General features: G+C 34.7%; 5 protein-coding genes, 1 long non-coding RNA gene and 1 other non-coding gene across 9 annotated transcripts; 6 read left to right on the forward strand and 1 right to left on the reverse strand.

Moving 5' to 3' along the window:
- Positions 1–5,534: 5,534 nt before the first annotated feature.
- On the reverse strand, positions 5,535–7,834 carry LOC126702486 (polygalacturonase 1 beta-like protein 3). Its single transcript, XM_050401189.1, has 2 exons — positions 7,687–7,834; positions 5,535–7,566 (listed from the first exon to the last, which is right to left on the reverse strand). Exons 1-2 carry the CDS (start codon positions 7,753–7,755, stop codon positions 5,683–5,685), a joined length of 1,953 nt encoding a protein of 650 aa, XP_050257146.1. The 5' UTR covers positions 7,756–7,834; the 3' UTR covers positions 5,535–5,682.
- A 6,671-nt stretch (positions 7,835–14,505) lies between these two features.
- On the forward strand, positions 14,506–17,341 carry LOC126702632 (uncharacterized). Of its 2 annotated transcripts, none has more exons than XM_050401395.1 (5): positions 14,506–14,843; positions 15,784–16,029; positions 16,468–16,549; positions 16,716–16,960; positions 17,054–17,341. In XM_050401395.1, exons 1-4 carry the CDS (start codon positions 14,593–14,595, stop codon positions 16,932–16,934), a joined length of 798 nt encoding a protein of 265 aa, XP_050257352.1. In that variant the 5' UTR covers positions 14,506–14,592; the 3' UTR covers positions 16,935–16,960; positions 17,054–17,341. The 2 variants fall into 2 exon arrangements, with proteins under 2 accessions (XP_050257352.1, XP_050257351.1); XM_050401394.1 differs by having other exon boundaries at positions 14,508–14,843; positions 16,716–16,930.
- An 8,812-nt stretch (positions 17,342–26,153) lies between these two features.
- LOC126703528 (uncharacterized) lies at positions 26,154–26,884 on the forward strand. The gene is made up of 2 exons (XR_007648111.1): positions 26,154–26,365; positions 26,435–26,884. It is a non-coding gene; the product is annotated as an uncharacterized LOC126703528 (long non-coding RNA).
- A 2,729-nt stretch (positions 26,885–29,613) lies between these two features.
- On the forward strand, positions 29,614–34,290 carry LOC126701944 (E3 ubiquitin-protein ligase SIS3). The gene is made up of 10 exons (XM_050400407.1): positions 29,614–29,928; positions 30,028–30,066; positions 30,197–30,263; positions 30,390–30,463; positions 31,320–31,458; positions 31,554–31,646; positions 31,863–31,928; positions 32,459–32,578; positions 32,916–33,029; positions 33,660–34,290. Exons 1-10 carry the CDS (start codon positions 29,900–29,902, stop codon positions 34,053–34,055), a joined length of 1,137 nt encoding a protein of 378 aa, XP_050256364.1. The 5' UTR covers positions 29,614–29,899; the 3' UTR covers positions 34,056–34,290.
- A 308-nt stretch (positions 34,291–34,598) lies between these two features.
- On the forward strand, positions 34,599–34,672 carry TRNAN-GUU (transfer RNA asparagine (anticodon GUU)). The gene has a single exon. It is a non-coding gene; the product is annotated as a tRNA-Asn (tRNA).
- Positions 34,673–38,863: 4,191 nt separating this feature from the next.
- LOC126701517 (protein EXECUTER 2, chloroplastic) lies at positions 38,864–45,883 on the forward strand. Of its 2 annotated transcripts, XM_050399661.1 has the most exons (11): positions 38,871–39,422; positions 40,726–40,842; positions 40,928–40,993; positions 41,949–42,055; positions 42,156–42,237; positions 43,228–43,923; positions 44,351–44,477; positions 44,577–44,746; positions 44,869–44,943; positions 45,212–45,304; positions 45,406–45,883. In XM_050399661.1, the coding sequence occupies exons 1-11, from the start codon at positions 39,102–39,104 to the stop codon at positions 45,505–45,507; spliced, it is 1,956 nt and encodes a 651-aa protein (XP_050255618.1). In that variant the 5' UTR covers positions 38,871–39,101; the 3' UTR covers positions 45,508–45,883. The 2 variants fall into 2 exon arrangements, 1 of the variants encoding a protein (XP_050255618.1); XR_007647385.1 differs by lacking the exon at positions 45,406–45,883 and having other exon boundaries at positions 38,864–39,422; positions 44,854–44,943; positions 45,212–45,292.
- A 2,320-nt stretch (positions 45,884–48,203) lies between these two features.
- On the forward strand, positions 48,204–50,879 carry LOC126702030 (CASP-like protein 4A3). The gene is made up of 3 exons (XM_050400628.1): positions 48,204–48,981; positions 49,918–50,053; positions 50,532–50,879. The coding sequence occupies exons 1-3, from the start codon at positions 48,326–48,328 to the stop codon at positions 50,724–50,726; spliced, it is 987 nt and encodes a 328-aa protein (XP_050256585.1). The 5' UTR covers positions 48,204–48,325; the 3' UTR covers positions 50,727–50,879.
- The last annotated feature ends 9,343 nt before the right edge of the window (positions 50,880–60,222 follow it).

Below are 60,222 nucleotides of genomic sequence, written 5' to 3' on the forward strand. Positions count from 1 at the left end.
CGCATATGCATGCTGTTTTTGCTTTTGCTTTTGACTGCACAAGCACAATCAGCTCAACCCAACATGCACATTTTCCAAGTCTCTTTATTATTTACCTGCTTCGATTACCTATAACTTAAGCCTTAAGGAATGATCTAACTGAACTTGTTTTGTTAGGTAATAACTCAGATCTAGTTAGCAATTTTTTTGTTAATTGTAATTTTAACTGGGTTAGGAGAGAGCTTAACACTACAGTCCATTGTCTAGCTAAATTTGCAATTGTACATAGGTCTACTATTTGTTGTAATTCGCATATTCTTCTTGCTGCAGTTTTGGATACTTGCAGGAAGGATGTTGCTTCTGCTTTGTTTTAATAATATGCTCGGTTTATTAGCCAAAAAAAAAAAAAAAAAAACCTCAGAAATAGTTAGTGAGGTTACTTTTAAATCAAATTCAAAAAAAAAATATATATATATATATATATAGTGTGGGGGTAACAGACCGAGGAGCCTATACCAATATACACGTTGGGCCAAGAGCCCAGTCCATGGGAAGAACCCCTCCTCGGCCATACCTGGCCGAGGACAAAGAGAACGGCCTATCACTGAGAGTGGCACTCTGGGTCATTCCATAGAATAGGAAAAATACTAAAACAGCAAAAGGATAACGGAAAGAATGGAAATATCTAAAGGAAAGCTGTCATTATTGCATTCAATGCTCTGTACCTGACAGAGTCATGCTTTTCTGCCTTTACAATCACTCTCAACAACTTTGGGGAGGGGCTGATGGGACAAGTATCAGCACTATGAATCTAAATCGGGAGGAAGGAAACTAGTATAAAAGGGGGTGATGGGAGGCAATCAAGGAGGACTGCGGGAACCACTACTGCTCACCATATACTAGAAAAAGCTCATCGAATCGTGCCAAGGACCAACCTTCCAAGATAAACTCAGTTCATCTTTGCTTGACTGTCATGAACACCATAATAACTGTTACCCGTGCACTAAGGCTTAGCTCTTCGACCTACTCTCTACAAATTTATTGTACCGGGCTCACAGGTCCAAGATCCCATACATCTTGGGCTTGGGCTACAAAAGAAATTAACATGCACAAAAATCTTTTGAAGCGGTTAAACAGAACATGAGCTATGTCGGGTCCTCAGACCTCCTGCTTTGGGGAAATTAACACGCACTAAAATCTTCTGAAGCGATTAAACAGAACCTCAGCTATGTCGGGTCCTCGGATCTCCTGCTTTGGGGAAATTAACACGCACTAAAATCTTTTGAAGCGGTTAAACAGAACCTTAGCTATGTCGAGCCCTCGGACCTCCTGCTTTGGGGAAATTAACACGCACTAAAATCTTTTGAAGCAATTAAACAGAACCTAGCGCATGCCTGAGTCCTCGGACCAGACGTTTAAAGAAAGTTAACGCTATAACATCATTGTAAACGTTGAAAAGAACCTTAGTACCCGGTAGTCCCCTCGGACCGCTTACTTCAAATTGCCCATTCTTTGATGGTTACATTGTTCACAGTATAAAGCACACGGTTATTTTCTTAATTAGTCCTACATGGTTAACTTATTTAAAGTTAGCGGTCGGGTGCTTGTCAGTTTTGGTAAACTCAGGGTAACAACTTTTCATTATCATCAACAACATCAATTCTAAGTACTATTTGAAAGAAAAATACCAACACACCCATTCATGAAACAATTATTGCAAAAAGGAAAGGCTTGTAGAGAAAAATGCGTCTATCTTTTTATTAAATAAAGGGAAAGTACATCGTATACAAAAGGGTTTAGGCAAGCCTGTTTCAAAAGCTAACTCTAAAAAGCAGTCCATAGGAACGTCAAATCCACAACCTTGTTCTAATAGCAATTGGGCATGTATAGATGGTACTGGCAATAAGAAAGAAGAAGAAGCGGAGACGCCAGATCCACAACCTTGTTCTAGCAGCAATCGAGCAAGTATGGATGGTACCGGCGATGAGAAAGAAGAAGAAGCAAGAGCTTTTGATGGGCCCCTCTTCTCCTAACTACGAGATGTTCTGCTATCAAGGCTGGGAGACAAAACACCTGCCTACCCACGTTCTTGTTAGTTTGCTTGGTCAACCTTAGTTCGTCTCCACATTTGCGCACACGTGACACACGGCGCCGGGTGAAATCCAAATTTTGTCGCACCAAAAATCTGATGCGATCTACACCTACTTGGGGTTTTGACTACAGGAAGAGAGATTCCTTCCTTGTTCGGTTGAAAGGAAGAAATGTCTTTGGCCTCTGCCTCCCCTGCCTTAATTGTGTCATCCTGAATCTTGGCAACATCCTCAACTTCTGAAGAAGGCTTGGTTCCCTCACCCTCACCTTTATCCTTGGTCACTCCATTCCTTAGACCTCAATCAACACCCTGGTGGGGCCCTTGGGAAAATTTGAAGAGTTAAGAGCTTAAAACTCCCGCAGAACTCAAGGATCTGTAAATGAAGAAGAATGACCCCCCCATGCGTCTTATATAGAAGGCAAACCTGGTGGCAATTACTTCGCCCGAATCTCAAAGAAAGAATTACAAGCGAGATAAATCTCGCTCAATTTCCAAAGCAGTCTTCAACCGTTGGATTTGCGTCACCTCGTAAAAGACCTTAATGAAAGCGTGCCTCATGTACTGAAACGGCAGGAACGCGACTTAAATAAACTAAAAGAATATCTTATAATCAGATGCAGTATAAAATGGGCGCGAAATAACTATCATCACATCGATATCCTTCTTTCCTCTCATGGGGAAGAAAAGAAGAATCCCGATGGGCTATTGTGGGGGTAACAGATCGAGAAGCCCATACCAATATACACGTTGGGCCAAGGGCCCAGTCCAAGGAAGAATCCCTCCTCAGCCATGGGAAGAACCCCTCCTCGGCTAGGTATGGCCGAGGACAAAGGGAACGGCCTATCACTGAGAGTGGCACTCTGGGTCATTCCATGAAATAGGAAAAGTACTAAGACAGAAAAAGGACAAAGGAAAGAATGGAAATATCTAAGGGAAAGCTGTCATTATTGCATTCAGTGCTCTGTATTTGATAGAGCCATATTTTTCTGCCTTTACAATCACTCCCAACAACTTTGGGGCAGCGCTGATGGGACAATTATCAGCACTATGAATCTAAATCGGGAGGAAGGAAACTAGTATAAAAGGGGGTGATGGGAGGCAATTAAGGAGGACTGCGGGAACCACTACCGCTCACCATATACTAGAAAAAGCTCCTCGGATCGTGCCGAGAACCAACCTTCTAAGATAAACTCAGTTCATCTTTGCTTGACTGTCATGAACATCATAATAATTGTTACCTGTGCACTAAGGCCTAGCTCTTCGACCTACTCTCTACAAATTTATTGTACCGGGCTCACAGGTCCAAGATCCCATACATCTTGGGCTTGGGCTACAAAATGTGACCCTACATATAGTTATATTGTTCAATTAAGTATAAATAATATCATCCATTCCAATAATAATAAAATGGCGAAAATGCACTTTTAGTCTCCTATATTTTGGGTCAATTTTCATTTTGGTCCCAAAGTTGATTTCGTTACAAATTCCATCCCTAAAAAAAGAAATCGTTTTTAAAATGGTCTCTACCATCAATCCACTAACAGAAACCTCCTACGTGACAAACAGAGTGTCTTGCTTACTGATGTGGCGCAAACATGGCCATTAAAATATTAATAAAAATAATTATTTGGCATTTTTTTAATACCACGTCAGATTTAAATTAATAAAACATTAAAAAAAAGGCCAGATCAGAAAATTCAAAAAAAAAAAAAATTCCTCAATTTTAGTTTTAATTAAAAACAAACAAACAAAAAATTATTATTTTTAGATTAAAGATTGAGGCAGAAGAATTGCCGAGCGAAGAGAGCTGAGCGGGTATAATGTCGGAGAGGGAGAGAGACTTGATTTGCTAAATCTGAATCTGATCGAGCGCAGCGAATTTGATCTAATTGGTCTTCTTGGAAGCCTCGGCAGCAAGCTCCATGGATTTCTTGGTGGTTTTAGTGACCAAATCGAAAATGTTGACGGAACTCGTGAGAGTCTGAGATCTCCTCGCCGCTTCTTCTGCCAAGCCTTTCGCTCTCTTCCAAATGTCCTCCATTGTTGTTGATTTTTTTGAATCTCAAAATCTCAAATCTGAAATTCTTTGTTTGTTTGTTTGTGTTACTTTTTTTAGTGGGTTCGACTTGTTGGATTGTTGGGTTCGACTTGGTGGGATTTACTGGGTTCTAAGGTGGATTTCTTGGTTCGACTTTCTGGGTTCTGAGGTGGGATTGCTAGATTTTCTGGGTTCAACTTGCCTGAGATGGGTTTTTCTGGATTTGAGATTTTTTTTTGTTTGGGTTGGTTATGTTGTATTTTTGAATTAATTTGTTACTTTGGGGCTTTGGGATTTGATGATTTTGCTGGTGTTTGAAAAAATGGTGGATTTGAGATTTATGATTTTGTTTTTGAGCTGAATTTTTTGGGTTTTTTTTGTGTGTTTGTTTCTTAAGAAAAATTTTGGGTTTGCTAGTTTGTTTGCCAGGGAAGAACATGATGTTCATGTTCTGGAAAAGAAGAAATGTCCTTACGAAAAAAAAAGTATAAAATAAAATATAATTATATTTATGTTTATTTTTAAATTTTTTTGAATATTCCGATATGGCCTTTTTTTTAATGTTTTATTAATTTAAATCTGACATGGCATTAAAAAAATACCAAATAGTTATTTTTAATAATATTTTAATCGCCACGTTTGTGCCACGTCAATAAGTAGGACACTCTGTCTGCCATCTAGGAGGTTTCTGTCAGTGGGTTAATGGCATGGACCATTTTAAAAACAATTTTCTTTTTTTAGGGATGAAATTTGCAACGAAATCAATTTTAGAACCAAAATGAAAATTGACCCAAAATGTGAGGATCAAAAGTTCATTTTCGCCTAATAAAATCCAATATAATTATAAGTTTGAATTTAGTTTTTAAATTTAAAATATAGCATCTAAGAAATTACATTAGCGTAAAAACCGATACCTACTCACCAAAGATTTTGTTCCATCAAAATCAGAATCGTATAACTATCTATCTTTTACATTGAATTTAAGCTTTTACTTCTTGTCAATCTAGGAATAGTGAATTTGACTGCAGAAAGAAGAGGAATCAAATTTCAAACTTAAATTTTTTTCCTCATAAAGGAATTTGGACATTACTTTTTCATGGATGGATACTGTCATACTGCTGATTTTTCTAATTTCTTGTTGCCTTTAGCCTTTTACTTGGCTGTTCCCATTTATTTATTTCTAGTCTCTTCGAATGAAACTCACAAAGAGGAAGGAAGAAGACAGTTAGGAAGTATAAAGTGTATAACACCTAACCTTGTACAATAATTCTTGCAAAAAGACCTATGGCATTGACCTTATTACAATCTTTAAGAGATTTATAACTAATGGTCGGTGGTCCTAATTGTTGAACATTAAAATTGACAAATAATATGAAATTAACAATTATATAAAAATTGGCATACAATTTTTTTTTTAATGGGTAATGGTCAACCAAATATAATTACTATATCATTGAAGTGATAAATTAAAGAACATCAAAACAAAACATAAAAAGTGCCAATTCACACCAAACTAGGACTAATGAGATTAATGCTATCATCAAACTTTTATAAAAATGTGAAGCCCAATAAATCAATCAGCAATGGTCCATGTCATGTCATTCTCAAAGATCCAATGGCACACCTCAATTTGTCCTGGGCTGGACCCCAGTGCCACGAAGGCCCCATGCTCTGGGCCCCATGCTGACGTGTCAATGTGACAGATGGCAACACCATGGTTGATCTTAGCCTTGCTCTCCACATCAAGAATGTCAGCCTCATAGACTCTAACTTTCGGCACAGAGTGGCAATAATACAGTAGGTAAGGGTACAGGCTCTGATGGCAGGACACCGATTTGGTCACTTCTCCACCGTTGATCCCTTTGACTGACCCAATCGTCACATTTTGCTTTGACCCACTCACATTTTCGGTGCTCCTCACCACCACATTGTGGCCCAAAACCGTGACTGCAAAGTCTATCATGTCCTCCACCGAGCCCACGCACCGCTTGGTCTCACCCTGGCTCGGACCCCTCTCGCACTCAGCCAGCGCGTTGGCCAGCACGCGCCCCATGGCCGAGCCCTCCCGCGCGTGAAAAATCCCCGCAATCTCGGACAAATGCAAGGTCGAAAATGGTAGTTTCGACAAAATGCCCCGGGGCAAAAACGACCTTTTGGGCATTTTGTCACTAATGTCGGGCATCACCATGACATTTCCCTGCTTCAGCATAGACTCCCTGAAAAACTTGCCCGGTTCCACCCATCTATTTACAGAACTGCCACTATCACTGCCACTACCACGTACAGAACCAATAGTACTCTGTGTTACAGTGCTGAAATTGCTGTACTCAGAAAATGTGACACCCTTTAACGCGTATTCCTTGAATGTGCGGTCCATGCTATAAGATCTGAATCCTATTGACGTACCACTATTAACTGTGCCTTTACCATACTCTTTAAATGTGTCATTTCCATGGTTAAATGATTTCCCATAGTTTGCGAAATTCACTTTCCCGGAATTTGAATTCCTAGCATAAGATTGAAAAGAATTGTCACCCACATTTGCTTTATATCTATAGCTTTGAAAGCTATCGATCCCTGAGCTCCCACCATTGCCATAGCTCTTGAAATTGTTATGTGGGTTATTACCTGATTGACCGTACACTTTAAACGAGTCGTTTGCACCTTTACCTGAATCGCCGTAGCTTGTGAAAGTTGAAGCAATGGTGTTGGAATTGCCGTCGTAATTGTTGAACTCGCTAGGTGTGGAGTGTCCATTCTTGTTGTAGATGGTGAAAGCTTGAGAGCCCGAGTTGGTGTCGTCGCTATAGGTTGAGAAAGTGAGTTTGTGATTGTTGGAGTCCGAGTTATAGACAGTGAATTGGAGATTGGGCACGTTGACGAGCTTGTCGTAGTTCTTGAACTCGCCGGAGCCACCAGTGGCTGCGGAGGCGTAGCTGGTGAAGTTGGTGTCGGCTACATTGCCGTTGTTTGCGTAGTTTGTGAAGGTTTCACTGTGACTCGTTGAGGATCTGCTGTATTTTTTGAACGAGTCATTGAGGTTGTTTAACCCATCTGAGTAGTTCTTGAACGAGTCGATCCCTGTTCGCTTGGAGGAACCATAGTTTTCGAAGTGTTTGTTGGAGTAGGCAGTAAAGTTTGAGTCTTTGGTGGGGATAGAAACTTGGGTTGTTGCTTGATTTTCGAAAAGACAGTACAAATTGGCTAAGGAACAAAAGGAGTTGAAGTGGGAAGAGAGTGAGTTTTGGGATGCGAGGTTTGTGAAAAAGGCTGAGTCTTGAGCATTGAGTGGTGAGGCTTTGGAGAGAAGGAATTGCGGTTTTGGGAGAGTGTTTGAGATGTGATTGTTCCAATACCGGATGAGAGATGCTTTGGGAGTGAAAGGGTTGGCTTGGACTTGGAGTGAAGAGATTGGTGTGACTGTTTCAGTTGTTGTTGTTGTCTTGGCATGAGAAACCTGCATATATCAGACAAATTAACACAAGAAGGTTCATGCTATAGATAGATAGGATAGACAGTGTAAAGAGATTTTGTGTAATGTAAAGCCAAAAACAAGAAGACACTTAGATATACTTACATTGAAATGTGAGAGTAATAAGAACAAGAAGAAGATGAGAAAACTAGTCCTATTGGTTTGTCTTTCCATTGTGTGTGTGTGTGTGTGGCTGTAAAGGAAAGACAGACAGACAGACAGAGAGAAAGGGTTGGATTATTGAGAGCATATATAGAGATGCCTCCTCTTTTTCCGAAACTTGCCTGCTTTTGTTCGGAAATTTACTTTTTCTTTTTTCTTTTTCTTTTTTTTCCTTTTTTCAGATACCATTAATCCATTAGTACAATGAAAATAAAAATCATCCACTTCATATATTATTTATCGCATTTTTTTAGATATATAAAGTAACTAAAAAGTCTAAAATATTTATATATAAAAAAACCAATAAACATGTAACTTATTGTAAGGTTTTTTTTTTTTTTTTTTTGAGAAGAAGTTCCTTATTATGAGTGATTGAGAATAAAGTGAAATACTAAAAAAAAATTGTTCATTATAAAGGATGTCGGTAACTTTAAAGTACCTGAAAAATAATATAAAAACAAAAATGAAGATATTATATTTTATATATGCTTTTTGAAGTCAGTCATTTTTTTTTTTTTTTTTTTGAGAAAGTTGAAAGTCAGTCATTAGGTCTTATATCAAAGACTAGATTACGCTATCATTAGAATGGGATCGGGTTTTATAAAGAGGATTGAAATGGGCACATTAAAACCTTTCTCAAAAAAAAAAAAAAAAAAGGGCACATTAAAATTTGAAAATAAACAACAATCTCTCTCTCTCTCTCTCTCTCATTTAATAAAGATTCTGATACATTATTTTTTTGATGAGTAGATTGTGATACATTAATATGCGAGTAATGAGTAGAGTAAATTATGGGAAATGGTAGCCAAAATGGTGTACGTGTTTAGGAAATCAAGAGCATAAATTAGTTACTAGTGGGCTAGAAGTGGTTCGGTTTCTTTTTTTGTTTTGAGAATCGGGTTAGAAGTGGTTCGGTTTCAGTGAACCACAGCATCGGGTTTCAAATCATTTGTGGAAAACAAAGAGTATAATCTAAAGGTTTCTGAACATGTTTCAATGTGACACAAATATCAAAAGGCTATAGCTAGGCTAAGCTGGTTTGTAATAGTCCAAGATAATACAGGAATCTATGGTTTTGTTTTTTGTAGGTTATAATAAGCTTCCAATAACTACAATAGAGTAAATAGTTACTCCCCAATCCTGAAGGAGAAAAACAAAATAGAATGCTTTGCTTTTGGCTCATAGTGACCCACAAGTTAAAACTAGTGCAGTGTGCTCTGTGCAGAACAGCTACAAGTGCCTGCTATAAAAGCATTACCGCGTTAGCTAGAAAATTAACAAAGCTAGAAAACCAAAAAATTAAAGTTCTCCTCTGCAAGTGCAACAACTACTGTTCCTAAAGTTAATTTTTTTCTGGTCCAAATTTTCAAAAGCATGTCCAGTTAGCTGCATTAATCATAACCTGTGCTTGTTCTATGGTGATATAACGCGGGACTGCAGGTCGGCACCTAAAATTGCAGACAGGGAGCATGATATATAAAAGCAAAACATCATACATAATGATTAATAACAAGAATATATCTCACGCATTCGATACATGTAACTTTATTTTATAAATATATGAGTCTCTAGATCCACTTGTTAGGAAAGGAATGATGAATATATCAAATAAATAAGATAATTATTAGTTAACCGCGTCACATAAGAGGTGTAGAGGAGTCTTTGCCTCAATAATTCTTTAAATTCTGCACCTCCCCACCCCCCCTCTCAAGTGATTAAGAAGATTTTGAGAGATGAGAAGTGTAGACGAAGACTTTATAGGTATATATATATATACCAAACTTCTAAGTAACTTAGGCTCGTATAAAACCAACATCTAATCAATTCCCTCCATAGCAATGTGAAACAAAACCCATTAAGGGACGGTTTCATGAAACCACCCAGTCATAGTATGTGACTCACTCTCATAAGATATTTTTGGCCCATTAAGAGACCCTTTAGAGAGTTTCTAGCTCAATAGTTCAATTGCAATTTTTAAACAAAGTAATGTTAAGAATAATATAAATTTTACTAAACAAACCTTACAATGTGATGTGTCAATTTTTAAACACAAAGCAAAAAAGTTTTTATAAAATTTATAATGATTTCACTTTTTAAGTTGTTTTTTAATGATAAATTAATAATAGTTTTAACATTTTTCATAAGAAAAAGATATAATAAAAAAAGGAAAAGAAAAATCACCACTCTAGCAAAAGAACAACATAAGTGTTGATTAAGAATGAAGAATGTTGGATCCGGTGGGCTATTGCACCATGCAATTACTATATCTATGTAAGATGTAAAACTTAATAAGGTAAAAAGTAAAATATTAAAAAAAAAAAAATTTCCCTATCAAATTTTACATCGCACAAGAGATGATAATTGCATAGTGCAATAGGTCTCCAATGATGAAAACTTGGGTAGTACATAGTTGATGGCACGCCTATTTATTAGAAGAGTGGAGACTTGGGAACAATTGTACGTAGGAAAAGGGAACTGAATTTCTGGCCACTAAATACAACAAAATACTCATAATTTATGAGTCTCATCAATACATGGAGCCTACATATTATGAACGTTTGCATATAACCTAATTACAAGATACATATTGAGATCCAGTTCAATACCACCTAATGCGATGGCTCTTAATAACTCAGATGGAGAGTTGAAAAAAAAAATTCATTCTAAACTATTGAATAAATAAAATTAAAAAAAAGAAAGAAGTAAAAACAAAAAAAAAAAAAAAAAAAAAAAAAAAAAAAAAATCTTTGTGATTAGAAGAGCGGGTAACTGCACCGGGTGAGGCCGATCGTAATCCACAAGCAACCACCTCCAGAAGTCGGTATAGTATTGCTATTTACTATTTAGTAGCAAAGCATGTGGCCCGCATCTGGATAATGGGAAATGGAGGTTGATGAATGATTATGGACAACCCAAAAAGACGGCTGGCTTTGCGCCTTTGCCTTTCTTACAAAGACTATAAAATAAATTAGTTTTGAGTACTGATGGGATGCCTTTCATTTTCATTATTATATTTATAGGTGTGTTGGAATTCCTTATTGATAAACTTTTTTCCTTAAAAGCTAAAAGTACATTAAAAAAATAGTGGCAGTTTGATATGAAATTTTGAGTAATAATTTTCAATTTTTAAATAATATTATACATATTTTTATATGTTTTTTCACTCATCCGTATTAAGGATGACAATTTTACCCCAACCCGTTTGACCCGTCCCTCCTTGCTTTGCTCACCTCGCAAAGGTAGTGGGACGGGGATGAGGGGAGATTTTAGCCTCACACCACGGGACGGGGAAGGAATGAGTTTAGACTTTTTAGACTCACCCCACCCTGCCTTGTATTGATAAGGGTTAAATTGTAAAATTTTCATACCCTAAAACCCTATAATTTAAACGAACATATTATCAGTTTATTATATTCCACCTAACGTGGCTCTATGCCCTTTTTTTCTCTCTCTCTCTCTCTCTCTCTATCAATGTTGGAAATAAGTTATCAATTTTAATGTTTTCTTTTGTCTTTGTTAGAAACAAATTTATATACCATTGAATCATTGATTTTGTACTATGAGATTTTTGTTTTTATTGTGATAGTGTCGTGTTAAACAATTGGATAATATTATTCAGTATTTGCTAAAAAATAGTTTGATTTGATGGAATAAATTTATTTGTAATTTCAAGTATATTTTTATTAATGAAATAGGTTTTATTAAAAAAATAATAATAACTTTGGGCAAATCAACAAAAACTAGAGTTTTGCGGGGTAGGGCGGGGCTTCGTGGGGCCCCAAGGGGCGGGGATGGGGCAACAAAATTTTCCCCATCACGCGGGGCGGGGCGGGGATGGGGGAAGACAAATCCATGCGAGGCGGGGGCAAAGATCTCATCCTTCGGCCTTGCCCCGTCCTATTGCCATCCCTAATCCATATTTTCAAAAAATACAAACAACATTACTAGAATAATATTACCAAACAGACCCATAATTAATTTGCCCCTCCAGATTAAAGCACACCACAAAATTTTATGGGGTGCAAATAAATATAATATCATTTATTAAAGTATTAAACTTTAGTACAAAATAGTTAATAATAAATCACACCTCTTGTGGTTCAAGTGTTAGCCCAACCATAAATAATGACATCTTTTAATTGATAACAATGCTGGGAGGATTGGAAAACAAAAACCAAAGATCTAACTAAAAATGTACTGAATTTATGAGTAGAAATGGTGGGCGAGCTTTGCTTGTTAAGGACAATGTGAATCCGTATGTTTCTAGAGAGCCCCCTTATTCATTTAGGAGAAGATTAACTTTGTGTTTGGAAGTTTGGAAGGGGCAAGGAGAGGAGAGGGGAGAAGAGTGATAGGAAATAATTATCTCTTTCTCTTATTTGGATATTTTAAAAATTAAGTTGAGAGAGAAAAATAGAGGAGAGTTGTCATACAAAATTACAAATTGACAATTATGACTTTTATTTGCTAATTTTGAGAAAATAGATATAAATTGACATCATAAGAATAACATCGACAATTTAAATGATTTTTATATAAGTGAGACCCATCCCCTCTACTCCCCCTACAAATTCCTCCAATTTTGGGAAGTTAAAAAAGAGGGGTTAGGAGGGACAAGTATAAGTGTATAACATACCCCTCCAAACCCCTCCCATTCTCTCTTTAAAAAACACCTAAACAAGGTTCATTAAATCCTATCCCTCTCATTCCTTCTACTTCAATCTCCTCTCTCTTCATCCCAAAAAAAGCTTAATGATAAGTGTGAGGATGACGATTTTTGGGATTTTTTTTGTGTGTGTTTAACAGTGTCTCTTCGACTTTTTTGTTAATGGATGTCATATATATTTGATAAAAAAAATTAACACATCTCCCAATTTGTAAACCAAAAGGGATTTCGAGGTTGTTGATCCTTTTCCTCCTTGCTTCCATCATGTAGATCACATAAAAGTCTGTCATATTACTCATATCTTTTCTTCTTGAGTAATGTTATGTCCATAATATTTTCATAATAATTTCACAACAAATCTTAAGTGGTAAGTTATTATAGGTTTTAATATGAGCCCATTAATGACACAACTTTTTTATCCACCAGTAACAATTTGTCACTTAAGATTTGTTGTGAGTTTGTTGTGAAAATGTTATGGACATAGTATTACTCTTTATTCTATCATTTGCTTGCTACATCTACCGTGTAGCACACAGAGTCAAACTTGAGCATAACTCATTTTATATATATATATATATAAAAAAAAAAAAAAAAAAAAAACAATATATAATTACACAATCAATGGATTTTTAATAGGAATATTTATTATCATCTAAAAATAAGTATATTTACTTAAAAATAGCTCACACACAAACTAACACAAACGAAACTAGTAAGGATGTCTAGTACAAGCTTCGACCGTCTCACCCTTTCTTTATATACTCTATATATATCATATGTTATCACAAGTTAAATGTTGATACTATTGAAATATGTGGACACAAATGTGTAGAGATTGTGTACAAGGTGTGTTAAAGAAATATTTTATGTAATTGGCTAATCCTTTGACAAAACACACTTTACTTGTACTTGGGTAGATCTAGGATGTGTTTAATACTTAAAAGTACAAGAGTTCAAATCTAGTATTGAAGTCATGCAAATTTGTCCAAGAAACAAGTGAAGAAGTGTTGATTCATTAAAGCTCGATAGCTGTATCTATCGAGCTTTATGAAATTTAGATTTCCAGATCTGATTTTCGGCCCATGCTTATGTATTTGTGTAGGGTTTCTTTTCTTACAATCCTAGACATATATAAGGCTTATTTTAGAAGCCGTCACATATGAGAATATAAGGAGAACATATGCAAAAAGCGACCGATGCCTTATTCTCTTTGAAAGAAGTTACTGTGTCTTTTGCGCCTTAGGGTTTTGTAACCAAGTACTTCTTGATCTTCATTGTTGATAAAGTGAAGAACTTTGCAATCAACATCTTCTTCAAGTTGGTGTGTTAGTCACGTACTAGGAGCCATGCATCTTTGGTTAGTCACGTAGTAAGATCCGTGCAAAAAGGGTGGCGTTCATATATTGAAGAGTTCAGAGGTTCTGAAACGGTAGAAAGTTTCTGCTGTATGTTTATCTACGGGGATTGTAGAGTCTAAGAATAAAGATTTTGAACTAGATCTGAAACTTTTCTTTACTATAGTGGATTGCTTTTCAGGAAGGTTTCCCTACAAATTTTTTTACTGTAAAACTAGTTTGTTTCATTAGTTTTCCTGAGTCATCATATCTTGTTTTATTTATTTTTTCGCTGCATGATTTTGACATGATATTGATATTTATTTGTTTTAATAAGTTTTATTCATAATAAATCTAATTAACAATTTGGGTTTAATACTTGTTAATTTTATCAACCGGGGTCTAAATTTCCTAACAAAGTGTATATCATAAAAATGTTAAATAATAATTTTATGGTAAAATACTATTTCTATCTCTAAACTTTATCAAAGATTTTTTTTTAACCTCTGAATTTAAAAAAAAAAAAATCATTTTTTTGTCTCTAAACTATATATTGAAAATGTTTTGCTTTCTATCTTAAAATTTTACCAAAATTGTATTTCCTTAAACTATTGAAAAAAAGTTATTTCATTCCTAAACTTTATAAAGAGTTTTTTTTTTTTTTTTTAATATTTTAGAGACAAAACTAGAAATGAAAAAATTTAATTAACAAAAAGAGATGAGTAAAATAGGAAGTGTTTGTCTACTTCACTTTTGTAAATTGTACATAATCCTGTTAAGAACCTCCGAAGGATGTTTACTTGTTAGCGGTTGGCAAGACACGGCACAAAGTACCCGCCAAACCCAAAAATGTTTGCAACATCTTCCTCGTCCGTTACAGTCCCAACTCTTGTTGTCCCACACTCCTCAATCGTTCCTCCATTATCAACCTCCAAAACTCCTCACAATTCCTCTAACCCCATAATAAACCGCCGGAACCTCCTCACTATCTCCATCTCTATCTCTGTCACCACCCCTTTTACTCAACCCAATTCTCTAGCTCCACCGGTCGCAGATGCCCGTGGCCTCTTCCAGATGCCCCCATTTCGGCTCACCAATAGGTAATTCAACATACCCAGAAAGAAAAAATGTTTGATTTTGTCTAGCTCGAGCTCATTCTATGTGTAATTGCTGAGGGTATTGTGTGAAAATTGGAAAAATTATAATGGGTTTTCTAGCCTATGGTTTAGTGAGTCGATTTGTTATATAATATATATAGTTAATCATTTAGGCCACATTGGAGTATTGAGGTAGAGTTGGGTAAATAAATGCCTTAGCTTCATTGGGTTCCATGTACAGTTGCTTAGGTGCTATAGCTTAAGTTTCGCAATTAAATTCCATCATATGGTTATATGGATCAATACAAATAAAAACAATGTTATCTTTTCCAAGGAAAATTAACTTAAACCATGTGATTGCATACTATAGCTTAATTGGCACCTCTCTATGTACAAAGTGCTTGGGGTATAGGGGGAAAGAGTTCAAGCCATAGGATTAGCAGCATATTGTAACTATCTAAAAAAAAACATGTGGTTGCATACCAATTGGTTCATTAGTCAATGTAACCACATGATTGAATTTAATTGGGAAACCTAATAGACAACAGCTATATAACTCTATACTGATACCACTCCATAATTTTTCACTTATAAGAGTATTTTGTCTAATCAACCATTAGATCACGTTATCCCCTTTTACCCTCTAAAATTTATGTACAAAAATTGTGGATCAGATAGTAAATAACATCTGATTAACTCGAAATTTGGTGTGCATATTAAGAGCAATGAGAATTTGTAATCCAATGGTCGAATTGTTAAAATATTAATCATATAAAAAGTTATGGACTGGTATAATATTGCAAAGTGTTAAACTAAGTATAACTTGATTCTAAACCTGTATACCATAGTTTCATAGTTTCCTATATTTTTCTTATCAAGAAAATGAGCAATAGTACTGCTGTTATTGTTTCTTGTATTTGTTGGTAATTGCTATTGTGGGAAGGTATTTTTTGGTGAGGGCTGGGGAGTCTGAGTATGAGAGCTTGGGAATCATTAATACAAATCCAGTTGCGAAGACTTCAATGGATAGTGGGTTGTCAGAGAAAGGGAAGAAGCAGATTGTTCAGGCTGCATTTGAACTTAAGGCAATGGGGGCTTGTGAAAAAGGATGTTGGATTTGGCCTTCAATTACTCAAAGAGCTTACCAGGCAGCTGAGATCATTGCATCAGTTAATGGGGTCAGTCGAAGGTCTGTGAATTTTTTTTTCAATTGAATCAATTATTTAGAGTTAAATAGAATGCGGAGCTTCTTTTTATTTTTTTTATTTTTTTATTTTGTGAAGAAAAATGCGATTTGGAGGTAGCTGGAATTAAATGGTGCTTAGTATCAAACTATAAACTCAGATGCCCTGTTTAGTTGCTTGGAATGATGTTGGAAGAGAAAGGAATTATATGATCTGTTGTCCAATAACACCGAACCTCTACATGTTAAAATGATCTTTAGTCTGTTTACGTATTCACACTAACAAAGGAAGAGAGTATTTGAACTTCTTGTTTCCTACATATCTAAGTGGAATTTATGATTTCGAAGACAAATCTTGAATGATAATTTGCAATGCAAGTATCTGATTATTCAATTTCATTGTAACCTGTTCTGTCAAAAAGTTAATCTTTTCTATGCTTTCAGTTATATAGTCCCAGAATACAGCTTTCTGGATGCTCGTGGATTGGGAGCTTATGAAGGAAAAAACTTGGAATCCGTTTCAGAAGTAGGATTTCTGCATATCCTCTTTCTTCGAATTAGTAGTGATATGACTTAATATCTTCTTGAAACATATTTTTTCTTTCCTTTTCTTCTGTAATGCTTCATATTCCCCTATTTACAAATGTAAGTATCCTTATAGATGCAAAATTGCTTGCTTCAAAATGCTTCAGGTATATGCATCAGATGGTATTTCTACAACCATCAAGCCTCCTCCTATTGATGATGGAACCCCAAATGAGAGTGTTGCAGATGTATTTGTTCGGGTAACACAACTCATGTCGATTCTTGAGACTCAATATTCTGGTGACACAGTTATTATTGTCTCACCAGACTCTGATAACTTGACAATCCTTCAAGCTGGTTTGGTTGGACTTGACCTGCGAAGGTAACTGGATAGTCCACAGCTCTTCTTATGGTATCTATAAAGGACCCACTTTTCTTATCAAATTCTTAAACAAAGTAAAAAAACATTAAGTAAGCCATGAATTCTTTTCCCTATCAATTTCAGGCATCGGGATCTTTCTTTTGGCCCCGGTGAAGTCCGATTTGTTGACACCAAAAGCATTCCTACTTACAAGCAGCCTGCATCTGCGGTGTATAAATGTTACAATCCACCAAATTGTAATTAATTTTTTCCTCTTGTTGTAATTAGTATTTAAGCAGGGGTGATAGATGTGGCAGATTGTCTACATCTTCTCTATTGGTTATCATCATCACTGTCATCTGTACAGGCCTTTCTCATTTATACATTGGAAATTCTATAGAATTAATAAATTTAAAATATGGGCTTAATACTTGTCTGAGGTGCCCAAGCGATCGAACAAGACAATGAACCAATTTCTTTTCATAAAGTCATGACTTCAGATGGCCTATTTTTAAGTGTATGTGGAATGACTTAATTATTCTGCAGTGATGAGCCCATGTTCCAACGATCCTTAAATCTTCAGTACATGGGATTTGGTTTATTCTTCTTTCTTGTCACTGCTCAAGTAAACTTAGAGGCTCAGAAACTGGCTAATTTGATCTCAATTGTCTGTGGACAATTTTATTCACTTTGTTGTGGCAGCTCGCAGTCTCTATCTCTCCTATGAACCTTTTCAGGTACAGCCAAGTCTAAGTGTTGTTTCTAGCTTCTCAAACCTTTCACGTTTTATAAACAATTTATCCCATTCATAAATGCTTTTTTATATACTAATGTTACTTACATTTAGTCAAATTATCTCTGGACAATTATACTCGATCTATTGTGGCAGCTTATACTCTCTATTGCTCCTCTGAGCTTTATCATGTACAGCCAACTTTTAGGAATTGTTTCACCAGAAGCTTCTTATATTTTGAAAGTTCTTTGAACGTTTCATCTTATTCATAGGAGCTTCTTATATTCTTATTTTACTTATATATTACTTATAATAATAATAATAATAATAATAATAATAATAATAAATAAATAAATAACTATATTTGATCAAATCATGGTTTTTTGTGTTTTGCTAGGTGCGGAATGCTGGCCCTTATTGCTTGGTGTGGTATCTATGGTGGGAGAGAAATAGGAGGATGTTTGATGATCAAGAATTATTTATGGAGAATTTTAAATCCAAATTTGTCGAGTTGTTATTTTATTGGATGTCATTCTTTGATGTTCGTAGGCCTCCAATGTTATCTGATTTCATTGATTCTTTGTACTTGTAACATGTTTTAGGAACTTTAGGGAATACATCCAGCATACTTCACAAGTTTATCTTGTATGTTTCCTATTTGATTAATGAAATGATTTATTTCCTACAATTTAATTTTTTAAAACTTCCTGTTTCTGAGTACTAGTGTGTAATTTAAGTCTATACTCCTTTGGATGGCCTCCTTTTTATAATAAAGGCCATTCTACTGGTCATAAAGTCGATGCTGGAAAAATCATGGTGCATTTTCATTTTTCATTTTATCTATGCAGTGAACTTGTCACTATAGATGTGTTGCACGAAGTGACTCCTGGCATGAAGTGGGTTGTACTTCTATCCCTCACCTTCAGAGAAAGTGTCTCCAGTGCCTGCTCCATGGAGCAGGCCTATAGATAATTTTCACACCTTCAGGAGGTACCTAGGTTCATTATAACTTGGGTGGGACATTTTCTTGGAAACCCTTAAGATTCCATCGTTTGTACAATGAACTTGAGGCCATGGTTGGGAAGCTTTAGACCGCATGTCTTGCAACCTAAGTTTGTTAGGTTCCATACTGACCTTTCACTAACATTGGACAGTGCAGTACCCAAGATTCACTGCTTTCACCAAGTCCATAGTTGCTGTACAATTTTAGTGTTGTGTGATTGTGGTGTGGTGGGTGCTCCTTTAATCAGGAAATATCAATCTAGTGCTTTAATAAAGGTGATGCTATAAGGTGGAGAACACTTCTGCATATTCACAGATTAGGCAAGGTTTCACTTTTGTCATTTTACATTGATGGATGTTTCACTTTCAGATTGTCACGTTATGTGTTCATTATCTTTTTTTTTTTTTTTTTTTTTGAAATAATTATTTTATTACTTGTTGTTTTGATGCGGGGGGTATGTTTCAGAATGTGATTCTTCTGCTGCTGCTGCCACAGCCAACTCTAGGATGAATTTTTCATTGCAAATTCGCTTTATGTGTGGTGGTATTCAAAACATAAAATTTGAAGTCAAAAAGTGATCTATAATTCTATATTCTTTAGCTCATCAAATTCCTTCATGCTTCTGTTTTTCCCATTCACACCTATTGGTTGGCTTGACTAATACTTTCAAACAAAAGGAAGCCTACGATCAAGAGTTATCTGTGGAAGAAGAAAATTTAAGTCTATTAATTTTGCTCTTTGATTATAGTCTTTAATTTTCTTGCATTGAGTAATGTCTAGATTATTGGTTGCAGCTTCCTAAATGTTTGTGGATTTGAGTGGTGCGGACACGAGGTACAAGCCGCATGTATGGAAGGAAGAGCAAAAAGAAGACGGCTCAACTTGTGGCCTTATAGATGGAGCCTATTAGTTATTGGGCTTGAGATTAAGCAAGCCCGAGCATTTAATAATTAGGATTTCTTTATGCATTTTATTGTTAGCTATTTAAACACTTTTTCTGATTATTGTAAGACAGCTTTTAAGAATTATTAAAAACGTGTGTTTCTTTTACACTGGTGCCAACTCCAGTTTTGCTTGGTGCTGACTCCTAGGGTTTATCTTTTGTTCTTTTATTGTTTAATTGCTCCATTTGACATAGTGTGGTTGTCCAACGTCATTGAGGCTCAAGAAGACAATGAAGTTGTAATTTGCTTTTAAAATATTACTGTAGGGACACGATTCGTAACGACCCATGAATGACGCTGGGCTCGTATGCAAAGGACCCCAATAATATGATTTGTAGAGAGTGGGCTTGAAAGGCATGACCTTGGGCACAGGTGGACGGTTTAATTGTGGCGTCTATGGAAGTTCTTATATGGGCGGGCTTGGCTTGTCTAGCTAAGCCCTCCATTAGTACGGGTTGTAGGACTTAAGTCCTTGGACGGCGTCCGAGGAGCCTTATATCCTTCCCTTTCTCCCTTTCACCGGGGGAGGGGGTCCCTCTTTCTTCTGGGGGGGGGGGGGGGGTTTCCTTTTATACTAGTGTTTGTTTCCCCCTTTAGAGTCCACGTGTAAGTTTCACTTTTCTAGGGTGCAGACCTGTCCTGTCAACCCATACCTAGAGTGATTTGAGGTCGTTGGGAAAGTTAAAGGGCATGGTTTAGAGTATGGGCTTGTCAGATACAGGATTTTGTATTATGATGTTGACAGTTTTTTTCCTTGCCCTGCCCCTACACTCAATTTGCCCCTTTCTTCAGGCATTTCGTAAGGTGCCGAGCATGAGGTCGTCCTCGGCAATGACTCTCCTCGGCTTGGGCCCTGGACCCTAATGTAAAGTGGACTTGGACCGTGAATTCTCTGCCCCCACAATTACTATTGTTATTTTAGTGCCATGAAATTTTAGGGGTCATAATAAACCTGCCTTTATGAAGCATAATTTCTCTTCTTCACTGCTTATTCTACCTCTTGCCTAGTGGAGTTCATTTATCTATATCATTGAGTGGTATATATGCATGTCAGTCTTGTCATAGACACTAATAAATAAATAAAAATTCTCTGTTGTATGTAGAATAGTATCTTTCCAAGCATCTAGTACCTTGATATTAATGTTAATCAGTGCTATTGCCTTACCAAATTCCAACAATTAGCTATCCTACCAGCTTATTCGGTTTGATTTTATCTGCAAAAGTTCCGGGGTGTTTTTTTTTTTTTTTTTTTTGATAACTCAAAAGTTGGGGATAAGAGGAATTTAAACCCTGAATGTCTCTGTTTAAAACTTAAAAAAATGTCAACCAGTTGAACTATAAAACTCCTGACAATTACTTAGTATTATGTTATTGTTATTTGTATACTAACTTGACACCTTTGTACAAAAACATATTAGCCAAGTTTGTCAATGCACAAAGTGACCGACATGAAAGTAGCCTGCATCTGCTATACTAGTGGATTGAATCATGTCAGCAGGTTATCTAACCTCTTTTTATAGACTGATATTTGTCCTTGATTAGATCATTCACTGTGTAATCATGATTTTACACATGAACATATCTTGCAAAAAGTAAACAGTTTGTTTTATTCTTGTCCTGAATTTTTCAGGCTTTTGGGTACTGGTTGTGACTGGTTTTTTTTATGGCTAGGGCTCCCCAAGATGGTTTTCAAAACAACAATCTATGGTCCTTGACATGAAATTTTTGTCAGAACCAAGCATGGTGTGAAACCAAAGCATGTGAGCTTGTTAGGCCAAAACTTGATTGACATATTCTGACCCTCCATTTTTGCCTGGGCCCCCAATATATTCCATACAGTTAACATGGACATTTTGTAAACAAGACTCCTCTATATGAAAAAAAAAAAAAAAAAAAAGAGAGAGAAGAAAGAAAGTATTGAGTAGAATTTATTCCAAGTCATCATTTGTACAACTTGAGAGCCGGATATACAGTTGTAAAAATGTGTTCCCCCCTAGATCGAGGGTTTTACATGGAGTCGTCACTTATTTAATTTAAAAGGAAAAACAAGAAAACTTTTAATGAAAAATACTTCTGTTGTATTAATGTATATGACAATTTACATCAAATTTTGTAACAAAAATTTACAATGCTTTTTGTCCTAGGTACAATCTAAGAAAAGTAAATTACATTACTTTATTCCCTAGTTACATTCTAAAAAAGGTAAAATTGTATATACAAAAAATTGTCTAGAACCCTTGATCTTGGTTCGGAGGCTAATTTACGAGATGGGAAGGGATTAAGCACCCATCTCGCCCGGTAAAACCGGTCTCCTAGGTTAAGGTGGCCAATGTCATGTCATGTCAAACAAATACAAAGAATATGTCATATAAACATGTGATTTGCAGGAAGTGTAAATAAACATATGTTAGGGGAATTTGACATAAAGAGAAAAAATAAAAAATAAAATAAAACTTGTTAGATAACAAAAATGAAGGTAATGGCATGTTCATCCAAGAGATCAATATAAATAAAGAATTCCTAGCCTAGACATGTTCATCTAAGCATGTGAGGGAAAAACAAAATTGTCATGTTATTTGTCATCAACATAATTGCAAAGAGAAGCAAATAAAAATAAAACCTTTAAGCATATTTGATCATCCAAGCAATTATGAAGAGAAGTAAAGGAAAAACCCTAGATATGTTTATCTAGACAAAATCAAAATACTTTGACATGTTTGTTCAAGCATTTAAAAAAGTAAAACAACTACCTAGACATGTTCATCTAAGTATCAAAGAGAAAATTGTGTTTTAGCCTAGAAGTGCTCATCTAAGCATTCAAAAGAAAATTGTGTATTGGCCTAGAAGTGTTCGTCTAAGCATGTAAGAGAAAACCAATAAGACATAGGCATGTTCATCCAAGCATAGCATAAAAGAAGTGAATAATGATTTGTAAGCATTTATTCTAGCATGTATAAAGAATTAAAAAAAGTTAACTACTTACCAGCATAAATTAAAAGGGGAAATGATCACCTAAAGGGCTAGGGAGAAAGCAAGGAAGTACTCAACTACAACCAAAGTAAGAACAATGGTTGCTCAATAGCTTTTTTTTCTGCTTTCTCCCTAGTTCTCTAGAGGGAATTCCGGGTCCAGAGAATGGAAGAGGTCTTCTCTATTTATAGGGGAAGGGATGGCTTAGCTTTAAAGCTAAGTTATTAGCTTTCTTCTGCAGCTAAGGGAGGAGATAACCTGTTTAAATGAGCTGGGGACGGATTTGGTGCTGATCCCCATTCAAATTTTGAAATGATGCTGCACCTGCTTCGTATTTTGGCTCCAATTTTCCACTCAAAATTCCAATTGATTCAAGATGGGTGTTTTTTGAAAGTAAATTCAATTATCTACAACTTCTTCAGAAATAGAGAAAGCCAAATTTCAACGTTATCCATGCCAAAAATGTGTTTCAAATTGCTGCTGAAAATAGTAACGTATTTTGAGCATTTTTGAATTTTTTCATAGGCTGTATCTGTTTCTTTACCCAATTTATTTTTCAAAAATATTTCTTCTGAAGCAAAGGGAAAGGATAAGTCTATTAGATAGGCTTGAACAGATTTGACGTTGAACTCATTTGGAATTTTGAGAGAAAATTGAAGATAATGCTGAATTTATGTTGTCTTCTGCACCTGTTTCGTATTTTGGCCATAACTTGCTGCTCAAAATTCCAATTGATTCGGGATTGATGTTTTTTGAAAGGAAATTTAATTCTCTACAACTTTTATAGAAATAGAGAAATCCAAATTTCAACGTTTTTCTGACCAAAAATGTGATTCAAGTTACAGCTGAAGATAATGACGTTTTTTTTAGAATTTTTCTTTTTTCTCTTTTTTTTTGAATTTTTCATGGATCATATCTCCAATTTTTTTTTTAAATAGCAGATAAGATGCCATAAAGAAAAACATTTTTTATTATTTCTTCAAAAAAAAAAAAATGAAATAAAATGAAATCCAATAAAAAATCACACTTGATTAACTTTAAATTAATTCTTGTGAGAACCAATCAAAATTAAGTGTTTAGAATAGGATGTGATCAAGCCCATCGTATAGGCGAGCCATGATCATTGAAAATTATTTGTATGATAACTTTTGATCAGGTGGTCCGATCAAAACCCATGACATACCATTATGATCGTTAGAACATCAAGATTTTTTTTGTATCACAAATCTGAAGATCTACCGGTTGGTTAAATGCAAATTGTAAAATGGGGTATCTACAACAGTTTCATATACTTTGCTACTATTCTTGAAATGCAAAGGGTGCTCTTTTTGTAAGAATTATTAAGGTTTTATGTTCAAGTCTCAAACCCAACATTCATAATACTAATAATCGTAGAGAATATTACTCCAACAAAAAGAACATGAGACTGAAGAACCTTTACTTCTAGAAAAAAAAAAGAATATCTTTTTGGGTCGTAGTCATACCTCAAAGAACATTCGTACATGTGATCAACCATACATAAGATTTGAAGTAAATATTGCAAATTTAAATGCAACAATACACCGTTTTTAGTTCCTCTTTATGAAGACTAGATAAACACCTCTGCAGAAAATGTGTCATAAAGCAAATCTAGTTCCAAGTTCCAACACGTCGACCATGGATTCTCTTCTCCCATAACTATCATCTCCATTGCTTTTAGAACAAAATCTCACTTTATTCGTGCCCATATAAACCATGAAAAATACGTCTGTCATTGTGATTTTCAGTGTGATCAAAGTCAATGGAATATGAAGTACTAGCAAGTTGTAACTTTTACATGACTTATGACTGAAGTATGGTGGTATATTGTGAATTTAGGATTCCTAAGTTCCTAACAGGTCTTATTAATGTTATGACAAAACCTACTCTTTGTTTCCATAAATAAATAAATAAAACCTACTCTTTTTTTCTAATATTTTATGAGCATGGCAAAACCTACTCAAATGTAAAAAATATCTCAAATGGGCTTTCTTTAAAAATAATAGAAGATCGCATCTAGTGTTATATAAGTTTGTTTTGTTTTTTGTGTGTTTTTTTAAACCATCATATTATACCATAACCACAACAAAGTCTTAATTTCAAAATTTTAATAATTCCAGCAAATTAGTTATAGTCAACCACATATTTTATTTTCTTCATTCTATTTTATTTAAGGGCATACACTTTGTTACTTCCTTAATTGAGATACAATTTTTATTACTTTTACTTTGATCTTTCTCTACTTTCTTTCTTTTTTAAATCAACTTACTCTTTTTTTATTGATACATTAAGCAGTCTCCTCTAAACTAAAAATTATCGAATTATAATGAGTAAATTGTACTTTTAGTCCTTCAGGTAAGTTAGATTATGGTCCTTCAAAAGTAAAAATTTAATCATATTATCAATTTTCCCTTTTTTTTTTTTTTTTTTGGTTTACATGACTAACAAATATGAGGCAGCAATCTCTTTTATTTTTGGTAGAAAGGGATAATATTATAAATGAGAACAACTAGTCCCCATTAGAAGGAACCAAGCGTTCATACAACATACCAACAAGGTCCAAATTAAGAAGAATATACACATTAGATGGAGGCTCAAAATACATAACAAAATCCTGAGATTGATGAGATGAATACTACGTCGGGTTAGTGCATCAGCACACTTGTTAGCCTCCTTATAGCAGTGAGAAATTCTAACTTTGGGAATTTTCCTTAAGTTTCTCTACAATCAGCCACAATAGTAGCATTACAATTGTTAGCAAGATCGTGCCCATTAAGGCGATCAACAATAATTTTAGCATCAAGCTTAATTTCCACAGCCTATAAATCAAGAGCAATACAAAAGATTAATTCAATCTCCACCTGCCCATAACTCAACCGCCACACTCGAGGTGATAGCGATAGCTCTACCAAAACTACTAAGGGTGAGTTTGGTTCAGCTTTTTGTAAAAGTGCATAATGAAAAAGTAAAGTTTTGTTAAAAGTGCATAATGAAAAAGTGGAGTTTCAAAAAGCTGAGTGTTTGGTAAAAGCTGTTAAAAAGTGCATAATAAAAAAACTGAGTGTTTGGTTAGCACTTATAAAAGTGGCAGTTTGAGGGATAAATTACCAAAAAGGACAATGTGTATATAAGGGAATTTATTTCATACTTTTTTTTTATGTGAGTTTGTTTCATACTTAAATCAACTACTTCATTATACTTAAATTAATTTTTCTCTTTCTAAAAAAATTATTTTTTTCTCACTAATATTAGCTAATAATAACCTACCACTTAAAATTTATTATGAAAGTATTGTGAAAATATTGTGATAAAAATTGATACTGATTTTAATTTTAACATACCATTAAAATTATTTTTTTCTCTTTCTAAAAAAATTATTTTTTTCTCACTAATATTAGTTAACCTTAAAATTTATTGTGAAAATATTGTGATAGCGTTTTTTTTTTTTTTTTTTTCTCTCTTTTTTTCTCTCCACACACGTGGCTCTCCTTACTTTTTTTTTCCTCTCTTTTTTTCTCCTCCACACACGTACCCACACTCTTTTCTTTTTTCTTTTTTCTTTTTCTCCTTTCCTCTTTAATTCATTTCATACCACTTCCTCTTCAGTCCAGAACGTTCCACCACAGCTCTCCTTCTTCTTCTTCTTTTTTTTTTTCCTCTGAGCACTTCAAAACGAACGGAGGATTTTTTTTTTTTCTCCTCAGTCCTTTTCTTTCCAGAATTTTTTTTTTCCTTCCTTCGTTCCACAGTGAGCTGAACCAAACTCACCCAACTCATCCAACTTCAGAGTAAATCTGTATCCTTTTCTTTCCAGAATTTTTTTTTCCGTCATTTTCATTCGTTCCTTTTCTTGTCAGATCGGCTTCTATTCCGGAGACGGCAATGGCAGGGACTGTTTCGGTGCCGGTTGCTTTGATGATTGCGTTCCTGGCGTGTTCTAAGAGCCACCAGAACTCATCCGTCCTCTTGGAGAGACTCTTCAACTTCTTCTCCACCGGAACTCATCCACCGTAAGATGGGTACAAACTCCATTTGAAAGATTTTGCTACATTCTTTTTTTTTTTTTTTTTTTTTTTTTTTGCATTTTGAGGAATCCTAATTTGCAAGGGATTGATTTTTTTTTTCCTTAGCTGATTTGGGAATTTGTTATAGATTTTTTTGTGTTTGGATTTGGAAATTTGTTGGGAGAGCAGAGAGATGATTTAGGAATTTGTTATAGATTTTTTTGTGTTTGGATTTGGAAATTTGTTGGGAGAGCAGAGAGAGATGAGATGAGAACTAATGATTTATCAAGGATAATTTCGTAATTTTTGGAAGAGCCCAACAGATCAAAATCAAAACGCGCATAAGTTTTTGTTTATGGACCTCCAGAGCTCCATAAACTCAAACGCGCGTTTTTGCACAAATATAAAATGCAACTTTTTCTAAAAAGTTGCGTTTTATACTTACCAAACACTATTTTCGGGCTGGCTTTTTTGAAAATGCGTGTTTTGGGCTAAAAACGCTGAAACAAACGGGCCTAACTCAATTCCCCTCATGGTCCCTGATTAAATCACCTCCACCAACAAATCTAGGTTGCCCAAGGAGGACACATGGGTGTTTAATTTGAAATAAAGGTAATCGTTTTATTTCAATAAGTAAAACGTGGGAAACAAATGCAGCATAAACTATTTGCACGGGAAAGGAGTTGCACCCACACAAGCAAAATATCTCAACTAAAAAAAAAAAAAAAAAGATAATGAATTGTAAATCAATGAATTCCTCTGCATATGGTTTCATTTTGACACAAAAATGAGCCATATGTACTCTAATGGCAAACCACCCATTACAATTTACAACCCCACGCGGCTTGATAAATCACACATGTACCTTCATCAACAAACCATCAAACCGAATACCCATCAAAGAGAGAATATGATATTAGAATAATGAATGTCATAGTTCATCTCCATATATCCTAAAATTTTGGAAGGTTTGGATAGCAGGATTTACACATTTAATTTTGAAGTTGAATAATTAAAATTCAAATATCTTGTTTGAATTGTTTAAAAAAAATTAAGGATTCGGATTTTGTATAATTAGTTTGAATAGTTTCAGAAGACCAAATTCTACTCTCTCTTTTTTCTCTTTCTTTTTTCATGTTTTAGATACTTAATACTAAACCTCTTAGTCCAATTCATCACATTTATAGTTTCATTAAGATACCCTTATATTGTGCACTCCATTAAAAGTTAACTTATTTATTTGTTTTTTTTCAGAAACACTTATTTAACTTTTTATTAATTACTATTTACAGTAATAAGTCGGTTAATTAAACAAGTCATAAATAGAATTATAAAAATAAAAAAAGCAGCTAAAAGATAGGAGTAATAGAAAACCAATGCTGAACTATGGGCGCTTAGAGATGGGTTGATTCTTGCTAAGGAAATGGGGATTCAGCAACTAATAATTGAACTTGATACTTTGAGTGTTGTGATCATTTTGAACAATGACACTGAAAATTCATTATTGGAACCACTTCTAATTGATTGCAAGAACCTTTTGAAAGAGTTTACCTGCAAGCGCGTGATCCATGCTTTTCGGGAAGCAAACCAATGCGCTAATGCATTGGCTAAAATGGGAGCGCAATTATTGTATAGTTTTGATGTTTTTTGTAACCCATTGTTTGTGATGGAGGCTATTTTAGCTGTTGATAAAGCTAATTTATATTGTAATAGACTAGTAAATCCTTAGTTTTAATATTAAATCATGGTTTACCAAAAATAAAATAAAAGAAAACCCATTGCAAACGGAGTGACATTGACTTCTTAAGACGTGACACATTAAATGAAGACTAATAAGAAAATGAAGTGCACACAACACAACTCAACCGCCACCAACTGTTCTATATAACTTCTAAAACCGAAACTAAAATATATGAATTATGCTATGGATATAACTTTTGGCACAATTTTGTACAATAACTCATTATATGGTGAGCTGTAATTAGTAAAAATATGTCTTCACATAGCCTACTGGCATACCTTTATCAATGCGAGTTGTGATATAAAGTTGTGTCTCTATTATAATTCAAAATTTATATGTCTTACAACAAAACTAAGGTTGCATTTGCCATTAGTTTCAAGAATTAAATTTTTTTACCATTTAGCTAATATTTGCTACTATTTAATTTATTTTTACTATTATTTATAAGAACTATTATATTTTGGATTTTACTAATGTGTGCTCTAAGGGCATACATTAAGCCATCCAATTTTGGAAACATTTTCTCGGGAATTGAAAAAGTTGTCAATACTTTTTCAATTCTCAAGAAAATATTTCCAAATATAGGTGGCTTAAGGGCACACATTAACTGGACTCTTATATTTTTTAGTACTATTCATGAGCTTTCTGCTACCTTTTAGCTTTATTTACAATATTTTCAGTAAAAAGTTTTTAGTTTCAACTACATAAGTTGTTTCCAAACGGACTTTAAGTATACGCTACAAGTAGATTCCAGTCAATTCAACGGGGTAAAATTACTAAAAAAAAAAAAAAAAAAAAAAGAAAAAGAAAAAGAAAGAAGAGTACACTTTACAAAGTAGCAGAATAATACTCAGCTAACGCCGTGAATTAATGTCTCCGTCAACGTTCCGTCCCATTTATAACTATCAAGTCCCTCTCTCTCTCTCTCTCTCTCACTCACTCACAGTACTACCCTCACTCACACAGTTTTATTTTTTCACGCTTTCTTTCTCAGTATACTGTGCTTCGTGCACTCCAAAATCTGAATAAAAAAAAAAAAATCAATTTCTACATTTCGGGTCATTCATTTTCAGCAAAAAAAATTTTAGTTTCAGTTATATAAGTTATTTCCAAATGGACTTTAACTATACGTTACAAGTAAATTCTAGTCAATTCAACTAGTAAAATTGCTGAAAATATAAAAAAAAGATTACACTTTACAAAGTAGCAGAATAATACTCAGCTAACGCCGTGAAGTAACGTCTCCGTCAACGTTCCGTCCCATTTATAACTATCAAGTCCCTCTCTCTCTCTCTCACTCACAGTACTACCCTCACTCACGCAGTTTTATTTTTTCACGCTTTCTTTCTCAGTATACTGTGCTTCGTGCACTCCGAAATCTGAACCCAAAAAAAAAATCAATCTCTGCATTTCGGGTCGTTCATTATCCGACCCGACCGAAACCGCCCCACCGAAGATCCGATCCCGATTTCGCACCCCCAAAATGCCGATGACCAAATCTCCTCCTCCTTCTTCTTCTTCTTCTTCTTCTTCATCACTGTAGAGCTTTCCGATTCCTCTTCCTCACTCTCGCTCCAATGGCCATGAGAGGCGTCGATTTCAAATGGTCAGTTCCAAGCTTCAACTTTTGTGTGTGTATGTGTGTGTGAGTGATTGGTTTTGGAAATTTTGAAGTGAAAAATTTGTGGGTTTTTTTTTTTTGCAGGTACGATGGGTTTTTCTTGTCGATGCTGGCGACGAGTGTGTATCCTTTAATGGAGTATTGATTGTGTTTTTATTAGTATAGTTTAGTAGCTTTATAGTTTACTAAGATAAACATGGGAAAAATGTTATAAAGACTTCAACTTTGTTTCTTTAACATTGATGGGTTATAGAGTGATTGTTGCAATCAATTGGAAGCGGTACCATTCTTGTACATACCCATTGCACATATGGATTGTGGTGGGTATTTTTAATTTTTAACTTTTTTTTTTTTTTTTTTTTACTATTTTATGCAATTTTTCAATTTGTGATGTACTAATAAGAGCTATGTGTTGTTATCTTTATTGGGTTTTTTTTTTTTAATAGGTTGATTACACTACCGTGTTTGTTTTTCGCCTGTTGATGTTCGTAGATAATGGGCTTGCGGCCGGAATGGGATTGTAAGGCCTTTTTCTCTTTCTTTTACTGTTGATTTTGCGATGAAGATCTTTTGTTACAATTTTAATGGAGGATAAAACATATGGTGTGGTTGTTTTGATAGAGTAGAGATGGGGTTTGTTAAGTATTTGGATTGATTTATTTGCTGAAAGTAGGCAAAAGGCTTTAAAAAGTTGAACATAAAGCTAAATGAGCTCTAGAATAAGCTAAACCAAATATATATGTTAGTTGAGAGTGTTTTTAGTGAGGCTGCTTTTGGGCTCATTGTTGTATTATTTCTGCATTTAAAGAATTTTGAGCTTATATAAGTCTTAACTTGTTTGGGTACCCATGACATGGATTACTCAAATGAAATTGAATGCCACTTTGTCTGGACAATTTTTGCATTTGTTTAATAGTTTTATTATTATTATTATTTTTTTAAAGGTTATTAATGGTGAAAGTACTTAGATTTGATATTTGCATACAATTTGTATAAACTCATCATGCATGGTTGTTATAATCATCTCAAGACAAGTTCTGCCTTGTAGGGTTTACAATGAATCCTTACTTTAGCTGCAGTTGTCAATATTGTGAGTTTAGTTTTGGGTTATTATTGTGTTCATAAGGTTCAACCTTTAACTGAAGTTTTGGTCAATATTATTTTAATAATCTAGAGTCAGAAGTTACCCTATCATTTCCTTGCATGTTGACTCAGATCTCATCACTTGAATTGTTTTATGTGGTTTTTTAGTTTTCTTTTGGAGTGGCTGTATGGTTGTTATTCTTGTTTCTTTTTTAGCTTTTCAGTGGCACTTCATATAGCTAAATCTCATGTAATATCTTTTCCTTTCCTATGTCAAATTTATGTGCTTTTAGGGATTTTGGGCGGCAACAGAGGTATGCTCGTTTCTGTGGAAGAGTAGTGGTGCTTTCGATTTTGTCTCTACTACTGTATCCATTCCTTTGGGCTTGGACTGTAATTGGTACCCTCTGGTTCAGACGTGCAAAAGATTGTGTAAGTTTTTCATGCTATTGGTGTTCCTTTATTATCAGAGGCAACATCATTTGACAATGGCTAGTCTATGGGGCTAATGCACCAAATGCTTGCAGCTTCCTGAAGAAGGTCAGAAATGGGGTTTCCTCATTTGGTTGCTTTTTAGCTACTGCGGACTTTTTTGCATTGCTTGCATGTCCTTGGGGAAGGTTAGTGGCGCTCTTTGTCCCTTTGCATTTTTTGGATTTTAACAATGATTTGGCCCTATATCATGAGTGAGATCTTTCTTTTCTGTTTCATTTTTCATATTTTACTTCTCCCATCTTGTCTGGCCTGTTGCCCACCCTATTTGGCAATATAGCTTCTTGATGTTTCCCATTTTTAGCTTGTGCTGTTCTGATCCTTGTTGAACATCTCCTTTGTAGTGGTTGACAAGAAGACAGGCACACTTACTACGCGCTCAACAAGGGATTCCTTTATCTGAATATGGGGTAAACTCTCAAATTACTTACATCCTGAACTCTGAAGTGCTTGCAGCAATATTGACAGTTTTAATAATTTTTTGTGAGGATTTTTGCTGTCAGTTGCCTATATGCCTCATGGAAGCATATGACCTTTCATGCCTTTTCCGTTTAAACTTAGTATCATAATAGAATGTTTTAACTGTAGTCAAGGAGCTACTTAGAGACCAATTTTTTTTAAGTATAGATTGTTTATCTGTGGGATGATGTATCACCACTATTCTATGCCTGATGCTAATATTTCCCTTAAAAACCTGTGTTTAAACCTACATAAGAAAAATGAGTTTAGTACAATGTAATGCAACTTATATGACATGCCAGCTTCTTGTTATGAACACATAAGAATGAAAGTTTTGTAGAATGTCTTCAAACCTATAGAACATGCCTGACTGATGATGTCAGTTCCAATGCAAATTGTATTTATTTGTATGTTACTTATGTTTCATGGGTCCTTGAATAAGACTGAGCAACTATGAAAAGTATTTCCCTCCATGTCCTAGGTTGTGGTTGACATGATCCGTGTACCAGATTGGGCATTTGAAGCTGCTGGTCAGGAAACAAGAAGCATGGGCCAAGATGCTGCTGCATACCATCCTGGACTTTACTTGACTCCAGCTCAGGTAAGCATTCATTGGGTTTAGAGTTTACTCATTGCCATTAGTCTTTGTCTTCTTACTTGGTGCCCTTCTATTTCATATTTCCTAGATAATATTATGTTAAATCTTTTTAAGCTCCTGATAGCTTTTTAGATGAACTCAAGGCTTAGACTGACATTGAAAAAGGGCTGATCAGAAATTATGCAATCATTATACTGGATGTATTAGTTATTATTCCCTCGTGATACTTCCAATTATCTCTTCATTGTGAAAATCATATTGCTTTAATCAACTTTGATCCTAATATCATCCTGTTCTGAATCCTGAAGGCTAGGATTTTTTATTTTTTGGTGGTTCACAGAGAGAAGCAGTAGAAGCACTCATTCAGGAACTTCCTAAGTTCAGGCTAAAGGCTGTTCCAACAGATTGTAGTGAATGTCCAATTTGCTTAGAAGAGTTCCATGTGGGAAATGAGGTAATTGTTTCTCTCTCTCTCTCTCTCTCTCTCTTGATAAGTATGCTGTTTTCATGAGGTCTCTTTCACATTCTATTCACAATATATCATCTATACCCTATCACAGTAGCCAAATTTGTTCCTGATTTTAAAATTCAATAGTAGGGATGATACATTATGAATGCATCATGAAAGAAACCCTCTGAAAAGAGCACTACTCAAAGCAAAATGTATATATTAATGTTAATCATTTCTTATTCAAATTATATGGGATTGATTGTTGGGCTTTTTTTTGCCATTTGGCTGTATGTGGGGCCATATGAAGTGATAGCGTGACAAAAAAAGTTTTGTAGCTTTTTAGGTTTATATTCAGAGGATCAGATTGTTTTGTGCTGATTCCTAACCTATGCAAATTCTTATTGTTTCTTTGTGCTTTTGTGTCTGGTTCTTTTGAATGTGGGTGGCCTAAAACTATTCATTTAATGTTTATTCCTAGAAAGCATGCAAATTCTTTGAAAAAAGTTAAACTCAGATGCAGAACTGTTACATTAGGAGGTGCAGGCCATCACATCCATGCTCATGCATACACAGACATTAGGTATTATCAGTAGGACAGTTTAACACACAAATTTCATTCTAAAATTGGTCCAGGTTCGTGGCCTGCCTTGTGCTCACAATTTCCATGTAGAGTGCATTGATGAGTGGCTTCGACTGAATGTCAAATGTCCTCGGTGCCGTTGCTCAGTTTTCCCTAATCTTGACCTTAGTGCTTTATCTAATCTTCGTGCTGAAACTGAACGGTCATCTGCAAGCGTTATGACAACCAACAGATACGTAAGAGAACCTTCCAGCCAGAGCTATCTGTTGAGATTGCAGGGTCTGCTCCGTCCAGTGCGTACCGTAAATGCAGGGACAGCAGATGATACTGATATTTCTTTGGAAACTGTTGAAAATGGGGATGTGGCTCTGGCGACTCGGTATCCATCAAGCACTGAGCCCACCCCCTCAGTTGATCACATGTTTGTTGGGCAGGCCTTGCAACACTAGACTGTTCCTGCTTTTATTTTTGACATTTTTTTACTATATCTCCTAACCCTGTGCTAAAAATATCAAAATGATACATGTCCATATTTGGCCATCACATACTAGGCTCTTGTGATGGTTTCTCATTGTAATGAAGAGTTTATTGATTGATCCATGAATGTCTAAGTAATGGACAATTTGTGAACGATGCGTTCTTTTTGTTAACCAATGGAGATTAGAATTGCATTTGTGTAGTGCAGATTACTTTTGGTTTCATTTACTGTGTTGTGTTATAAGCTTTTTATTACTTCTGTATTTATCCTTGTGGAAAAGAAGGTTGGACCATGAACTTTCGATTATTAACTGCTTGAGAAATGATAGCCAACCATTTTAACGTTGATTGCTCCATGCATTCCAAGTGATGTTCCACCCTGTGCATAATACTGCATTAGAGTAGTATCAGTGGGCTTCGAGCAGCACCTAATCAACACACAGATGGTCACAGTTGCTCAAATAGGTTATTATTGGCATTTCTCTTGATTCTTTTATGGAACCCCTACTTGAACAGCTGGAATAGCTCAGTTGGCTAGAGCGTGTGGCTGTTAACCACAAGGTCGGAGGTTCAAGCCCTCCTTCTAGCTTTTTAGTTTAAGAGGTCGGGTTTTGGTGTGATAACAAGTGTCTTTCATCATAATCAATAGGTAGCAAGTTTGTATCCAAAAATTAGTCTCTTCAAAATAAATTTGGGGTAGGGCAACCTACCATGATCTCTCGCCGTAATAGTGAGAGTTTTGTACATTGGGTACAACTAAAGGGAAAGAATGAAATTGGTGAGTAGTGTATAGATTCCTTTCTTGAACTGGTTACATAAGTAGTGCGGAATTTGAACTTTGTATTTTGGAAGTGCCCGGATGGCAAATGGAGCTAGAAAGTTATAGCTTCTTATTTTGTTTCTGGAATCGAACCCAGAATGCCTTACCTTCCCTTACCAGAGAGTAAGGTGTATCCTCTAAATTCTAGGACAAAATCTTATGGTCGAGATTATGTGATGGGAAAGTACTTGTTTCAGACAACACGTATGTATCCTAATGTCATTTTCTTTTTATAATTCAATTGTGACCTTAGATTGGCCGAAAGTATGGCCGAACATGTTTAGACAATGATGGTTGGAGGAGGGCCTGTCGTGGAATCTAAAACTCGGTTGCTAAAAATGATAAAACATAGGCACATGGTTACCATTTCATCCAAATATAAAAACACAGGGGCCTATTTGGTTTGAGGAAAAAAATAGGTATATTTTGTATTCATTTTCAGTTTTGCGGGACCAATCACTAAAAAACTTGTTTGATTTTGTATTTGTATTTAGTTTTCATTTTTAGTATTCAAAAAAATAAGATTTGAATATAAAAACTAAATACAACTTTTTGATGTTTACATTTTCTTGAAAATGAATACAGTGGCATTTTCGTAAAAAAATCAAATCTGTAGATCCCATTATTACTAACTTATCACATCAAAGAACACTCTCTTTCTCTATTTGTTGGTGATTGTTATATATATATATATATATATATATAAAGTAAAGTGAAGGAGAAGACAAAACAGAAAATGATACCAAAAAAAAAAAAAAGATAGAAACAAATAATGAGTACAAGATTTGAAAATAGAAAATTAGTACGAAAATAAATACAACCACAACACAAATCAAACAAGCCCAAAGTTTCTTATTAATTTCCAACGCAGGCATTGAGTACTTGCAAAAGATACCATTATTACGAGTCTATGTACTTTGTTTTCACTTTTATGTCAAGTTTTACCACTTGTGCATCTATTAGCCAATAATTAATAGTGGGTAAAGAAGAATAATGCCTCCCCCTTGAATATGACACTCGAGTCATTTGGTGTCATTGGAATAAGCAAAGCAGTCCCTCTAAGCCATACTTTGAGCACCATCTAAGCCTATCAAATGCTTGAGAGTGCTGGATGGAAATTTTCTGATATATCAATGATTCAATGATGCTTTTCCTTGCTTTCTCAGCTATGGCAAAGAGCTATAATTAGACATAGATAATGTTAAATCACGGGTCCACAGAATGGATACCAATGATCAGCTCACCAAATTCATGCTGCATCTTATGTTGACCATTGTTAAGCTTGGAAGCTAGTTGCCTTCTTGTTTCCCGTACACATAATTTTGCTTGCGACAAAACGTAACTAAAATTTTGCTTCACTACAAAAAAGTTACATTAATGGTGTGTTTGGATACCGTTTATTTTGCTGAAAACTGAAAACACTATAGTAAAATAATTTTTAAATGTATGAATAGTGCCGTGGGACCCATTTGTAATGAAATTTTTGCTAAAAAAGAGATTTGTGGATCCTGTAAACAGTGCACGAGATCCACTGAATAGTGCATACTCACGTGAAACACTCTTCTAAAAAAAAAATAAACGCCAAAATGCATACGCTCGCAGCTGTATCCAAACGGGTACTAAATAAACTAGTTAGCTAATGTCCCATGCGATGTATGGGTACAACATAAATTTATTTTAAAATATTTTATAAAGAGCTATATTTTTTCTCTATAAAATTATCTTTATGACCATGCATAATATTTATTCTTAATATCGCTGCCTCTACCATAGCTCCCAACCATGAATTATCTCCCTTGTTGGATTATAACTTGTCAATAACATATGCTAAATCTCCCCCTAAGATGATATTTCTTACACCTATCTCAATTGCAAAATTAACAGCTTGGACAACCGCTGCTAGTTTTGCCTCATTTGAATTCGAATTACTCACCATTTGCAACTCAATGCTTGCAATGAGCAATTTGTTATTATCTCGAATCAAAATTCATACTTCCGCTTTGTTCTTTAAAAATTGTTCCATTAAAGTTTATCTTGAAGGACAACTCTTAAGGAGATTGCTAGTTATGATTGATTAGACAAATGTGTAGAGACAAATAATCATATTATTCAATCCATTGAATCTGACTCTTGCAATTTTACATTGAACTTAGTTCTTGAATGACAGCTCTTAAGGAGGTTGCTATTTATGCTTGATTGGACAAATGTGTAGTGACAAAAATAATCATATTATTTTACATAATTCATTGAACCTAGCTCTTGCAATTCTACGATGAACTTAGTTCTTGAAGGACAACTTTTAAGGAGGTTGCTATTTATGTTTGATTAGACAAATATGTAAAGACAAATAGTCATATTGCTTAATTCATTAAATCCAACTCTTGCAATTCTACATTGAACTTAGCTCTTATGTAGAAAAGAGAACTGAAAAGTAAATCATTAAATCTATCTAAAACATTTAAAGTAATAAAGACATATTAAAGATTTGATTTGTTTGGCTAATTTACAACATCAGCATGTTGTTTGGAATACAGTGGGAAGAAGTTTATGTAGAAGGCTATATGTAAAACTATTCTAATAAAGCGCTATATATGGCAGAACCTCATAGTCGGGTTTTTGCATCTCCCACATGAGGTTCTGCTTCTCCCACATGAGATTTTGCTTTTAAGGTCAAGTATTAAAATAAATCAATTTTATTATTGCTATAAAATAAATTTCGTAATCAATAATTGTGAAGAATTAAGAAAATTCTTCCAACTTGACAATTAAAATCATCCCCACACCTCTTTTAAATTTTACTCACATATTTAAATTGCTAAATAAAACATATAATTTAAAATACATGTGAATAATAAGAAGAACTACAAGATGGGGTATAACTAGCATTTGTTACGTGGAGTAATCCTTTTACTATGTGAGTCCCATAGGTGTGACTCATATACTGTGAGAAGCTCACTCCATAAAATGAAAACATGAGATAATTATTGGAATTACAAACTCAAAAATGATGCAAGTTGACCTATTCAAGAATTGTTGGACCTCTACTTAATTTCAACTCCTCAAAGCATTTCATCGCTTACTATGCCTTTCCTTGTCTATAAGTGCCTAGGTATCTATCGTAAATTTGTCATCGTTTGAATCTCGTTCATAACTTTAAGAATTCTCATAAAAAAGTGAAAATCGCACATAAAACTGTAAACTTCCAACTAGAAGTATGAGCAAGTGACTCACTGGCAATTATTTGGAAAAAGGAACTCGCTCAAGTTGTAAGTTGTAACGATAGATGTCTTTTTATAGGCCAATTGTCATTGTTTATGGACTTGAACCTTATTAATCTTTCCATGACCATGATGAAGTTTGGGTGATACTAATTGCACAATCATATGGTTTAATGTAAACTAAAGATGTAACATTTATCTTTGATTGTTTAATTTAAACTAAAGATGTAACATCCATAAAACCGTGCTTAAGTTTTCTCTAAACAACTTTTTTTTTTTTTTTCATTGTTATTATTCTAATTACAACAATGAAGGAAAATTTTAACCCGAGCAGCCATTGAGCGAATGGTTAGTGGCCAATAGCACCCTAGTTGATAGCATTCCTTTATGCATCTGGCGCTTGAGGAACCACGAGGCACTCACTATTCTCATAAATGAAAGCGGACAATGTCACATAATTTGGTTTTGAACATAAATTTGTGTTCTTAACGTTGGCTTAATGTCCTAATGATTATTAAGATCTCATATGACATTTACAAGATCCTAAGTTTAGAATCTATTGTAGTCATCTTGGAGCTATCTACCTTTAATGAATTATTTCTATAATAATATGGTGTGTGTAACATAAGATGACTACATATGTTCGAGATAACCTATTATATATTGACGAGGCCACGCGGGTTAGAAGTTGGTGAAGGAACCCAGCCCAGTACAATCGTCCTCATCATCAGGTCAGGAGACAGACAAATCAAAATGGACCCCACAGATCCAAATATCATAGGATCTGAGGGCTTTGGATATTCTTTCTTTCTTCGATCTGGGCTTAGCTTATCCCTACCATCCTATCCTTAGAATCAAAGCCCCTCTCTCCCTTACAAACCAAAAGACCATTGTTTCACAGATTGAAATTCAAGCACACCCCAATCTTAAAAAACACAGACACGGTCACAGACTCTCAAACATTAGAGAGAGAAAGTGATATGTCGGTGGCTAATACATGGGGCGTGGGACAAGGAATCCCAATGGCCCAATTGGGGCCAAGCTTGTGTTTCTCACATTTTTCATCTGTGAAATCAAAAACCCATCTGAGTTTCGTTGTGGGTTGGAGCTGGGGCCACTCAGTTCAGACCAAGAACGCTTCTTTTAACAATAAGACCCGCAAGAACTCCAGCTTCCGTTGCTCTAATTGCAGTAACAGTAACAACACCAATACCAGTTCTTCTTTGGAATGGGATTGGAACCGATGGAACCGCCATTTCTCCGAGATTGAACAAGCTGAGAGCTTTGCCTCTGTTCTAAAGGTACCCCTTTTCCTCTCTCTCTTTGTGTCAGAGATAAAGCTGAGTTTTTATTATTATTTTTATTTGTTTATGATATTTTGGAAGTGGGTTTCTAATATAGTCTGCCCAGTTGCTAAATTCAGTGAAATTTCATGGTTGTGATTGCTTATTAAGTTCATATAAACATGACCCAAGTAGATATGTTATGGGGTGTGAAGTTTGGGAATTGAATATAGTTTTAAAAGGTTAAAGTGAGAAACTTTAACAATTTAAATTGGAATTGGTTTTGTTAAGAAGTTCCTGATTTCAATTGCTATAATTAGCTTGAGAAACTTGGGAATTGAAATTATGTGCGTTTCCTGGAATGTAAAGAGTGAGACATTAATGTCATTGGGAGTTTGGTACAGCTGCTCAAAAGTGTCACATTGCACAAAAGTTGCTACTTTCCGCCACTTTTTTTTTTGTCCTTCTTGTCCCCTTTTGGTTATGCTTCACATCTTTGTTTTCTTGTGAAAAGTGTGAGGAAATGTAGTATCAGTAGTGACATTTAAAAGTGGAGTGACTTTCTGAATCCCATGGCACTAAAGAGTAATACGGACATGGGAACCAATATCATGAAATTATGGACTAGTGGATCACATCCCACCATTTTGGAAGCTCAAAACTGAGATGGAATAGATGTTTTTCTAATTAACTTTGCCATATATCAGGAAAGTTTTGAGTCGCTACTAATTAATGGCTGGCAACTTGGAATATTCTACTGCATAATGACCTTAAGACCGCCTGTCTCTAATGGTGTCAAGATTTATTTTGGAGAACTACAGAGTCTGTGTCATGTCTGCACTGTCAAATAAGCTGTGAATGCTTAGCGGTTTGCAAATCAAAAGCTTAGATTTTTTTTTTTGATAAGTAAAAAGCTTAGATTTACTTAGTACATTTAAGTTTTAGAAGTCAGGCATTTGAGCGATGGCAAGTGCCTTCCGCCAAAAGGAACATGTCGCAACCGCAAAAAGTCCAAGCTTTGTGTGCTAAGTACGACCTTTTATTTCATTACACCAAACAATATGCTAGAATGATAAGTAACATTTCAAAGTTTAGCATAACTCAGATGATGAACTTACGCATGATGGCTAAATTTTTCTTTTTCCTTTTTAAATAAGTATTATACTTAGTGCAACTGCCCTTAGGTTTTTGGCTTGAGTGTTGGTAATTGTAGGTCTCAGGTTGAAATCATGCCATGAAAATGAAAAGATTACTCAATGTTAGATATGTATTTACAAGTTACTGTGTTTGTTTAGTTCTGATGGGATGCCATGCTTTGCAGTTTCAACTTGAAGATGCAATTGAGAAGGAAGACTTCCAAGAAGCTGCAAAGTTTAAAATGGCCATTGCAGAAGCTACATCCAAGGACAGTGTTGCTGAAATCATGTCTCAGTTGAAGGTCAGCTCAACACTTAAATCACCAGACTTGCGGACCTGCACATGTCATAGTTTGGCAATTGATCTGATATATTCTATATTTGCAGCATGCAGTTGATGAAGAGCGTTACCATGATGCTTCAAGGTTGTGTAGGTACACAGGAAGTGGACTGGTAATCTTAGCAACTATTAGCTATTCTATTTATATTCAATAGTCACCCTATTCCAATTCTAGTAACCTGGTTTGCAGTTCCCCTTTACTGTTATTATCTTCCTTGCCCTCAATAGCATTGTCTTTGTCTTTTCTTATTCATTTTAATTTCAAGTAACTAATTAAAAAGTAAAAGGTGAAAAGAGGTTATTATCAAGAAGAGATTAGTTTTAATGGGACTATGAGCTTCTTGTATTGGTTGAATTCATGTTTCTCTGCATTTATTTATTTTGTTGGGACTCGCCACCATTTTAGAACAATGGGATGGCATCAGTTGTGATCCAACTATGTTAGAGAAAGAATTTTTGAAAGAAAGTTAGACATAAAAGAAACTGATACGAAAATTAACATTGATGAGAATACATGTGTGACTCTTACTATATTTGTTTTTGTGGGAGAGTGAATTTAATTTGAAGTGTTTCAACATGTTTTTGAAAATTCTTTTGAACTGTCATAACATTGAACAGTGAGTTTTATCTCTTTTAGTTAGCAGAGAACATGGATTAGTATCCAGTTAGGGATTGTTGTTCAACTTAATAGAGTTCTGTGATCTTCCTACTTTCTTCATTAATTACCTGATAAGTGGGGCTCTGGCATAGAGCTGTTTGAACTCACTTCTATAAAGCTGTTTTGTTTACTTGTGATATATGGAACTCCATTTATGTGACTCCTTTTTTGATAAATGGATGGCTTGGTAAATGGTAATGTCTATACTAACCAATGAAACTTTGTTGCTGAGCACATCCTTACATATAAAGATATTTCCTTTGATGGTTTCAATCAGTCTTAATCAGCCATTTAATAACTATGCTGTCATTCTGTTTGATATTCTATTCAAATCCTGATGGCAGGATGAGTCTCTTCTGTGGATGAAGTGTTTGTTAGTCTACTCTAAACCATTATCTCTATATATGCAGGTAGGTTGGTGGGTGGGCTACTCAAAAGATTCAGATGATCCCTTTGGGAGAATAATACGCATAACTCCAGGTGTGGGCAGATTTGTATGCAGGAGTTTTAGTCCAAGGTAAGATTCGTATTTCCTCTTTCTTCCCTCTCTCTCTCTCTCTCTCTCTCTCTCTCTCTCTCTCTCATTTTTTTGATGTCTTATCTATTGATTGTTGCAGGCAGTTGGTGACTGCAGCTCCTGGAACTCCATTATTTGAAATTTTTGTGGTAAAAGACACTGATGAGACATATGTCATGCAGGTGATTTACAGATGCTCCTATTAGATTATCACTTATATTGTATTCAATCATGGTTAAATTTCAAGATTGTGGAAGATGACCCGGGGATGGCTAGATTATATGTTATAGTTTGATTTGGCTCTGGTAGTGCTGAGTTTTGACCTAGATCAGGCATTTCAGACACACAGTCATGAAACTTGGGATGATTCTGAACCTTACCTAACCACACACCCCAAAATCCCTTCTCATTTCTTGTTTTTTGTGTGTTCGATTGCATTTGCTTGTGCATTGTTGTTAAAAACACTTATGCTCATACAATTCCAATGAGCTCTGAGACAGTATACCATGTTAATAATTTGATTTGTCTCAAAGTTAAGAGTTCTCATAGGTCTGGGTACTACTTGCAACTACCAAGTCTTGACCAGGCTGATCAGAAATAGTTTATCTTTACGCTTTCTCCATTCATATACATTCAACTGATTAAGTTGCAGTTCACAAGATCAATATAGGCAACTGATTTGTAGCCCCTCTGGTACAAAGTCAATATTGTTCTTATAAACCCTATTCATTATATGCATTTGCCTGCTTTTTCCCCTTTGGTCAACTGCAATGCAATTCTCATGTGTTGGATGTGTGATTTGAAAATTTGGGTCAATGGTTCAACAAAGGCTTATTGGACTAACAGCCATGGTCATTGTTGTAATTTCCTTCTTTTATTTTATTGTATTAAGTCCCCTTGTAATTTCTATAATTACTCTGAGTGCTACCTGTTGAGGACTGCATCCATGTCAGGATTAGAATGTTGATTTGGCCTCAAACTGACTTGGCATTATTTTAAGACTTTCCACTGATGAGTATCATATATAGCATCCAGGCTGGATTTCACCCAATTCAGATTTGTTAGTCTACTGACATTCTTCAGTGGGGGTTCTTACTTCGGATATGTCAGGTTCTCCAAATTTGATTGCAGTTTATGTGAAATGCTTCTGATATATTATTGTCTGTTGACAGGTGGTATGCTTGCAACGAGCCAAAGGAAATTCAACAAATTCCAGTCCAGCATCCAAACTCACAAAAGACCCTTCTACTTCTGAAGTGGAGAATGAATCTGTAGTAGATGTTCAGGAAAATGAAGTAAAGGCAGAGAGAACTGAGGACAAGGGAACTAACACTGAGGGAGTGACTGAGGAGGGAATTAAAAGTGTGATAAATTTTCTTAAGGAAAAAATTCCAGGATTGAAAGTGAAAGTCATGAATGTCAATGTTGCTGAGGAAGTGATAAAGGACAGTGACTCTGTGAAGCAGTTGATGCAAGAAGACAACGAGAAGGCTGGATCTACTGAGAATCCTGAAGATGAAGTTGGTAATTTGGATGAGATTCAGCCTGATGAGGTCACTGTAGGAGGAGGTAGTGATGCCTCGGAAGATGAGAAGGATTTGGATATGAAACTTTTTATTGGTGGGGTTGTTCATAACAGTGATGATACTCCTAGCAAGGATGAGTATGTACGTCTTCCTGCCGAAATTAAAGATATGGAGAGAGATTCTTTTGTGCTACATATCCCTGGGAGAAGCTTAGATCATGATAATGGAGAAAGTAAAGTGTCCAGAGTCAAAGTGGCTGCTCTAGCAGCTCAAGGTGTCTCAGAACTTATGCCTTCTGATGTTGCCAAGGCCTTTTGGGGTGCTGACAAAATTTCTCCAAAGGTAAGGTTGAGATTTAGGGAGTTGTATAGTATTTGAGATGTGGGCATTATGTTTGTTGAATTCTCTTCTTGTTATAAAGGATACTAGATTGGAACATAATAGGATATTGTGAAGCATTTATTTAGTACTCATAAATATTGGGAAGACTTAGTTTGGATGATTCTTGTTATGCATCGTAAGTATGTTTTTTAAATTTAGAAAATGCCTTCATTGGTTGTAATTGAGGTTGTCTGCATGTTGGTGCATTTTTTTGGTCCAGATTGAAATCAAAAGGAAACACTGAAATTCCATTAAATTAATAAAAACAATGTAATTTTGCCTTTTGGATAGGTTTATCCCTCCCCCCAGTTTTTGCTCTATGTTACTTTTGGTTGCAATGGTATGTTTTCACTGACAGTAAGTATACTAATTCTTAACTTAATTTTAGGTTTCCAGAAATGTGCGTGAAATTGTCAAACTTGCTGTTAGTCAAGCACAAAAGCGCAGCATATTATCTGAGTATACAACTTTTAATCGGATTACTACTTCCAGAGGAGATTTAGACCCTTTTTCAGGTGACTTTACATTTTATCCATTTTCTTTCTTTCTTTGTTGCCCTTGAAATTCAGTTAAAGCACATCTTTTGATGCTGTAACTGGCTTGTTGAAGTGTAGGCCTGTATGTTGGTGCATTTGGCCCTTATGGCACTGAGGTGGTACAGTTGCAGCGTAAATATGGTCACTGGAATGGTGGGGATGATGAAGACAAGTCTTCAGATATGGAGTTTTTTGAATATGTAGAGGCAGTGAAGCTAACTGGGGATCTTAACGTACCTGCTGGCCAGGTTTGTGGCTTTAAATTTCTTGATGGTTATATGGTTATGCTGGCTTGGTTTTTGTATGCAATTGCCCATTAAACACAGTAAAGGATATTATAATACTAGCTATGTAGTTTTTGTGTGTCTAGGTGACATTTCGTGCTAAAATTGGGAGAGGAAATCGCTCGTCCAACCGTGGGATGTATCCAGATGAATTAGGAGTGGTAATTATACTTGCAATTAGATAGCTCTCTCTCTCTCTCTGTATGTGCACGCATGTGCATGCATGCATGCATGCATCTGCAATGATATGTACTTGATTCTCATTGATTCTGAAACCAAGCACTAGAGATCCTCAACCATGTATTTGGTGCTATGGAAATGCATTTGTGACGTGTATCATTGCATATACCCCTCTCTTTAGGCTGCATAAAATCTGTTCACCTTGGACCTTTCAGACATGCAACTGATTCTAAATGCTTATTTGACCAGGTTGCGAGTTTCAAGGGTCAAGGAAGAATAGCAGAATTTGGGTTCCGAAATCCACAATGGGTTGATGGAGAACTTCTCCAACTAAACGGCAAGGTAATGAAACTGTTGTGCTAGCATTTCTTCTCAGTACAAGCCTGATTTCTAACTGCGACACAAATGTTCAGCTGTGTTTTCTTTGTTGTGTTTTTATGTAGGGCATTGGTCCTTATGTCAAAGGCGCAGATCTTGGTTTCCTATATGTTGTCCCTGAACAGAGTTTTCTTGTGTTGTTCAACCGATTAAAGCTACCTGACTGAGCCATTAGATCGAGCTTTTAATGCTGAGAATATCCATACCATGTTTGAGCAGAGAAGGCAGTTTTAAACTCCCCCCCCCCCCCCCCCCCCCCCCACAACTCTTTTTTTTTTTTTCTTCCTTTTTCATTTTTAGGGGGTTTTTTTCCTCTCTTTTTTTAGCCTTCTTTCAAAATTTTCTCATCTTTTTTGGCTTCTTTACTGAGCTGTATATCAGTTTTGCTGACCAACCAAATATAGAAAGGCGAAATGATTGTAATTACTAAGATAGTTTAAATGTGTTTGAGAGGAAGAGTTCTTCATGATGCTGATTTGTGTAAGGATGTTATAGTTACTAAGCTAGTAAAATGGTAAAGGTAGATAATTGAGATTATTGTTAGCTATGAAGAGTTTTATTTTTGGGCTGCGGGGCATAGAAATGGCAATGGGTCGGTTTAGTGGGTTTTTTGGTTCAATCCTACCCTAATAGTTAGTGATTGAGATTTTTATTAACGGGTGTGGGTTTAAATTTTTAAACCGGTTAGGGTATATTGGAAGGATTTGAATTTTTCACCTTAGGTATCCAACTCAACCTTAGGTAAGGATTCTTTTTCCTTTCTTCCTTGTACCCAAACAAAGAAGAGAAGAAAGTTGCCATTATGCCTACTGATATCCTATTGAATCCAACAAAAAAAATTATGTGACATGCTCTTTTGGACCTAAAAATTTGTGTTACAATTGTTTAGTTGCAACTCACAAAGTTACATAATTGGTCATAGACATCATGTTAAATTTAGATTGTGAAGTATCATGTGAATACTTGAAAAGTAATGAGGGAAAATTGTTGGTGTTTTCTTTTTGTTAATTAAGACATAAAGGTAAAATAATTAAAAATTTCTCAGTACCTGGAGAGAGAGTGAGTGATGCTTTTCTTGTTTCTTTTAGGTATATCCTTTTTGAAACTTATAGGGGTATGAGGTTTTCACAAGTATCTTCTGGTTAGAGGCCAAGTAGCATTGTTTGGTGGGATGCTTCCTTTGATTGTTTATCTGACGCATGGATATCATTGACACTAAAGTGGGAGGATCTGTTCATATCAAGGGGCAAAAAAAAAAAAAGGTAGGAAGGAATTGGTGCTCTTTAATCTTTATAGCTTTATCATACAAGAAGAATAGCCCACTCTTAAAGCAACCCAAAAGAACAACCTTTACTTTTTTGCTCAGAAAGTCTCCACTGAAAGCTTGTTGGGAATTATCTGCGGTTGAAGCAAAAAGAGTTCATTCTAGTATGAGTAATCTCACTATGGTGACAAGTGTGATGGGTGGAACATTACTTGAAGACCTTCGCTTCGGTCTACTATCGCTACCATTTTTATTATACACTAATTACAATATATCACCATAATAATTGTGAAAAATATTGTAAATTTTCTTGTGTGACTAAAATTATACTCCTTGTATTTGCAATGTGTACTCAAATTATAAAATTTTGTAATTAATTTTTAGTTTAAAATTAACATGCAATGTCTACTCGTCCCATAAATCATTGTATAAATTAATATATAATCTTTTTTTCTAAGTAAATAATAGTATGGGAGGGGGAGGCAAGGTCCAAAACCTAGACATCAAGCACCATAAAGAATGCCAATATTACTAGACTATCATATGAATCTGGATAAATGATTTTTTTTTTTAACCTTAAATTATAAAGAAATAATAGCATTTTGTACCTCAAACAATAAAATATTGAGTTAATGCCTTGTTTTTTTATAATATATTTCTAAAAGAGTTCAGTTAATGTATTTATTTTATGAAACTTTTTATAAAAAATTAAAATTTTTTTATAAAATTACTGATGGTTGGAGAATTTAGATTACATCACTTTCATATTTGTCCAATACTAATACCATTTTTTAATTAATTTATCATCACCACTTTATTAATATCAATCACACCCTATCATATTAACATTTATATATATTATAATACTTTTATATTTTATGATAGCTTTTTGGTTTTTAATGAATACTATATTTTTTGATAAGCTCAACACAACAACCTTTGAAAAAAAATAAGAATATCGAAATGACCTGGCGGCACTCCATTGGTTAACTAGTAATGAACAAAGCAACAAAAAACAAAGCCACGTGCCATGCCCCCACACACATACCATTAGTAAAGAGTAATCCTAATCCTACAACTTTTCCCCTAACTCGCGCGGCAAGTTGTGGGTTAGATAAGTCCTAAGCAGTGTAGCTGTGTACTCGTTATTTTTAATCTATCACTCAAAACTTATAACCTGAATAAATTATAGTAAAAATTGTGGTCATCACATTTTTGTAATGAATAAGTCTACTATTATATTAATTTTCATAACTTACTTACGAGGTGAGTTGTAAGCGGTGAAGATAAAATAGTAGATTTATATCGATTTGAAACTAGTTGCGGTATTAGACTTGCTCTTTCATAAAACATGAAGCTTCCGTTTGGGAAGCGTGTTTTGTGTCTTTTCCAGTAAAAGTGTTTTTTCTGTGAATCCTATGTACTGTTTACAGGACTTACAAGTATTTTTATTCAGTAACTTTTTCTTTAAAACGGAATCCTATGTTATTATTTACACATTTAAAAATTATTTTACTACAATATTTACAGTTTTCAGTTTTTAACAATAACAAGTATCTAAACCGACCCGAACCCGAAGTTAAAGCCTATCTCACTCTCACTTTCACTTTCTCGCTTACTCAAACTTTCTTTTTCCGAGTCCCCAAACAGACACTTTCTTTTGCTTTTTCTCTCTCTTTCTTTCTCACCCGCCTTAAAATCAGAGAAAGCCAAAGCAAAGAATGGAAACTCAAACTCAAACTCAAAACCAAAAGCAAAGCCAAGAAACATTGCCACAGCAACAGCAGCAGCAAAACCAGAAGAACATGAAGAAGTCTTCGTCGAAAAACTCCGATTCATCGGCTCACTACAATGACTCGCCTCACTCGCCCCTCCGATTCCACTCGCCACTCCGATCCGAACTCGGCGACCCTCCCGAGACGCCTCCGTACCACTCTCCGGAGGCCTCGCCGGAGAAGCCGCCGCTGGACTACTCCAAAGCCGTCGTCGCCGTCGACAAGTACACTCAGTTCTCTCCGCAACAGTCGACGCCGGAGAAGCCGAACCTCACTAACAACAATAGCAACGCCGCGTCGCAGACGGAGAAGTCGCCGTCGCCGTTGATGGTGTTGAGCAGGGCGATGAGGGAGGAGCCACCGATGTCGGTGACGAAGGTAGGTCCCAGCGGCGGCGGAGTAGGACGCGGAGTTGAGGATGGTCGGAGATCGGCACATCTTGCGATGCCGAGGAGGACGAAGAGAGACATGATGGTGGAAAAAGCTGCGTTAGGGTTTAGGTTCAGTGAGATTGTGCTCTGTTTGATTTCGTTTTCGGTTATGGCCGCCGATAAAACTCAAGGTTGGAGCGGCGACTCCTTTGACCGTTACACTGAGTACAGGTCTCTCTCTCTCTCTCTCTCTCTCTCTCTCTAGTGTAATGGCTTTTCTTGTTTGATTTTGTTGCTAAGTTATATAGTTAAGCTAATAGTGATAATCAAGATATTGACTATTTTAGAAAGTTGAATATGCCTTAATAAACTAGAAATTTTGGGAAGAGAAAGAAAAATTTAGTGCTAATTATGTCTTTGATTTGTGTTAAGTTTGTATACATAGATGCCAAGAGCCTTGTAGTAGTATTAAAAAAAATTTAGGACTCGAGACGGGTCTGTGTTTCGGGGTTTATATTAGAAGTGTGATTTTGAGACTTTGAAAGAGAGACTGATATGGTTATTGGTTTGTAGTGTAGACTTTGAGGCTTTGAACTAATGAATGTTTTTGTCGGCTAATTTGCTTAGCCCATCGGGGGTTAATAGCCCCTGGATTATCCGGTAACTGGTTTTGGCGGGTGGGGTTAGTTGCTCCTAGGAGTTTGATTGACAGTGAGGATTGTTATACAGCTACGTGCAACTAATCTGAGTGGAAGGAGCCTTAGAGCTTACATAGAAATCAATTTGTCTCTTGTAGACATGGACCCAGTGATTCCAAGTCGTTTTGATGTGCCCTGGGTGAACATTACCCTAAGAATTAATGAAAAGTACCCACCTTAACTTACCTCAAATTCAATTAGACATATCTTAAAGCATTACTTTCTGATTGATTAAAATTTAATATTTGAACAACTTATTGGATTCTCCTTAAAAAATCATGCCTAAAATGGCTGAGTAGTGCAACATAACTGCATTGTATGGATTTAATCTGCCAGAAATATTTGCTTATGTTTCCTTCTTCATCTTCTTCTTCGCCCCCTCACCCCCCCCTCCTTTCCCAACCATTTTCTCGCCTTATTTTCTTCTTTTGAGAGATTTGATGTGATTGTAGAGCTCATTTGTTTGCAGGTATTGTTTATCTGTGAATGTTATCGCATTTGTATATTCAGGGTTTCAAGCATTTGATCTAGTTTCCAATATGATCAGCGGGAAACATGTCATCCGCCACCACCTACGTCGCCACTTTATATTCTTCATGGATCAGGCAAGTAGTGTGACTTCCATTTCAATACTGTCATGTTTTCTGCACAATGGCACCATGCAATATTGTAATCTTGTAATTTAGTTTAAACTTTGGTTTGACTTTTTGGGGCTTTCCATATCAGTACTGTCATATATCACTAGGATATCACTACTTTACTATTTTAGTGCAGTAGACAATGAATCTTGGACATTATATGAGTTAGACAAGCATCCTTGATTTGGTGGCAGTTGTTGCTGTTAGCTTGAGCATGATGTTTTAGCTTTGACTAATTTGGGTCTAAACACATTATGATATGATAAAGATGGTGGTTTGATTCAAAATCAGTACAGGTGTTCATACAGATTAGTCTTGGGGTTTTTTTTTTGGTGGTTATGTTTAAATGTCCGTGTCCTTTATTTGCTTGTCCACATGTTCAGTTTACATTCTGAGCAACATGTGTTTGCGCCGGTAGGTAATACTTTGTTAATTTTATTTGCAGGTACTAGCTTATCTTCTCATATCAGCATCCTCATCAGCAGCAAGCCGGGTTGATGATTGGCAATCAAACTGGGGGAAAGATGAGTTCACAATAATGGCTAGTGCATCAGTTGGGATGGCCTTCCTGGCTTTTGTTGCATTTGCCTTTAGTTCCCTCATCTCGGGTTACTACCTGTTTGCACATGGCTCTACATGATCTTGGAACGAGTTTTACGGTTCTTCTTCTTCTTCCTTTTTTCTAATTTTTATGCTGTATCACATATATTTATGTTGTACAGACAAACATAAAGTCATAGAATTTGTTTCTTCTTAATTAGATAAATAAAATAATGTAAAGAGTTGGGCTGCTTGATTTGGATTCTCAATGGCATCGAAAGTGAAACCATTCCAGTGTCTCACTAGAGATTGCATGTTTTTGGCTGCATTGAACTATCCACTTCCTCTCAGGGTATATGGATCCCACAACTGTACATCAAATATATACACATCTTCTTCTCTCACAAATGTCCATTCATCGAATATACCTGCATCTTTTCTCGCAATGTGTGAATCTTACATGATTGTGGAGTCTTTACACTGTGAGAGGGATAATGCATTATATCCAATCTATGAAATGACTTTGCACAATTTTAGCCATTACCTTGAAGGCAATTCATGCAATTAGTAAGAGTCCCATTAGTATGCATGAAAAAAATGCACAGAAGGCAGAAGCATAGTGTTATAAAAGACATTAATCAAATGGTGTTTCATTGTACTTTTGTGGTAGTACTTACTCTTGACTAAACCATTTTACCCAAGAACCCTATGTGTTCAAATCTCATAAAAAAAATTTGTCTGATCACGTTTCCTGCAATAAAATATGAACATGGTAAGCCGAACACTGGAAATTTTCAAGGCCTAGTTGGGTGACCAGATAGTGGAAAAAAAAAAAAAGCCCAAGAGAATTCTGAAAGTATTGGACTATTTTTATTGGAAAAGAAAAACTTTGAACTAGCAATAATTTCTAGAAGTAATTACTAGATAATTGTTCCAACCAGATAGGCTTGACTTTGTCAACTAAAAATTAGAGAGAATTGGCAAACTGCACTCAGGATATATTGATTATAGGAAAAATAATTCCCTTGATCTGAAATGCAAGGAAAAGCTGGTAAAACTGTATAGCAATAGTTTTTCTTAACAAATATTCTTCAATGAATAGTTTTTCTTCTTGTCTTGCATTAAAGTACTGTCAGGCTTCTGCATGAATTCTTTATAATATTTAAAAATCCTTGTATGGTTTCATTATTTTTAACAAATATTCTTCAATTAGTTTTCTTCTTGTCTTGCATTAAAGTACTGTTAGGTTTTACATGAATTCTTTATAATTTTTAAAAATCCTTATGTGGGTTTCATTATTTTTAAACTGCACTGATTTAATGTATGTGTTATTAAAATTAAAGTTTAAGGTTTAACTTGAAACAAATATGGAACTTTTGGATTTATTATGTATTTACTCAATTTTTATGAACAGCAAGGAAGAAGAATTCCTCCAACCCATCACGTGACAGTTAAGACTATATGTATGTATTAAATTATATGATTCATTAAATCATGTAAACAAGTCATGTGGCTATTTTAGCAAGTCATGTGATGGTTTCAAAAAAAAAGTCATGTGAGTAGAAGTACATGTGAATTACCAACGTGGGTTTCATTATTTTTAACAAATATTCTTCAAGTAATAGTTTTTCTTCTTGTCTTGCATTAAAGTACTGTTAGGTTTTACATGAATTCTTTATCTATACTATTATTTAAGGGATTTCTTATGTTTGGATTCCTCATTTTTTAGTTCAAAAATACCCCTACACCTTTATGTTTAAGTAAAGACAAAACTAAAGAATAATTCGGTAAAAATACAACTCCAACTCCCATTAAAACATTGCCTAAAAAGTAGAACTACTCTCTTGTAAATTTTCAAATTGTTTTATCCACTTATAAATTAGATTCATTCTCCAAAAAAAAAAAAAAACACTTATAAATTAGATTCTTAAAATAAAAATTATATATATAAAATAAAAACACGGGATTTTTTTTTTTTTTGCTAAAAAAAAAAAGGCTCATCGCACATGCGTAGTGTGTGTGATGAGGCTAGTAATATTTAAAAATCCTTGTGTGGGTTTCATTATTTTTAAACTGCAATGATTTAATGTATGTGTTATTAAAATTAAAGTTTAAGGTTTAACTTGAAACTAATATGGAACTTTTGGATTTATTATGTATTTACTCAATTTTTATGAACAACAAGGAAGAAGAATTCCTTCAACCCATTACGTGACAGTTAAGACTATATGTGTGTATTAAATTACATGATTCATTAAATCATGTAAACAAGTCACGTGGCTATTTTAGCAAGTCATGTGATGGTTTCAAAAAAAAAAAGTCATGTGAGTAGAAGCACATGTGAATTACCAACGTGTTTGGTGGCCTAGTAGAAGGGGTCTTGAGCCTACAAAACTTCACTATGAGGAATTTCTTGGGTTCAAGTCACCCCTCTATCACTAATACCAACGTGTTAGTGCTCCTTATATTTCATCATAAATGAAATCTTAACCTGGGAGAGGTTAGAGGCTACTATGAGTTAACACTCAAGTAAGGAAGCCACCCTAGTATAGTGAATAGCAGTCCTTGAAAACCCTCCCCACCCTTCTATGGGAGTGAATAGAGAAACCTGGGCCAGCCATAGAAGCATTAAACATGTAGGCCTGAATAACAAGGATGGCTTTCTTGGGCCAAAACATAATATATTGAGTTTACTATGTCCAACCCGACTGGGCTAGCCTGCTTAGAAATTGCTGGAACAAAGTTGGGTCAGCTATAAACTCTTGAACAAAGCCTATGACTCGTTGCTAAGCAAATAATTAGTATGGTGGTGTTACTTTCCTCACTTCCCAAGATTGACGTTACTCTGTCTGATCTTTTACCCTCAAAATGGGAAAAAGCTCACTCCCACAACTTTTAAATTGTGTTTGGATTAGCTTTTGGCTGAAAAGCTAATCCAAATCCTTCTTTTCAACTGTCTGAGCTTTCTGAATTACTATACTATTCTTACTTATCACATAGGAATTTCCACCACTGATTCAACAGGAAAAAATTGGACCAAATATTTCACTTCCTTGTCTAGTTGTCTCACAATAGACAAAAAATTTTAAAGGATAGGATTATTAATGAAAATAAAATAATAGTAGTAATCTTTTTTAAAAGGTCATTTACTTTACTGATTATTTTTAAAATGTTATTATATTAGAAAAGCACAGTTTTTGATTATTTTTCTTATATTACAGTAAATAAAAAATTGACACCTACTAAAGGAGCACATGGATATTAGAGTTAGAGCCTTTTCATTCAAGATATTATAAATTTTAAAGCATATCTATTATCATATTATTTAAAATTTTAAATGAAGTGATAATCTCTAAATTATCAAGTTTAAGAAATAAATATTAACGGTGAAATGTACTTACTCCATTTAAAGTGAAATGGATAGAATTTTATTGTACAGATAGATAGTAACATTATAAAATTTATCCAGGCTTATGGCTAGTGCTCAACTGGGTTACAGGTGTATCAAATCAATGGACCGATTGAAATGCCAAACCCACAAATAGATGCTTATCCAACCGTAATGAAAATTGATCTAAAATGACATTATAAATGTAATGTGATTGTCTTGTTTAAATACTGTGTATAGTGTGTAAAAATTAACTTTATAAGGGTTGGTTTAATATTTTTTAAGATCTCATTATATCCATGAGATTCTAGCTAGCATATTAGAGCCACCTCCAAGGAATTCCTCCCTATAATAACTTGGTATTTGTGAGACCAAGAAACTACTCCAAGAGATTAGTTTAATGCTCAAAGAGCTGTAAACGCCGGCATTTCTTAACAAAAAAAATAAAAATAAAATAAATAAAGAAAGGTCTTGCACAAAAATTACAAATTTTGTAAGTGATTATATATATATACACAATAAAATTGTTAGTGTTACAAGACATAAAATAAAAATTTGTTTGATCAAATGCTTTTGTTCACAATATATCCAATATCAATGATACTGAAAAACAAACTTTTAAGGTAAACCCTCAAATCCAGGACCCCAAAACACACTTCTCACATAATGACACTAAGCACTAATAAAGTTTTGTCTTTAAACTCTTTACGTACCAAAGCAAATCAAAGTTGCACTATACCTTTGGATCTTTTTATTCTTAATATGGGATTACTATTTTCAATGAAAATCATTATACCTCTGTACTATTTCTTTCTAATCAATGTGGGATTTTCAAAACCAACAAGCCTTTACATGTTAACACTTATCCTTTCATGAATTGGGCTCAACAAATTTCAACCACAGAAGTGCTTTACAATGTCCTCAACAAGTGGTACAATTAATGAGTACAAATTAATTCCTGAACTTTGTTGGATTTGGCTTTTCAATCATATCATTTACATTTTTTTCAAAAATATTTATCTCTTTCATCTATTATTATCTTCCATTTGTGGTGATATAACTAAAACACTTCTCTTTGCCTTGTGCTCCACCATAAACATTATGATATGATCCACCTTTAACTGTATCACCGATTGACTTAGAGTCTGTTTGGATACCACTTATTTTGTTGAAAATTGAAAACTTGTTGCTGAAAACAATGTAGCAAAATAATTTTTAAGTTATGAATAGTGCCGTGGGACCAAAGATTTACCTAGAAATCTGCGTTTTCACAAGTTTGGCTTGGTCGTGAACAGTGCCATGGGACCCAATCAAAAACGCAAAACGCAAAAGAATTTATAGGCAAATGCACACTTATACAAATTAATTCCTACAAGTTTTCTATCCTTTTATCATAACCAAATGTCCTTTATTAACTTTCATAACTCCACCATATACAAAATATATTCATAAACCAGAGATTTACCTAGAAATCTGCGTTTTCACAAGTTTGGTTTGGTCGTGAACAGTGCCATGGGACCCAATCAAAAACGCAAAACGCAAAAGAATTTATAGGCAAATGCACACTTATACAAATTAATTCCTACAAGTTTTCTATCCTTTTATCATAACCAAATGTCCTTTATTAACTTTCATAACTCCACCATATACAAAATATATTCATAAACCAGAGAACACAATTGAAATAAAGAAATCAAATTCTCTTTCCAACTTCAAAAACATGTCTCAAATCTTAACAAACCCATCAAAAATTTAAATTTTTACCTCTCATAATCTTACAACTTTGCATTATATGTTAGCTAATATTACAAACTTTAGTTAGAAGCCTTGTATATATCAACCAAATATTTGTTCCAAACACATGTGAAATGACCAAACAAAACCCAAAACCCATGATTTTTAAAATCAAATCATACCTTTGGAAACCATTAGAATATCATATCATCATTCCTCTTATATGCTACAATAATTGTGGTGTCATTGGAAATTTCATAGTCACAATTTTTCATATATTTTTCTAAATTAGCTGACTTCATACATTAATACCACATATGTACCAACTAATTATAGTTTTAGCACTTCACATCATTAATATTCTTCATTGGATGAGAATTCGATCTTGACTTCTCCTTATTAAAGTTTTTTCCTATGACATATTTTACTATGATTATATTCATACTACACCAAAAAATGTCCAATATTTCAAATTATATTTAGCTTCTTAAGTTTATGACTGTTTTAAAAAAAAAAAAAAAAAAAAACCCACTGTTTTTACATCGTACATGCTCCAAAACACTAAATTTTAGCCATTTGATGGGCTATAGGCTTGAAAAACGCCACTACAGGCCCATTACTATAGCAGCGTTTTAGAAAACGCCACTATGGGCGCCTATAGTGACGTTGTTTTCAAACGCCACTAAAAAAACGCTGCTATAGGAAGATTTTTTTAGTGCGTCAGTGATATAGATGACAAATTTTCAACCTTGAAACCCAAAAACTCAACATTCTCAAGCCAAGACCCTAATATGTGGGTTAATTATAATTATCCATCCTAAACTATAGTCTATAGGCATATATGGATTAACAGCAAATTATATTTCCCAGCTTTATGTGGGATCGCCACTTTATACTCATATGTTTCTGTAATAGTAAACATTCAAAATCTTTAAAAATCATAATTTTTTGCTGTCAATATACAAATTAGAAAAATATATTTTAATGTAAAGACTCAGGCTCAAGTTAAAATTGCAATAATATGAGCATGGTATAAGCTATATTGCCAGTAATATTTTTCAAATAATAGGTATTTGAAGTCTGCTCAAATGTGCAATAATTGATTCCTATCAAAAAACAAAAAGTGCAATGATCAACAAAGATCGGCAAACTAGACTTGCTTGATTTCTTGTTTTGATGGTAGCAAGATATACTACTTGATCAAATACTTTTGACAAAGACCCTTCAATTTTTTTTTCTTTCATATGAAAACTCACATATAGGTTCACGTGGTTTCCTTCAGCAACCATGTTAATGAAATGTACACATGTGAACTACATGACAAATATTCTCAATCAGACCCATCTTTTTCTCTACCCAACAACCATCAATTTTTAATCTTTTCCCCTCACTCTCGGTTATTCACTTATTTCCCAAGATACCATACTACCAAACACGTTGAATTTGAGCCCCTTGATTGATAGAAAACCATATTTGCAAGTAATTTGATATACACCATTAACCATACCAAACAGTTAGGTTCATAACACTTCAAAGAGATATAAGATATATAATACTCACTGCCTTTACATCTAAAGAATATTATTTGGTTTCCATATAATGTTACAATACAATATTTTTCACAACTACGTGATCAATATTGTGACACTGCCTTTACATCTAAAAAATATTATTTGGTTTCTATATAATGTTACAATACAATATTTTTCACAACTACGTGATCAATATTGTGACACGAGCAATTTAGTAACATCACTTTTACTTGAATCTATCATTATATTACGTTTTTTTTTTCTTTAATCATTTGATAATTACAACAATAGTGGAAGATTTGAACCCAGTTCTCCTTATAAACAAAAACATGAAATACCCACAAAAATACAGAACTATTGGCGACTGATACTACTATTTTAAAAAATTAAATTATAAATGGTGGGTAGCTCAAGTGGTGAAGAGATATATAAGTAAATTGGGAAGTAGTTTGATAAAATTATTGCGAATTCTTAATTTTTGTTTTGTTCAAGCATATTCACCAACCATCATTAAGTACGGCTAGGTGATATATCTCTGTACCAATAGTTTGGGCTAAATTATTGTCCCTTTCGGCTCACCTTATATACACGTGGTATTTTATCCAAGATTACGTATCGTTGCCTGTGCATGGCCCCCAAGTTATATCTTTTCATTTTGCGCTGTCACTTTTTTTTTTTTTTTTTTTTTTTTTTTTTTTTTTTTTTTTTTTTTTTTTTTTTAACAAGCTGGACATTTAAACTAGGGGTGGTAAAATTGGACACGACCTATAAACTTGACATGATATGATACGAAATTAGTAGGTTATGGGTTGAGACTTAATGAGTTTGTGTCATATTCGAGTTGACACGACTAACTCGTTTTATAAACGGATTGGGTTAGTGTTTGTACATTACATCACTACGGCATGAGAGAATGCATATGTGGTTGAATTTGGACCTTACATGTGGAATGACTATGAGCAAAGGAAAAAGAAGCATTGGCTAAAAGACATTTTTGGCCTGTGCTAAAGGCGTTACTGCCTTGGAAAGGAAGTAAGATATGCACCTGACATGGTACTCAAGCACTCACAAAAAAGGAGATAGTGACTTTCTAAGGTCATCAGCTATGAGGACACCCCTTATTGGTTGAATGCATGTTGGACCACTTCAGAGACACTTGTATCAGTCATAGTACTCCTGATGTCCTTCTCAATGTCCAGGGGTTGTTTCTCAAGCAGTGGCAAAGTCACTTACCCACGGGCCCCAGTGCCACGTTGGCGGAATCTCTATTCTCTAGTCAGCAGATAATAGCACAGCTATGAAAAGGTCCAAAATAAGGAAATGATGACTTGATACCTATCTTTGCACTTAGCCATATTTCTCAGATTATAAGAGGAACATGCAGCTGTATTTTAGGGTAAGAACCTAAGTAGATATTTGGAGAAGAGAATAGAAAGTTGATAAGATAGGAATGTAGAAAACAAGGTCTCTCTTTAAGGAAGAATACCTTTATTGTACAAGTGTGATCTCTTTTCCTCACATAATACAAATCTGAGCAGAGCAAGAACATTCCATTCTTGCTCAAACTGTGGTTTTTCATCTATTTCCTAGGGTTTTCCATGTATATCTTGTGTCTCTTTTTACATTCTGACTATCACTTTCTTCTTCTCTAACGTGTGTCATGTCAAAACTAGAATCTTTGTCGTTTAGAAGCTTTTTCATGTAGATGTACTATTAAATAACTTATTTTATTCCTTTATATAAGCTCAAATTTAACTTGCACGTACAATGTTTAACCTATGGAACCTGTTTGACCTGTTTAATTAAATGACATTTTACCAATATACCCTTTAAATTCTAAATATATAAACTTATTAGTTGTTATGATTTATTTTCTTTGAAATATTGTGATTGATTATTTGTAATATTGAGATATGTTTTAGTTTTGAATGATTATTTGTGATGTAGTTACTTGTTAGTTCTGGATTTTATATTAAAAATATTTATTTGTTTGTTTTTTCATAATTTTTTTTTCCATTTTGATAAAATCTGATAAACAGATTGACACGATTGAACTGTTTAATAAATAGGTCGTATTAGGGTTAAGGAATCTTGACTCGTTTAATAAATAGGTTGTGTTAGGGTTAAGGAATCTTGACCCGTTTAATAAACATGTCTGGTTAATGTTGACCCATATAGTCGAATATTCATAAGTTGACATGATGTGAACCCGACACACAAACACAAATTGCCACCCCTAATCTAAACTTCCTTGACTATTTTCCCAATATATGCAATCCTCCATCCTATGCACAAAAGGTTATTATATAAATATCATGAAGTTTTAAGAAATAAGATCGAACCGCTTGGTCAACCTTTTAGAGTTTAGGCTATTACTTAAAAACTTCTCAACTTATACAACCTTATTATAAAATCAGAAAAATCAAATTACAGTTGCATCCTGAATCCTATCCTGATTCAATTCACAAACAAGTGTGACAAATCTTCAACAACTACAGTTTGTCGAAAACTTTTTTTTTTAATGAATTTTGTCGTGATCTTATTTTTTTATTTTACAAAATTAGTCAATTATAGCTTGGAGTTGGACCCATGATAAGGAGTTGACACCTAAGATTCTTGAATATCATTGGTTGATGTTTAGTGTAGGCTCCATGGCCATGTATTTTTTGCTTTCAACTTTTTTAATTTTAGTGATCAATAACTCCAGCAGCTCACCTAACTAAGTTCACTAATCAATCTCTTAATCATCAAGATATATACTATTAAGTAACCAATCCTAAATTTTTCCATTTTTACAGCTACCATACCCACCAAATCCAATTAATGAGGAGGAGAATATTCAAACTCACATAAGTAATATTACTTTGAGCTTGTTTAGTATCAGGTTCAGCTTTTAGCTTTTATTTTTTATGTATAGCTTTTTAAAATTTCACTTTTTTCGG

The sequence above is a fragment of the Quercus robur genome, chromosome 10 (genome assembly GCF_932294415.1).
Source record: "Quercus robur chromosome 10, dhQueRobu3.1, whole genome shotgun sequence".
Classification (NCBI taxonomy): Eukaryota; Viridiplantae; Streptophyta; class Magnoliopsida; order Fagales; family Fagaceae; genus Quercus; species Quercus robur.

Bases quoted from the DNA above. Each gene is read 5' to 3' on its own strand.
- LOC126701944 (XM_050400407.1), top strand. From the start codon at position 29,900: ATGGCCATGAGAGGCGTCGATTTCAAATG. The intron at 30,464-31,319 runs GTAAGGCCTTTT...ATGTGCTTTTAG, and splicing joins CTTGCGGCCGGAATGGGATT to GGATTTTGGGCGGCAACAGA. The intron at 31,929-32,458 runs GTAAACTCTCAA...TCCATGTCCTAG, and splicing joins TTCCTTTATCTGAATATGGG to GTTGTGGTTGACATGATCCG.
- LOC126701517 (XM_050399661.1), top strand. From the start codon at position 39,102: ATGTCGGTGGCTAATACATGGGGCGTGGGACAAGGAATCCCAATGGCC. The intron at 42,056-42,155 runs GTAAGATTCGTA...TGATTGTTGCAG, and splicing joins TGCAGGAGTTTTAGTCCAAG to GCAGTTGGTGACTGCAGCTC. The intron at 42,238-43,227 runs GTGATTTACAGA...GTCTGTTGACAG, and splicing joins ATGAGACATATGTCATGCAG to GTGGTATGCTTGCAACGAGC.
- LOC126702486 (XM_050401189.1), bottom strand. From the start codon at position 7,755: ATGGAAAGACAAACCAATAGGACTAGTTTTCTCATCTTCTTCTTGTTC. The intron at 7,567-7,686 runs GTAAGTATATCT...TGATATATGCAG, and splicing joins TATTACTCTCACATTTCAAT to GTTTCTCATGCCAAGACAAC.
- LOC126702632 (XM_050401394.1), top strand. From the start codon at position 14,593: ATGTTTGCAACATCTTCCTCGTCCGTTACAGTCCCAACTCTTGTTGTC. The intron at 14,844-15,783 runs GTAATTCAACAT...TATTGTGGGAAG, and splicing joins CCATTTCGGCTCACCAATAG to GTATTTTTTGGTGAGGGCTG. The intron at 16,931-17,053 runs GTAACTGGATAG...TATCAATTTCAG, and splicing joins GTTGGACTTGACCTGCGAAG to GCATCGGGATCTTTCTTTTG.
- LOC126702030 (XM_050400628.1), top strand. From the start codon at position 48,326: ATGGAAACTCAAACTCAAACTCAAAACCAAAAGCAAAGCCAAGAAACA. The intron at 48,982-49,917 runs GTCTCTCTCTCT...ATTTGTTTGCAG, and splicing joins GACCGTTACACTGAGTACAG to GTATTGTTTATCTGTGAATG. The intron at 50,054-50,531 runs GCAAGTAGTGTG...TTTTATTTGCAG, and splicing joins TTATATTCTTCATGGATCAG to GTACTAGCTTATCTTCTCAT.